The sequence below is a fragment of the Pinus tabuliformis genome, chromosome 2_1 (assembly GCF_031772625.1).
Source record: "Pinus tabuliformis cultivar Carrire ecotype Pingquan chromosome 2_1, CPIR1, whole genome shotgun sequence".
Taxonomy (NCBI): Eukaryota; Viridiplantae; Streptophyta; class Pinopsida; order Pinales; family Pinaceae; genus Pinus; species Pinus tabuliformis.
This window is the reverse complement of record NC_142299.1, coordinates 547,554,714-547,626,802: the sequence shown is the minus strand read 5'-3', so window position 1 is coordinate 547,626,802 and position 72,089 is coordinate 547,554,714. Positions and strand designations below refer to the sequence as shown.

General features: G+C 34.4%; 1 protein-coding gene across 1 annotated transcript; it reads left to right on the top strand.

Moving 5' to 3' along the window:
* Positions 1 to 32,988: 32,988 nt before the first annotated feature.
* LOC149201513 (uncharacterized) lies at positions 32,989 to 34,789 on the top strand. Its single transcript, XM_089401296.1, has 3 exons — positions 32,989 to 33,096; positions 34,098 to 34,358; positions 34,607 to 34,789. Exons 1-3 carry the CDS (start codon positions 32,989 to 32,991, stop codon positions 34,787 to 34,789), a joined length of 552 nt encoding a protein of 183 aa, XP_089257422.1.
* The last annotated feature ends 37,300 nt before the right edge of the window (positions 34,790 to 72,089 follow it).

Here is a 72,089-nt window from a genome sequence, read left to right as displayed (position 1 = left end):
ATTGTCATGAGCATGTATTGCAAGTTTCCTTCTGAATGCATTTATCAAGGAGTGATGACACAATTAGCAGACCACTTTATCATCCCACTATAGAAGCTTATATTTGAGCAAGATCCACCTTGCATGTCCCGAGAAGAAATGGAGGTGATAGTAGACATTGCAGATTGGTATGCCTCACCAGGTGGCACCTTCATAAGAGTTTTCGGCTGAGAGAAGCCTCCACATATATTACCAAAGTATGCCACTAAAAAATTGATCATGTAAGAAGTATCATACCATCTCGCTACAGGGTTGTGAATAGCACTGCGTAGCAAGAAGAAAGCGTCATGGCCCATTCTTCCTTTGAAAATCAGATTATATAATATTAAGAGAATAAAAGATGTAGTTGTTGATGCTAAGGATATATTGAGATTCGAGTTAGGCACTAAGGACTTTAATCTGTATGGTCCCCAAAATATTTGCGAGGACCATTGTACGAAAGTTTACTTTCTGTGGATTAGCATGGCATTTCATTGGCCAGATGAGGATCCTTAGAGGTACTATTATAATGCCTCTAGGCTCAATGAGTTGATCAGTATATCAAGGAATTGAAATGCTCCTCCATGGACAACAACAACTCTAGAAGCGACAACAAAAACAAGAAAATGAAACAATCCAATGCATGATAAGGGAAAGAGGAATATTGTTGACTCAAGAGGGAGAGAAAAGCTGCAAAAGGAAGGCATATCCTATTTTAGTGAAGGAACCCTTAGTAGCAGAAGAAAAGAGGGAGAAAAGGATGAAGACAGAAGAGTGGAGGAAGAGAGAAAAAATAGGTTGCAAGAAGTAGAACTGAAGCTGCACAAGACGAAGAAGAAGATAAAGGAAGAACAAGAGTTGACGAGGAGAGAGTGAGAAGAGAAGAAGAAGCAGGAAGAAGAATGAAGGCAATGTACGATCATGGAAGAAACAAAGCCAATACAGTTTGAAGAACTAGAATAACCAGTAGCAGATCAAGGATGTGAACAAATGGAGGATCGAGAGCTTACGCAACAGATTGAGCAATTAATTAAAGCGACAGACATGGAGTTGGAACAGGAGCTACAACATGAAGATGTTGAATTGATTCCAAGAGCACTATAGGTCATCTCTCAGTCTCAACCACCTCTAGCAAGAAATCCAACCTCGAGTGAGCAAGGAGATGATGTTCTCCTTGATGATGATCCAGTCATGGATGTGTACAATTTATTATTCGATGAGTTACAGAAGAGGGTTGTACAAGCATGGAGGAAGAACTTTCCATATGATAATTCAACTCTTGCATTCATCAAGGAAAGGGTTATAGTGTGAGATACCAAGAAGCATCGAACTTACCTTGCTAAAGCCAACTTGGCATAAGTAGGAGAAATGAGAACAAATGTTCAGTATTTGATAGTCACAAATGCACAACTGGTAAAGAACATGCAGGAAGACAGGCAAGAGGTAGAACAACTCCAAGAAATAACACATAATGAAATTTCCACATTGGGGGAGATGAGGACAATGATACTTGCTGAAGTATCATCACTTGGAGTAACCATGCAAAAGCTCTATGATAGATTTGTCACCGTGCATAAAGTAGTTCTCCATTTGCATGGATTACAACATCGGAGCAAAGACTTTGTTAAAACTCTCAAAAAAATACATGCTTCCATCGCCCATGTAGAAGAATGGACAATGCAGTATAAAAGGGCCCCGCTTGACTTAGTGAAGAAGATGAATCCACATGTAGAATTGGAGAAAGCGAAGGTCTTAATGTTGATTCAAAACAACAAGCATATCGCCTCTTTCATCGGCAACACACAAACCTCATATGTATGATTTTATAGTAGTTTGGATGTCTTGGTGAGAACACACTAGATCCCATCAATTAGTTCCCTTGCCAATGTTAAACCCAAGAACCAAGTTCAGTTGGAGATCGATGAGTACGTGGTGCAGCTGAGAAGAGAAGCCACCAAGGAAGACTTAGAGTTGAACACACACAACATGCAGAAGTTCATCGGTGGCCCTATCAAGGCCAAGATAGTGTTACTCATGCTTTAGAACGAGTTGGATAAACGTTCCAAGATAGTGTCCATGGATGCCATGGAGGGTGGAGTCCGCTTCCAGAAAGACATCATTAAGAAATTTGGGGACACCATCACACAGTTCTAAGATTAGCACCAATATCTGACTGAGAAACAACAAGTGGAGGTTATCAAGCTTGTTTGTTCCTTATTTTCTTGCTTGATTGTGTTTTTCCAAATTCTCTCTCCTCTTGCTATCATTCCAAAAGTGAATGAATGAATTAATTATCTCTCCTTTTTCCTTTCCTTTTCTTTTTATTTTACTTTATTTTCCCTTGCATGCACATTCTTGTCTCTCTATCTTCCTTTTCTCTGATTTTGCTTTGTTTCTTATATTAAAATGACATTTATTCCCTTTTTCCTTTTCCAATGCTATTTCCAATTTCCATATATAATAATAAACCACAAGTGGATCTCTATATATTTTTTTCCACTCCATGTAGCTTGAAACATGTGTCCCATGACCTTGGTGTGATTTTTTCCATTATAATGTCTATATGTTATTTATTTGCATGGAATAATAACCCAAGGTTGTTATATGAAAGCTATGGGTTGAGGGTTTTGTAAGAAGACACGCCTTGAAACACCCTAAGGTTCCACAACCTCCACTACCGCACCTACAATGAGATCTTTGAAATGTCATGGTTGTTGGAAGAAGTAAGACATCACACGAACTTAGAATGACGTGAGAGTGGACATGCATGAGGCGACCATGAAATGAAGAAGCCATTACAAATTTCTAGTTAGGTTTCACTAGCATGGAATGAGGGACAATTCTATCCCCTTTTGAAAGAGGTAATAGTATGGGGGGGGGCAGGAATTAATCTCAAAATATGGAAGACAACACACCCAGGTAACTAGGTGAGACTCAAGTTGCATGGTGGGTAGAGACAAGACCTAGAGGAAGAAATATCCAGGTAAAACCAAAAACGTAAAAGAAAGAGCATGCCATATAACCTACTAGTACGAAATACATTTTCTTAGGGTCCTTGACCTCGCACCTAGAGAGGCCTCCTTAAATGTGTAGTCCCATTTATTTCATTGCTTTCAACCTCATTGGGATAATTATTTTTTTAACAAGAATAATAATAACAATAACAATAATTTATTTAAGTTTTTTTATTTTTTTTAATTGTAACAAAGTGAGATCATGATGTAATTGTTTTCATGTTTATTGATTGGTGCTTGTGAACATTTATTTATATAAGTACTTATAAATGTTTACCACGAAATTTCATTTATATAAATTATCTGGTTAAATTAGAACCTATTTTCTAGGATATAAATTTCTTTATTACTGAATTATATAAATAAACTAGATTAAATTTAACAATCTATGAATATTCTTCATTCTCTTCCAAATTTAGAATACAAATTAAATATAAAACCTCATATAAAGCATCTCAAAGAATAATTTTCAAACATTCTTAATAGCTGAAGCCAAATTTATTGCACCTAGGGTTGGAATCTGGATTCATCTTTCCCCATCATACATTTTTTTTTAAGTTTTATGTCGTTATAATTCCCTTCAAGAAACGTTCTGTTTAAATTTTTTCCCTTCAAGATTGATGTTGTGATAATAAATTATCCTTTCATTCGTTGCAATAAGTGCTAAGTGAAGTATTCAAAAACCATAAGAAATTAGTCAGTTACGACTACCTCTCATGGAAATGGTCAGACTTGAATGACTGACTCAACATAGTTGAATCTCAAAAAAATGATATCCAATATATTTCGTTGCGAAAACCCCTATGCTTAAATTCAAAAGAGTGAAGGGAACTCTACTTCAATGGTTCATAAGGCACAATACTTGCTAAGGTTTTGAAAATGGGGTAGTAAGCTAATTGGGCTTGATTGTGGGGAAAACTCCATAATTAAGTGCAGTTGAGCCAGAGGCCATCTAAGATGGGTGACCTTTTGCAAAGCCCTGTTTACCAGGTGCAAGCCCTGGAAGTGATGATTGATGCTATGTGATTCATTTCACTAGTTTCAATACCACTTCTTCACTGTTGTGAGCATCACCCGATGCAATGAGTGTTAAGTGAGCCATTCAAAAACCATGAGAAATTAGTTTGCTAGGACTACCTCTCATGGAAATGGTCATACATGAATGACTTAGTCAATGCAGTTGAATCCCAAAAAATGATGTCTAATATATTTCACTGCAAAAAGCCCTATACTTAAATTAACTTTTCACTTAGAAAATTACCCTTCAATAACACAGTTATGTTAAAAAATTTCACATATTTATCATAAGAAAAAAAATAACCATAACACACAAATGACTTATTGAATTATGAATATTGGTTTGAAATTGTATGGAAAACTCACAATAAAATCTCTATAACTTTGAAATCAAATGTTCTTGAACTAGTCATGCCATAGCATTTGTATATATGATATATCACTAAGGAGATCTTATGGGACATATAAAATTACCAAAAAGGTAAAACTATAAGATGGGTTATCCTCTACATCCTCTTCGTGATCATAATCACATGGAATCAATGTGGGGTTCTGATGTGGAGAGTTTCCAGTCAAGCAAGCACAATGTAGTGAAAGTGTTTTAATATTTCATAAGTGACAGTAGATGTTGTTCTTCATGAGCCAAATCTTTTAGAGATTTTAAGTGATATGTTGGGTTATCGAAGATCTGGTGCAGACTACAGTTGAAGCAGACTGTAGTTGAAGTGTAATTGAAGTAACAGTTTCATTGTCCCATAGGTGACATTGTGACATATGATAACTTTCATAAGTGAGTGGCGAATTAGTGAAACTATTACAAGCCCCTGACTCAAACAATCCAATAAGGGTGGGTATCCAACAAACTTAAGGAGAGAAAGTGGCAACATGCAAGATTGTGGTCCAAATTCATTATGACAAGGACAAAGTTTTGTGCTTTTGGCTACGTACGTTTGATGATGCACTAGCACACTTATGGATTGATTGATTGTTTCCTTCATGTGGGGTTTTTAATGATGTTTGCATAATAAATAGATGCATATTCATTGGATTTCAAGGAAATTATTTTGAGTTGGATTCTAATCCAACTTACCCTAATGAAATGAATGATTTATGAGTTATTGAATGACATTCCTTCCAAGGAGTATGAAATATGTATGTTTTTCCCCTTGTCATGAAGGTGAACTAGTGAACCTCTAGGTGACTGTTATGGGAATTCAATCATACTAAATTGAGCACATGATGAGATCTCATCATGAACAAAACTTTTCAAACCAAGCGAAAATTGAAAGCTTGCAATAGTAATGACATGAAATAAAATAGATAAATACTAAGAATGTGAAGCTTAAGAGTAAAAATACACAAAATATTTATCTACAAGTTTATAGTTTCTATTTTGTAATAATTCATAAAGCATAAGAAGAGCCAAACAAAGGCCATTTCTAGATGGTTTTATCAAAAATGTTTCTAAGGTAAGATATCTTCATTATTATAGTGTTTACAATTGAGTTCCTCAACTCCATTTCTACTTTTAGTTAGTCTACAAATATTATACAAATCATAATTTAGTTAAAGAGAAATAAAATAAAATAACAATTTGTTTACACAAAATTAATTAAAATTAGGTCATTTGATTAGGTCATAGAATAATTGCAAACCATTTGGTAATATTGATTATAAAATTTGCAGTAACAATTTTTAATTAATAGAATCAATTTATATTTAGGCCGATAGGCCTTTCCTATGCATCAACAATTGTCAACACTTTCATCCTCCTCCATTGGATCAAGTGAGACACTTTCAACCATTGATTTGAAGTGTGACTGCTTTTTCCAAATATCAGTTGAGTTGCCTTCTTGACATGGCAAGATATTTTTACTGCTTTTTCCAAATATCAGTAAAATTGCCTTCTTGACATGGCAAGATATTTTCACTGCTTTTTCTATCTTCGCTGGCTTTTGGCAAGCACTAGCTTATCATTAATTAGGCCGACTGTTTAACATTTTTTTATTTTCTATTAGCCATATTGCTTAGCTGTCTTGCTTTCCCTAATAGGAATGAAATTGCTTCCATAATAGAAATGAAAAGGTTGTTGCAGGTTTGTGCACTTGTACTAAGGCATTTTTAGCCTCGTCGTCATGAAGAATAGCATCTTCATCAATTTCCTTCAATTCAGGCTTCTTCTTGAAGCATTTTGGAAGCTCGGAACCAAAATTGAGAATCTTGAAGTCAAGCTGGCAACCATTATTAGAAAGCTTGAGGTCATCAGATCTAGGATCCTCGACGTTTACGGTTAACCTCGAATCCTAGGTTATGAGCAGTGTTTACTCCACCTCCAAGCATTACAGGGCGCATTGACATGCCCTTTCTCATTAACATGGATTGCATATCATTTTCCCTGGTCTTGGTCTCTGGGATCTTCATTTTTACGCCTTTTTGGTCTCTAGCATTTTTGTTTTTTAATCAAATCTGCTTGAATTTCCAAGTGGATTGATCGATATCAATCAATCCCATTCTTATCGTCATTCTCACGTATTCCTAATCTTCTTCTTATTCATTTTTGTGAGATTCTCGTTTCTCGTGACCACTATCTTGATAGGTTTAGAGTGGCCTGGCAGGTGACCAACAAACCATTCCCAGAACCGAACCAAAGGGTTGGAAGTGGAGTAGTCCCGCTCTGCTCACTGCATATTCTGTGAGATGACTCTGATAAACGGCAATAGAGCTCATTATCGTGGAAAGTGTTCAACACGCGGGCTTTACACTTTGTCTCGCCTTTGAACCTCAAATCAATGGCCGTTTTTCAAGCAGCATCAGATCTGTCCTTTTTGGCTGGATACTTTTCATTCTGGTTTGATCTGTTAAAATTTTTAACATGTAATCAGAATTTTCCACAGTAATATTGAAGGTTTTCGTGATTGATTTGTAATGCAGAGTAGAGGTAGCTGAGAAAACCTCTTTAAGTATTTGGTGGCTCCCGCTCATGCTCCAATTCTCGCTGAGAATTTCCACGATAATAATGGAAGCTTTTTATGATTGATTCTGATGCAGAGAATAATTGAGGTAGCCTAGAAACCCTTTATAAATGTTTGTTAACTCCCGTTTATGCTTCAATTCCTTTTCTCAGGAAAATTCACTTCACATTCTCATTTCCCGACAGTTTTCGGGGTTGTCTATTGAACGCTCCTATGAAAATCATAATAAAAGCGATTGTGACATGCAATTAGTGTTTTATTTTTACAGCAGAGACAGAATTGAATAGGCAATAAGTATTCTGAGATGTCTTATTCGTACGTGTTTACTTGTATGTGCAGTTGTCAGAGGCATTCATCGAATTTTTCCAGGTAAGTACAAAACCTATAACCCTCTTTGCTGATAAATCATAATTAGCGTTAAAATTAGGGTATCATCAATTTAGATTAAAATTTATATAATTTTTAATTTAAAATGAAATTATAACATGATTGATTTTAGTTATATTTTAATTTTTTAATTTTTATTATATTAAAAAAATTGAGTCCATGTACATGTTTATATAATATTAGTTTTATCTCCTTCTGACATGCCATATTTATGAATTCGGGAGCAGTGTATTTAAATGTAAAGAAATAATCATTCCAGTTGAATTTAATTCGAATTTCCATTTTTAGAAATGTTTTGGAATATTTGGGAATGAGATGGACCCATAGGAATGAAGTTAGATTAGTTTGGTGATTAGTAAGGTTATTTTATTTGTTACTAATCACTTTAACTCTTCTAGAAAAATTAATAAGGTTATTTTATTTGTTATTAATCACCTTAATTTTTCTAGAAAAATTCAACAATTTCGATTTAATAATCTTATCGGCCTTTCTTTGTCCCAACTTTTGGGACAATTGCTAGTTATATTATTGTTCCTTTCAGTACCAAACTACCTATAAAGTAAGGGTTATCATAGTATATATGTCAGTGGTAAAGAATCTAATAACCAATTCTACAAATTTTAAATGGTCATTAACAAAAAAACTCCTAAATCAGGTTACTTTATCGATTTTCATTACGAAACTAAAATTGAAATTGAAATACAAATTAATCAAATTAATTACCAAACTAAAATTTAAGTTTAAATTTGACCAGCCTCGCGCATAACACGAGAAGCTTTATAAAAACGTTTTTCTATCTAATGAGGAAATCAAATTACTAAAACCATCTGAACAATAATATTTTATTGGGCTTTAATAGAAAAATCAATTAAATCATTTTACGGAAAGAATGTGAACGACATGACAAATGCCATAAATATTATTAACGTGTCGCACCAATGTTAACGAGTATTTTGGAAGTTACTGTAAGTTGGAAGTATTTGGCGATGTACAAAGTTTGGATTGAAAATGTGTTTCATAAAATGTAAAGAAATTGATTTATATAGAAATTGTTAAGAGTGTTGTCTCTTTATAAAGTGGAAATGCAAACCAATTCATTTATATAAAGTTTATTCATCATGAAATATTTTAGAATATCACATCTATTGTTGATCAAAAGAAGCTCTCACTAAAAGTATGGGAGAGTCCACACATACTTCAATTTGGTATTCAGGGCCAAGACTTATACTCTATTCAAAGATCACATAGCTTCTAAGGGTTATACCTAAACACATAGATTTGTCTTCCATACAAGAGCCACACGTGCTTTCAAGGAATTTTTTCGCTATATAGATGATTTGGATTTCTCTTAATTCTTTGCCAATCAACCATACAATTGAAACTTCAATACAACTAAAATTAATTCAAATGGGAATTAAAAATACATACACAAATGGAAATTTCTTGGTTGGTTATTAAGGTTATAACTGTAAGAATAAAATAAACAGAAATTTGTGTAATTTTGAAGATAAAATTAGAGTGCAAATAAGGCATTTTTTTCATATTTAAAAGCTACTTTTTATAATAGCCAATTTGTTCAGATTTACAATACTTCATTTTTTCCAAGTTGGAAGTGAAAGGAAACTTCATCTCATGGAAAGGTGCTTGATCATAAGGTATTAATAACATTTTGTGATGAAAGTAAAAAGTTAAAAATAAGTTCTGCACCTTTAAAACTCATCATCCAAAATGGTCATTTAAGAAATTTAAACTTATTTTAAGTTTAAAATGGCCTCTAACACGCAATGCCAGTCAAAGTCAAATTCCAACCCTGATTGCACCTAACCTCTCAAGCTCAGCCATTCACTTTTGTTAAACACATACATGGTAGCAACGAAATATTAAAGATAAGCATGAGAGTATATCTATTATTAACAAATGATATACATGTATAGTACATTCATATGACCTTTGGTTTCGTATTCCAAGGTCTCTTGGACTTCCTTAGACTATACATCTTCCACACCAACCCTTAGAGGATTAGGTGTCCAATATTCCCCCTTAATCCGAAGGGTTATGTATGAGTCCAAGAAGAGAGATGTAATACAAAACGTGCAAAAATGCATGGCAGCACTAGGCTGAATGTGCTCTCTGAAATGTTGGTATAAAGGATCGTGGTTTAAGTATGACTACCAACACTGGAACGCTTAGTGCAGTTCCCAGAACTCTTCCAAGTCTAGCATGAAGTTGAGGTCTTCTTTTAGAGGAAGTGCTCCTAATGTTTTGAATAGGGAAACCTTCAACCATGAAAGAGAGGTCTCATCCCGCATAAAAGGGAGAACCTCAACCTGAAAAGGGAGGTCTCAACCTGTGATGGTTTAAGGATGACCAACAACTTTGGAATGCTTAATGCAATTCCTAGAACTCTTCCAAAATTGGAAAGAAGCTGAAGTCTTCTGCTAGGGAAAGTGTCCCAAATTCTTTGAAGATGCATCATCAACTGAAGGCATGCTCAGGGGCATATTTGTCTCTAGCTACAACTCTTAATCTTGTATGGTAGGCTGTGGCTTAGGCTCGCTTGATGTGGCTTTGAAGCTTGTATATGACCATCATTTCCCTCCCTGTCAGATACAAGGTGAGATCATGGAGAAAACTCAACTGAAATATTGTTCAATTCTCTAGAACAAGTTCGGACTAATGACTGAAATATCTTCTTGGATTTTGACGCCCATTGCCATGAAGCGATCCATCCTAGGTGAATATTTGTTCTTACAGAAGGCTTATTTTTGAAGCATCTATTTGAAGAATGACTGGATTTATGACAGTGCTTACATGGATTAAGATCAAAACAATGATCTTTCATGTGGCCAACTCAGTTACAGTGTTGGCATTTTACAATCTGTTGTTGTTTTTGTGGAAGAGGAGAAGAATCTGGAATAGTTGAAGGTGAACTTTCATGAAGGAATCAAACACTTTGAAACTTGATGGGCTTGGAATAGTCTAGAATATGAAAGGAAACCTCCTTATCATATCCAGGACATGTTATGTGCTTGTTGTGGACAAGCTCTTCCCAAGGTTTGATGATGGGCTTGGGATATGCAAACTGAACTTCTGCATCTACATGTGACTTTGATTCATTGGGTACTAGATCTGAATGAGCTGTAACAATATTGACTTGCTATTGATGGGTTGTTTTTTCAATGTTCTGAACAAAAATAGGTTCAGAATGATGTCTATTCTGTTGTAACTCCTCTTGTTGTAGCTTTGTTGCAAGCTGCAAAAACTCAATATTCTCTTGTGCATTTTGTAGACGCATTTTAATATTGGAAGGAGAGGCTTTGATGATTTTAACCATCTCATCAACAATGGAATGTATTAAATTATTCAGTAGTTTCAATACGTCATCCATTCAATCCATTTCAAACCAATATAATCAAATATTTGATGTTATCTTCAACCACAAATTGACCTATAAAATGATAAATAGCTGCAACTATTAGATGAGTAGTAGGGTACCAATATCACCAAGTCACTGTAGCAGACAGCCCAATACTAATTTCAATGCAACAAATGATGCTTCAGTGCACTTACTTCTCAAATTACTCACACTGTGCAAAAGAAGAGCCAATCTTCTACTTTATTTGAAAATGAGATTTGTCTGATAGTTCTAGAGCCTACTTACAAAACATCTTTTCGTTCAATATTCTCAAATGCAATAATATTTATAGCTAGGTAAACATAGATCTAACACATACCAAAGCCGACATTGGTAATCTAAGTAATAGCATCTGCAATAGACCAAGTTCTGTCACCCAATCTCGTTAGCTCATCAAACTATCTCCAGCTGAAAGAGTAGTTGTGTACAACAATATGTACTAATGGCATAAGAATTCATCAATGCACAAAGCTTTCGTAGGAGTATACACGGCCTTCACAAGTCAAGGTTTAATGCTCCTTTAATAAACTCTACGCAAAAACGTTTGATTTAACTATCCAAAGTCTAGACCTTTATAAACCTTTGAGAAGAACCTTATAAATCCTTCATAATCTCTGGTTAATTCTTATTACCCACACATATTGATGACACCATGGATTTTAGACTTTGGTTAAAACTCAACTTAAACCATAATACATTAATCCTGCTTATTTCTATTTAATTCCCATATAATAGAAATATTTCATAAACCACACTTAAACCTTACTGTTCTTCCATTCCACAAACCTTTTCACATATATCGATGCTCTCCTTAGCGCATTAAATCTTCGTCATTGATCTCATTCCTCAATCCAATGATTATCACGCAATAACTCATGCCAACTAGCCTGGCCAATCTCCACCATTTATTTCTCCTACCTCAATCCAACGGTGATCGCGCCATATCGCGCGATAACAAGCACAATAGTTAATACTCTAAAAGCACGCAAGAAAAGTTTTTTTAGGTGTGCTACGTGTAAACCCCTCAAGTTAATCGCGTGAATTTGTAAAATACCGTTTACCATTTTGAGACTGCGCGAGATACTACTTACCGCTTTCGTAGACCACTCCATTATTCTACTGTCACGTGGCTTAATATGATCCCTTCACTTCTTGACTTTATTTTTCACAATAAGATCTTCGTCGATACTATTCTATCAATCCCATCCATTGATCTGGCTGATCCGATAGTTCCCGTTCTTTGTTGTTTAATTCTTTTTATGTCATTGATATTCTGTGTGCGACTTGACTTTGCCTCATTTGTACTTTTATATGGTGCTACTCTACTACCTTCGCGCTATCCACCTGTTGTAGCCACAACCACCACCCTATTAAAATCTGCCCTGGTAGCAATTTTGAATGGGTCCCCTAAAAGTTGATCTTTCATCTCTCCGAATGATCTATTTTATCCTAGAGACTTTAACTCATTGCCGAGTCAAACCTTCAATTCCTAATGGTTGAGGCCCCCTTTTTAAATATCTTCCACATGATTCATTTCTAGCCCTTCTAACCCTCCATTCATTTCCTCCATGGGGACCTTTCCAACCCTCCAAAAACCTTCTATCGCACGTCATTCCCATTATAACCCTTTACAAGGGAAACACTTCGTAAATATTCATAAACCACCCTATTTTTGGCCTATCGCAATCAACACTGTGCACTGCTCTTTTTCGGACCTGACGACATTATCAACCCAAATACATATATTTCGGGTCCAGAATAGATACATAAGGCCGATGCGATAACTGGACCCGATGGCTTTATTAAGCAAAATACATTTACATTTCGGGTCTGGAATAGACACCTAAGGCCAATGCGATAATCAGACCCGATGACATTATCAACCATATTACATATATATATCGGGTCCAGAGCTAAATCACTTATCACTATCGGCCAGGTCTAAGGGTTATATATATATATATATAGCCCGCCACTATATACCGGACCCGATGGTTTTATTAACAACGATATATATGTTTCGGGTCCGGAGCACCATCACTTGTCGCTATCAGGAGGGTCCGGGGCCTATATATAAGGCACACCGCTATCACCCAAACCCGATGATGATTATAGACCTAGACTTATAATATTTCAGGTCCGGCCTTATGGCTGGACACAGGGTTTTCCCATATATCCTTGTGTTTTCGAAAAACATTGAAGTCGGGGATTTTCAAAGGGAAATCATACATTGCGGACCCACCAAGACTATAAGTTCAAGATACATATATTCTGAGTCCGCCCTCCCTGATCGCTTATTGCAATCGGACAGGCCCGGGGGTTATGCAGTTAGCGAAGGGGTGATGACTGGACCCGCTGATACTTATAGGCTCTAGTATACAATTTTTTAAGTCTGGTTGTATGGTTCGACTTTGGGTTTTCACGTATATTCCTATGTATTCGATAAAGTGATGTAGTCATGACTTTTAATGGAAATCCCCATATAGCGGACTTGATAGGGTATAGTTTCCCATCTATAATCTTTCAAGTCTGGATTTCGGTGTTTTGCAATGATTTTTAGTGTAAATCATAGTTTCGCCTGCAGGACTTGATCAATGCATGGATTAAAAACCAGGGGGCGATTCTGTCACGCTTGTCCCTTTTGATGTTATAAATGCTTCATGAAGGCAAGGTTTGTGTTTTTTAAGCATTTTTATCATATCTGTATAAGTATGACTATTGTTGGCTATCTCTACAGGCGAGGACTGAGAGAAGGCAAGCAAGGCTGAAGAATGGATACATAAGCCTCAAGTATGACTCCAAATAAAAGATGCATGAGCGGATCCGAAGAGTTTATCCATGCAGATATGTTTATTTGAAGATTGGGCTTTAGGCGTTGGTAGTCATATTTCCAAGTGTTGCCTATGTATTCCAAAAGCTAAACTGCCCCAGATTTCATCATGAAGAGATGACACACAGTCATGCTTTTCAAATCAACATCTTTTCATTTCCCCGTGAAATTAAGCGCTCCAGTGATAGGAAATTCCTTCTACGTGTCAGCAATGACACCGATGGCTCTACATTTGTGTATTCCAATCGGTGTGTTGAAAATAACAGGGGAAGGCGAAGGGTCAAGGACCTGAGGCATAAATATTACCTCTAGTTAGGAGAGGAGGTCTTTTTGTTTGGAGGAAAATAGCTTTGAGTTATTGTGAATAAAGAAGATTATTTTGGTTGAAGAAGGAGCCTATTGTTTCAGATTGATTTTCCTCTACTCTTATATGTTTTGAATGAGAATGTTGTCACTAGAATAAATGCAAATGTATATTGTTTTGTGCATATTGATAACTCACAGTTCATGGTTATGCCTAGTTATTCAAATATGATTCAATATCATGGTTAAATCATGAAAGGTTGTTGATTCGAAACTCTGTTAAACATCAGTTGCAAATGTTATTTGTATGGAAGGAATGTGTATTACGATATAATTAATTAGATTGCAATTAAGATTTAATACAGTCTTGTTCTTGTGTGAACCAGTATTTGATTCATTTGAACTTGGAATTTTATATGATGTTTAACCTCCTTTTGTTGTGCTCCTACAGGATAGCTTAGGATAGTTAGGACTAGATTAGAGTAGTTATAAGTAGTGTAGATAGGACTTGATACATATAGGTTAGCTATTTTTTTTGTTGATATAATTGAAGTCTTCCTCCAAGAAGAAATCTTTCAACAGATATAGCAGTTTACGGGATCCTCTAAAACCCGTTGGAGCTAGCCATACCAAACGAAAGCAAATCTAATTGGGATTTGTGATTGGGTTAGTTCCCCTTGTTGGTACAGTGAGAATTCGCCGTGTCAACACCACCAAAGGTAGTTTTTCCAAATCCCGAGCTGCCAAATGTTGGGGTTGTTGATTGAGCTCCAAAAGACGAACTTTGACCAAAAGGAGATGGAGTGATTCCAAATGTTTTTCTACTCCCAAATGATGGAGTAGATGCTGCACCAAATGGAGTAGATGTCGAAGCCAAACAACATTGTATATATACCAACATTATATATGGGGAGACAACATTATATATGGAGACAACATGTTATATATGGAGACAACATGTTATTTTCCCCTGAGGGTCCCGCTTGTCTGACCAATCACTGTCGGTCCCTTGTTGACTTCTCTTTTTATCAAGCACTTCAATCCATGTCGTTGATCTCACTTCTCCAGATCCAACGAATATCATGTCGTCTGTTCACCAACTAACCCAGACGATCTCATCCGTTGATGGGACTCATCCAATCAAACGGTTGTCGTGCAATCTCATGTGAAATCTTGCATGACCGATATCTAGTCAAGAGTGCATGAGAAAAGTGGTTTTCTCATGCTACGTGTTGCCCGCTAAGGTTAATCACATGAAATTTAGGAATACCATTTCCAACATTTAGGGCGCATGAGATACCGATTACCACTTTCCGAATATTACCCACGTGCCTAATTCAAATTTTAATAAAGACACTTAAGCTGAATATTAATCATTAATATTAATCGACTGTGATATTCAATAAAATGGAAATTACATAGTCTTGGCCCTCTCGGCTCGATTACAACAGTTTGTCTAACCTTTTCAGTCCCTTCGGCGTTTATATAATTGACCTGTGTAGCTGTGAGAGAATTACAGTGAAATCACTCAGAACCCTTACCATTTTTTTATCGCTCCCAATTTCTTTGTCCATCTCATTCCCTTCATTCCTTCTGCGAAATGTCGAATATCATTTCTTTCCTCAAAGTGAAGATGTCGAAATTATTGTCCTTCCAGCGCCAGGAGCAGTGTTGTCACCATTTCTCATGGTCATAGCTGTAGTGATTCATTCTTAGCCAGGATTGGTATTCCATTAATATCATGGCGGTATCCAGCATTCTTTTGCTTCCAAGATTTGATGTTTCTTCTTCCCGTGCAACTTTTTCTTCTTCTCCAACAGGCACTCAAAATGGTTTTGGTGGAATTCAACGGTTGAATATACAAGGCTTCACGGTTTTGTCTCGGAATTATGGAAGATTATGGAGATAAAAGCATAGGTTTTACAATGCAGTGAATGAGACTAGGCGTTAGAATGTAGCGAATGAATTAATCATATTTGATAACCTGCAAAGAATGGAACAATGGCAGAGGTTGCAACTATAATTTAGCTGAGAAAAAAATCATGAAATGCAGAACTGATCGAAGAAATGACTTGCATAGAAAGGCCATAAAACAAGTGGCTCAAATATGAGCAGAGCAGGAGTACGCTCGCTCTGATACCATGTTAAGCACATACATGGTAGCAACAGAATATTAAAGATAAGAATGAGAGTATATCTATTATTAACAAAAGATATACATTTATAGTACATTCATATGACCTTTGGTTTTGTACTCTAAGGTCCCTTGGACTTCCTTAGACTATTCAGCTTCCACACCAACCCTTAGAGGATTAGGTGTCCAACAACTTCGCGTCATCATTCCACAGATTTCTCGTATCAAATTCCCTAATCGCTATTGGAATTCCTTCATTATTGTACTACATATTGAATCGGTTTTAGTTGATGTTTGCATGTTAAAGATTTCAAACATGAATCATTCAATCAAATTTCTTCCTAACCAAAGGAAATATCTATATAAAATGATCTCATTGTCAATGTATGCATAGCAAAGGTAACTACCTATGTGTGCATGGTGATTTCAGCACCCATGTTTGATTTTAATTTATCTCCTCCTTTCATTCATTGTTTCACAAGTTTCAATTTGCCTTGTTTCAAATGTTTTTCTTCGATTTTAGTTGTTTCAAACAATCTCTTTTAGTTGTTTCAAACAATCTCTTTTGCATGATTTGATAATTTCTACATAGTTGTTGGCATATGGGAGGCTTCAATACCAACTCTTGGAAAGAATTTTTCTAATTTATGTTCCGGATCCCGTTTAATATGCATATGCAGTCCATTGGTCATTATCAATCCAGCGTGGGTGAATCAGCCAATATACTGTAAGACAGTTGAATGGGAAAATGTATATACAAACGAGAACCAGTTTGTGTGAATCAACTAACATTGTGCCATGTAGTTTGGAAAAATAGATTAACATACCGACAGTACATGCTATGGCTTTTGAACTAACACACAGCTGTTTTTGATGTCATTTTCCATCATGTTGTCTCACTCTCACAGATCCACACAATGACAAAATTGGTGATGTGGGCGATGCGCCCATCTTGAGTAGCTCCAAAAATATTAGTAGCCCATTTGGAAAGTAAAAATAGGTGAAAAATTATAATCTGTGTTAGTAGAAATTTCTTTTATTTAACGATATATATATGTGTATATATATATATATATATATATGTATATATATATATATATATATATATGTATATATATATATATATATGTATATATATATATATATATGTATATATATATATATATGTATATATATATATATATGTATATATATATATATATATATATGTATATATATATATATATGTATATATATATATATATGTATATATATATATATATATATATATATATGGGAGTTTTCTTTAGTGTGACTTTTTGAAGTTTCCATTGCCTGAATCTAGCAGAAAAACTTGAGGTGAAATCTTGATTTGTGTTATTTAAACTGGTTCTTTGACAATATATATGGATTCATCACCCTTAAAAACACTAGGGTAGCTCCAAAAATATTAGTAGCCCATTTGGAAAGTAAAAATAGGTGAAAAATTATAATCTGTGTTAGTAGAAATTTCTTTTATTTAACGATATATATATGTATATATATATATATATATATATATATATATATATGAGAGTTTTCTTTAGTGTGACTTTTTGAAGTTTCCATTGCCTGAATCTAGCAGAAAAACTTGAGGTGAAATCTTGATTTGTGTTATTTAAACTGGTTCTTTGACAATATATATGGATTCATCACCCTTAAAAACACTAGGGTATTTAGATTGTGTAGGGGTTACCATTAAGCTTGTGATTCCAATAAATTCCTATAGAATTTTAGAAAAATTAGACTAGAAAAACATACCAAAAGGCTTCAAAAAAATCTCACTAAAAACAACTCGTGTGTGTGTGTGTGTGTGTGCGTGTATATAGATATTCTAGGTCTTTCCAAATAACCTAACCACTTTTGCTCAATTAAGCTCGTTTTCAAATATATTAAAATTAAGAATAACTCTACAAATTGTATTAGTGCCATAAAATCCAAACTTGAGTGCAAAGTCTTAAAATCCTTTTAATGTGTTCAAGGGACACTGAAAATAATTGGGCAACTAGGCTGCCTAGCTCATAATGGTAACACCTCATAAGGAAGGAAACATCTAGTCTCATGGAACTTATATCAAGAAATACAATATCAAAATAATGTATTTAACTTTTTTCTATTTGGCAACTCACAACATAAGAGGAAAGTTCTATATATGTATTTGTAAATCTCTTTAAAAGGCTATCAAGCTTCATGATAATACAAGTGAATGTTGCAATGTTATAGCTTATCTTGTGTGAGTGTGTTTGATTCATTAATTCTGAGTAGAGTTTTGTAAGATCCAGCTGAAAGATGAGGCTCAGAGAACCTCACCTTGCTTCACATCACATCAATTTGCAGATCGATAATACTTGAAAACCTTTCAAACCTTCAAATTTAAAAAAAGGAATGGAGGTCATGTCTACATGAAAAACATTAATAAGTAATTCCCTCATTGGAAAAACACATAAAAGCATGAATTGAATCACTAAGGTCATATGCTTGCATGAAAGACATTAATAATCAAGAGTTACATAGTAGATAGTATTTGAGGTCATATGCTTGCATGAAAGACATTAATAACCAAGGGTTACATAGTATATAGTACCTTCCGCTTAGCTTAAATATAGCTTAATTAAACTAAAAGATAATAAAACAAATAAATCATCACAAAAATAAAGCAACTAATAAAATGTTGTATTGTTGAATGACATCACCAAAAAATAGGAAATATGATTAACTAATATTGTTTACATTAACATATATGTTTATTTTGATATATATTTGTGTTTTATATATATGTGTGTGTGTTTCTAATATAACAATAAGCTATTTTAAATTGAAAATATGGAGAAAAAATTATAATTCATGAAAATGGAAATAATAGAAAAATGACAAAAATAAAAATTAAAAAGTAATAAAAATTAAAAAAATAATATATTAGTAAGTAAAAATAATGGAAGTTACTAAAGAACCTATAATATGACCTCAACCAATCAATTTGCCAATAAATAATGTTAAATAATAATAAAAATTAACAAAAACTGAATTCTTAATGTTAAACTATAGATAAGTGGCAGAAATTTTTGATCAAACCCAAATTAATATGCAAGTCAAAGAAAAACTAAATGGTTAAAGGGTATAATAATTTTCTCACTAGAAAAACACATAAAAACATGAATTGAATTTTAATAGTATCTAAAAAAACCACAAATTGGAAAATAATAGAAATTTGGACGAAATTATGACAATTGTTTTCGAAATTTTGAGTTACAGTCATCAAGCTTCAAGATTTTGAACAGGTTTTTGATGGTGCTGAATCCATTTCCATTATCAACAAACAATTCAAACACTAAAAATTTTTTAAACTATTTTTCAACAAATTCCAGCCAAAAAAAAAAGGCAAATTTGTGATGTCGGTGGAACCAATTTTAATTAGTAGAAGGATTCCAAGCGGTAGTTTCTTGTAGCAGGTGGTCCCTAGAGAGTTGTGGGTGACAACAAAGGTACTTTGCAAGTTTAATTAAGAAATTCAAAATGGAATCATCCTAGCTCAACTGAGGAAGAGACCCACCGACATAACTGCATTTAGTAAGAACGTCTGCTCTTAAAATAAGCAAGGGAGAATGCATGAATTCAACAAAACCAAAAAAAATTTCAGACACACATTACGCATGACCCACGCTCTTCATGAGAGATCTCTTTATTAAACTTGCCCCACATGCTTGCAAGCCTTGACAAATTAGGATTGTGTATACTTAAGGGAGTAGTCTACCTAGGTAGAGGAATTGCCCGGTTTCCGTCGCCGCCCAGAAAAACGTCTGGCTCCGGCAATCCCTCCACCCTCCGCCACCCTTTCCTATCTCCACAACCCTCCGTCCACCGCTTTGCATTAATTTCCTGACAGAATTGCCGCTGCGAAGAGTTAATGAAATTTCCAATTCGAAATGGAAGAATTTGGAAACCACAGGCTGCTCCCCCAACCAACTCAAGGCAGCCCCTGCATCTCACTCACCTTCCTCCTCGACTCGGCGCCTGCAGCTCAACACAAAACTTCGGCCCAAGCAATTCCTCCGCTGTGCACCTCACCAACACAAAACTCCAGCCTAGGAAATTCCTCTACTCTGAACCTCACCAACACAAAACTCTAGCCTAGGCAATTCCTCCGCTCTGCACCTCACCACCCAGGGGATGTGACCTTTAGGTTCAGGTTCATTCATCTGTACTGCAGTTTTAATTGAGATTACAGACAGGCTTTAACTACATTTTGATTGACCTCACCTGCATGCATTTTGATTGAAGATGTTTTTTGGAAACCCAATCTAAAATATGTGCCATCATTGTTTCGACAAAATGGGGAGGATCGCACAAGCAAGGTGTTGGACTCTCACAATTCCTTCCTACATTCAGACAGTCCAGATGGAAACAGCAAAAACAATGTGTTGTCCTCTGACAATTCCTTCCTACATTCAGACAGTCAAGATGGAAACAGAAACCACAGGAGCTTTACAGGGGATGTCAAAGATTCATAAATATAGAGTCCTCTGTCAACCAACCTTGCATTGTGACTTCACCAACAGACATGGGGCGAAGGAAGGATCAAATACAATGGACATTTTATCATGTGTAGCATTGATTTTTTTTTTTTTAAATCTTTTCAATGTTCACCATTGGGAAATTGAAGGTAAGAAGCAATATAGTTGTGAATGTAATTGTTGTAGGTTTTTAAACATTCCTGCGACTACCCGTTGAATAAGTTGAGAAACAGCAATATGTGTACGTGGCCTAATGTTCTTTCCTCCTAGCTTCCAAATTGTGACAGGGGGACCACAAACAAACTAGAGCATTGTGCAAATACCAATGTAAATTAGTTAAAGATTCCAATCAAAATGTGCATGAATGATTGATTTTTTATTGACAAATTGGGCAAAGGATTTTGTTTTCATTGTCTTACCTTACAATACAGAAAATTTCAGACAGATTTTTATGTCATGCTCAGATGAACCTTTGATGATTGTGTGGTGTTTAGGGTTTGGATTTCTAGTTTCTAATTCATTCGTCTATACTGCTTGGATGGAATATCTTTTAAATTCTCGTGTTGTTTGACTAATAAAATGTCAAGGTGCAGAGGATTTGAATCCGGATGCACTGCGTTATGGTCATCTGTCTCTGATGGCCATGTTTGTGTTCGGATTCCATTTCAAGAGCTCGCAAATTTTGCAAAAAAGAGCATCTAGATTACTCCGAGAGCCGTAAATTTCTAAGGGTTTCAGCTATGCAATCTCATTTCCCTTCACAGTTTTCATTTTCCTCGTAGGTTTTCTTCTAGAACAATAAGCCACCACCTCGCACGTTTCCTCTTGCACAGTCCTAATTCCGTGTATTTTGGTTCTGGGGATGACACAAAGCTTTTTACTCCTCTTAGGTTTCATACGAAGTTTTTTATGACATTCAGACTAAATCCTTCCACAGACCATTTTGTTCAGACACATGTTCATAATCATAGGAACCTCTTCTGCCCTGAAATGAGATTTTTTGTCGCACAAGTTTGGTGAAAATCTCGCAAATGCCATCCGCTTCACATTTCTTACGACAAGCATGCTCGTTACCACAAAGATGTTATTCACTTGTCAATTCATGGAAGTGATCTTTGTGACCACAGTTTCTAAGACACCCATCCATGATGCAATTTTTAAGACAATATCTCTCATGACAAGCATGTTTTTGATGATCCCCGCACTCGATTTCTATCACACAAGGATTTTTGCAGCTTCGAAGAGAAAAATTTGTCTTACACATGTGTTGAGGTGACTTACACTTATGAAAACCTTCATGACCAACCTTCAAGCAACAAAATTTGCTACAATTAGATGATTTATCAAATAAATAACAGAGCTTCATACATGTATGATTTTTCTTTTTGCAATCATGACTCCCATCATGACCTGCCAAATTTCGGCATTCCTCCACTTCATTTCCTTGGTGTGATTCAAGAGAGCAATATGTGCACTTTTCATCGCAACAATGGTTACCCATACAAGAGTGATTAGAGGAATGGCCCTTCTCTAGAACACATTGCCAAAAACATACAAAACATTTACAAACACATACAAAGAGTCCCTGTTTTAGCTGTGCAAGTGATAAAATTGCCTCCAGTTGCAACATTTGTACATCAGCATTCCCAGAAAATTCTGCAGTGTTGCAGTGAAGCCACTTTTCAACATGATCGCGCCATCTATCTGACATTACCACTAAGAAATCGAGAAATTTAGAGTGCCAAAAATCACCATTTTTGCCTCTCCCTTCGAAGACACATTCTAGTTTCGATCTGAGATGATAAATTTTTTTCCATTTGACGTAGATTCATCCAGAGCCTCAAGCTCCAATCCAGTGTCCTACAAACGTATAAGGAGATCCCCAATTACTATTGGAGCATCACTTACCTCTTCCTCTGAGTCAAAATTCATAAGCATTTTGTTAGCACCTGGCATAGAGAGGCATCCTGCCTTAACAGTAGAAATCAAGTTCCTGCGAAGGATATCCACCTTCATAGAAACCCTTTTCAAATCTACAGGTGTCCAATCCTTTGCTACTATCTGGGAAATAACAAGTTTCAAATCCCTTAAGAAGGCACGACCACTCTCATAACTATGTCCCAAATCTTCTTCTATAGTCAAAGAAATATCAGATAGGATTTCTTGATGATATTCTTGTTGAGTGAAAGGAGGCATTGCAGCGAGTTCAACAATTCCTCCATACATCTTTGTCAGAAAGTTTTCACAAGATCTTTTACAAATTTGTAGAAGTTTTACTCGAAACTCAGCTTTTAAATCCTCCACATCAGAGACATAACATCCTTGATTGCTATGTAGAATAATCCCTGGAACAACTTTTCATCATTCTTCACCAAGTTGACCCCACTTTGGAAACGCTGAAAGATAGCTTCTGTCTCTTTGTCAAGATGAAAATCCTAATTAAGAAAACATGTCTCACAAGTGTTAATAAATCTTTGAGCAGCTACATTAATATAAAAGTTAAGGCGAGCAGATTGAAATATGAGGAAATCAAAACAACAAAACCAAACTAATAAAATACTTAAAGCACACCTTTTTGTTGAATATTGTCAAATTACTAAACGTGGCATTTAGGACTGACAGTAACATATCTTCTTGCTCTGTTCTCTCAAAGCTCCCTAATCCCTCAAAGTCCATCAATACATAAAGGCACTTTGGTTCCATCCGAACTGTGATCCAGACTCCATCAGTGCATCTCCCTCCTGCTACATCAAGGAGGGAACCAGATAGATGGTTTAGTAAGTATGACTTACCACTACTTTGTTTGACCATCGATGAGATTACTTTGATTTTACCATCCCACTAACTCAATACAACATCATACAAACCAAAGCGCAACAAATTTGCTATGGATATTCTATCTACATATGTGAGGTGTGGAGGTATTTGGAGCCCATGAGGTGACTGTATCATGGGGACACCATTACTCCCCCCTAGTTCAATCAAGAAATAATCAATGCCCCAAGTGTTGATTGGAAGATACTCCTATCTCAACTTAATTCCCAGCTTTTGGACTCAATTAAAAGTTTCTTTAGAAGTCATAACTTTCACTTGCTCTCAAACAGTTCAGACCTAATACCAGAAGTCTTCAATCTTTCTACTTTTTCTGTTGTCCTGGTTTTCATTATGCATTACTAATTGAAAAGGAAGACATTAAAATTAAAAAGGAAGGCACCTAGCCTCATTCCTTTTGACATGTCATTAGAATGGGGCAGACCACAGAAAGAATGGAGCTCGGTGGATGGCTCAATATTGTCAACCACACCAGTGAGCCAAGGCCCTGCTAGAGTTTCTTTGACTTAAATGCCAAAATCTAGTCTACCAAAGTCACCTAGGAACTACACCAGGCCTCATCTTATAAGAAGTCAATGCATACAATCCACTTCGAGGGTATAAACTGCTTTTACAATAAATACAATACAAGACAAGATATGATGGCCCTGAGACTAGGTACCCTTGGTATATATATTGGAGACAAAGGGTAGAGTAGTAGCACTCCACCAATCTAGGGTAGACTCTGCAACTATCTTTGGGTGATAAATGATAAATGTTTATGAAAGATATGAGGATCTTTGTATATGTTAGAATTACTGAGGTTCAAGATTTTTTTTTTTTTATGTAATAGTTGAACATAACTCATTTATGTTGTCACCTGTACTACTTACAATTCTACATTATGCAACCTATACAATCATCTACTATATTGTTCAGAAATGGAATTTCTATTACATTAAAGGATGAGATCTCTTACCTACTTCTCGGGCATGATCTTGGAAGTCAAGTTCATGTTACAATTTGCAGTGCCAATTTATATGAAATCATGAGGTTTTTGCATGTTATGTTTGGTAATATATTGCCCCCAAACAAAATCTAGCAAGAGCTCTCATTAAATTTCTGTCACTATATGCATAAACTTGCTTCAAGGACAATCATAGAAGAAAATCTGACAAAATATTTCATTAAATTGCGAATATCATATACATAAACTTGCTTTAAGGACAATCAGAGAAGGAATTCCTAGAATTCTATGGCAATAATGTTTACAACATTGAGCCAGACAATAGATCTGGGCATCTGCAAACTGTCCATTAACCTCCATCCAGGAATCTGGATTCCCTAAATGATTTCAAAAAAAATGAAGATCAATTTGACTAAAACATTCTAAAAAAAGATTGCTTTGCATGTATTACTTAATACATCACTATTATTCTGCTGTCTGTACAACATCTAGGGCTCAAGCCTAAGAAGCCCAGTTGGGGACCCTTACTGGTTTCTTCATAAAATTGAAAAAAAAAAAATTATCCAACATATTGAAACTTTCCTAATAAACAAAAAAAATTATATTAGCCTAAGGTAGCCTTAAGGATCTCAATCAACAAAAGGTCATATGAAGCAAATAATATTCAAGGAGCCCAGAAACAAAGGAGCTTTTTCTCTGAATCCTTAGCAGCAAGAATTCTTTGTCTTGGGTGGTTCCACTCCATCCCCATCTCCATATACATCCATAATATTAACTCTGTTGAGAGACAATTGAGACTTATAGGAATCTGAATTCAAAATTTTCTTTCTCACATTAGTGTAAATCTCCTTAACCACAATTTGGAATGCAGTTAATACATTTGTAATATCCAGAGCCGAGGTCTCAATGAAGAAAAGACCCTCTGATTCGACAAGATTCTTCCCATCTTCCACAGGAACTTCCCTTATATGAGTTAAATCAGATTTATTCCCCACAAGAATTTTCACGATATTGCCATCAGCATGCACTGCAACATCAAAATTTCACATGAGTTTGAAAATAGCTTGCAACATCACATAGATGACAACCAAAAGCTAGAGCCAATTTCAAAGATGCTCTATAAGGCATTGCAATAGTAATTGCTTGCAATGCAAAAGTCAAAGCCAGAGCCAATTTCAAAGATGCTCTATAAGGCATTACACAGAAACTACTTGCAATGTTAGTATCAGAACTATGGAAGATGCTATCACAGCAAACCCAAAGATGATCCACAAGGAATGACACCCAGACATCAATGATCTACAAGGCACAGCACAAAACTGCCCATAATATTGGTAGGAGAGTGGTGGAGTTCTATTACTTCAATCCAATGATAGCTTCAGAGTCTACCCTATCCCCCAATTGTAATAGAAAAGTTGTTCGAAATGTTGTTGATGAAGTTCAACCTTTAACAAGTGTAGTGTGAACGAACCATTCATGTAGAGTGGCTGAATAAATTTCTTGTGATGTTATATGACAAATGGAATTTTTGTCACACATAAGGCATATACATGAATCATGCTTTGCTTAGACAATGCTCTGTTAGTCTAGGGATATGTGGTTTTTGGTGTATGGACAGTCCATAAGGATAAATATTTTTAGAGTTTGCATATGGCATTCAAAAACCAGAGAAGCCTAATTCAGTATCATTTATTTTAAAACTCATTGATGTATTTGGGTCCTATAATAAGCATTTCATCTATATAAAGTGGTGATTGCTAGATGTGTTTTTTGCAGAATAGTTGCCAGTATTGAGAGTGTTGCAGTGTAAATGAACACAAATTATCTACTTTTTTGAATTATATATGATTGAAAAACATGTTGAGTATTAGGAAATAGATAATTGTCTACTTGTTTAACATGAATTAATTGTTATTTTATTTTCAGGTTTTTGAAGTGTAAAAAATGGTGCAAAAGTGGCGTTTATGCATTGAAGTGTCCTACTTTCCAAATCCAAGTCGAGCAATTATTAAATTCTTCCTTTACAATATGGCAACAAATCATTTATTTCATGGAAAGAGAGAAGTGCCTGGAATGACGACAAACAATGAGGCATATTACATTACCCTTGTTGAAGGGTTAAAAGAGGAAAAACAACATGATATCAATGACATTGAAGTCTTCACCAACTCGGAGTTGATATGTAATCAAATGAAAGGCATCTATCGGGTTTGGAAGGACAATTTAAAACCTCTTCATAAGGAAGCAATAAATTGGATTTGTCAATTTCAACATTTTACCATCAATCGCCCTGCAGATAATGAAAAGATGTCCACTGATATAATGTCCAAAGCATTTTTAAGCATATATGTAGATGTCAAATATGACATAGGATCACCATCCACTGCAACAGAAATCATTGATCAACATCAATGTAAATCCCAATTGTGCGAATGGGTTGTTGTTATCATTTTTCTGGGGTCTATCATAGCATGGTTCTTTCACTAAGGAAGAGCCTGTTAATGTTTTATTTTTCTCCAACATGCAATGATTACATTTTTTTGTATGGGGGACAAATTTATAGACAAATGTAATATATTCCATTTACATGGACAAATGTATTTTGAGAAAAGTAATTGGTTCATGGTTTTGTGATTATCATTAATACATTATGATGTTGTATGATCCTTCCAAACACCTTCTCAGATCTTTGTTTCTGGAGATATATTGATATGCTATGTGATTTGTTCGTTGGTTGTTGATCAGTGATGAAAGGTTTCTTTACTATGTTTATAAGGAATTTATTATTAATAACGCTTATTTCTCCATCACCCAGTCACTCTTCCCGTCTCCACCTTGGATTTCATCCCAATAGTTTTCCCAGATCACAACTCTATGTTGGCTTGACTTCTCTATATTTCAGATCTTGTGCTTGTGGATTTATCGTGATAGTAAGGACATCTGGTACTCCTAAAGCAAAAAAGAAAGATCGTTCTCTTCTTAGAATCCTTCACAGTTGGGACTCTTCAAGAACTGCTCAAACAATTCTCTTGCCCGAGACTGGAAATTCAGTCACTTCAACGCACTAGTGAAGCAGCTGCCAATTTTCCACCAATTCATGCAGGGGCCTGGCTTTTACTTGTACATATATTCTTTACTAGACAAGAATCAAAATAAATGTAAATATCTCTATTATACGAGAGGATTTTGTTTTGTACAGTATTTAATCAGTCATAAAGGAGATGGACGACATAGAAATTTGGGGTGTCCAACTCACCTTTGTAATTTACCCTTCTAGGAGATGCCTAATCGCTCCCACATGGTCATTGTAGCTTGATGTACCTTTGGGTCCCATTGACCTGATTTTGTCGTTTGTGTAATTGATATAAAATTTCTATCTTATCAAACGTATATATCTAAGTTGGACTAGCTTAATTGATATGTGCCTACTTTTGCTAAACATTACATATTTTATGTCTGGAATCTGGATTAGATATTCTGACACACATCCATCATACCATTATCAACAAGTTCATGACTTTTGTTGTTTAGGTTTTACTCCTTATCAGTAAATCTATGTTTAGGTTTTACCCTCCACTTTTTTTAGTGAATAGATTGAGGAATGTGATTGCACAGTCTTGATAGAATATTTCCTTGAACATGTATGTTAACCCAACTAAAAGGTTACAATTCATAAGAGTTAAAATATTTCATGCATAGTATGGAAATTCATTAATATAAATGCTTTTGCATTTATGTAATTTTGGCCTAATTAAATTATCTCATACAATATTTTGGAATGGGAAATTTCCCACCAATGTTTCTAAATCTTTTTTGTTCACTCAATGGTTGTGAAGGACGATTTTGTTTCTAAATCTTTTTTGGCTGAACAATGTGAACATATGTAATATGTAATGTTCTCCTAACCTTGAAAAAATAAATGTAACAATTGCAATAGTAAGGTAGCTATTATGGCCGCTGAGATGTGGAAATATTGATGGTTCTCATTTTACATAGGAGCAAATGGAAAAGAACTGATTGCTGTAAATTCTCTCTGGTTTATTTGAAAGAAATTGAGTTGCGCAATTTATATTGAACATTACCAATGGTATGATGCTATGAGTGGATGATATGTAAACTAATACTAAACCAGAAATAATTTGAGTTGCCGAATTTACATTTAACATTACCAATGGTGTGATGCATTGGATGGTTGTTTTGTTTGGTAAATACCATTCATTTTTCGGATAAATTTCTTGGCAAAGTCACAATTTGAATAGTCACAAAGCAATTGAGATTGAAAATCTTGAGATTGAATGCTTGTTGTTTTTTTAAATAACATTTTTTTAAGATAAACATTTTGGCAAAGACTATCCAACATGTAAAATTGGCAGCAATCAAGGTTGAAATTGCATGCCTCCCATCCCCTCGGATCAGTGCAGATTCGGCATGGCAAATAATCTTCGATAAAGTCAGTATATTTTCCATAAAATAGTGTCAGACAAAAGTACTCCAAAAATAATCCCTATGTTCACATGGGGAGTATTATCTACCCTATTATCTACCCAAAACAGTGTGGGTAGATGTATTATCTACCCAAAACAGTGTGAGCAGATGCAATGCCAATGAGGTTGTTCTATTCAATGCCTCAAAATTTGGACAAATTGTGCTTTGAAAGATGAGAAAAACCTCTGCGTGCAAAGGCAGTAAGTGAAATTGCATGCCTCTGCTACCCTCCCCTTGGATGGGTGAAAATTCGGCCTGGCAAATAATCTTTGATAAAGTCAGTATATTTTCCATAAAATAGTGTCAGAGAAAAAGTACTCCAAAAATAATCCCTATGTTCACATCGTGTGTATTATCTACCCTATTATCTACCCAAAACAGTGTGGGAAGATGTATTATCTACCTAAAACAGTGTGAGCAAATGCAATGCCAATGAGGTTGTTCTATTCAAAGCCTCGGAATTTGGACAAATTGTGCTTTGAAAGGTGAAAAACAAAATGAACCATTAATCTACTTACTTGTTGATATCTAATCCCTCACACAATACTAAATAGAGATCGCACTAAATTCTTGATATCCTATTTACAAAAAGGTGTGGAGGTTTTTGTTTATGTCATTGAAGCTTTTGATGAAGCAAGTGGGCTCCTTTAAATAGTTCAGAAGTTGGTCCAATAGAAGAAGCACTAGTAAGAGTGGGTTCTATTCTTGTGAGTGTTAGTTATAGTTTATACGGGTGAACCTATACTCAATGCTATATGCTAGTCTTGCATAGCAATTTTGATCATGTCATCTTTAATAATATATGCTAGTCTTGCATAACAATTTTGATCATGTCATCTTTAATAATATCCCTACAAAGTTTCTTACATAGATAATCGTGGGAAAGATTTTGTATTTAAGGACTTGTGAACATTTCTTATAAAATTCTTAAATGATATAAAATTCTTAAAGACTAATTTCTCCTTCTACTTTGCCACATCTATCCCTTATTCAGTAAAGTTGGTTAGTCCAAAAGATCCGTTGGTAAAGGCATTGATTGTGGCTGTGGGTTTTGCTACTGTCGTGTAGTTGTTGCTAGCCACTTGCCATAAGCTGTGGTCTTCTCTAAGCTAGTAATTGAGCAGATGCTTCTCCAACAGCTGAAAGAAGGCCTTGTGGATTTTGATCTTGGTGTACTCTAGATTGACTTGGAAATTGACATTGGAGTTTGATTCTTGAAAGGAAATAAGATTCATACTCCATCTTACCCTTGGGAAAACCATGACCATCAATTGGCCCAGCCTGTCCATGTTTGATAGCAACAAATAGTGCCCACTGTAGCATGAAAAAGAAAACGAAGATTATGATATCTAAACTTTTTTATTATACTACTTTCAGATCTGTCTTAGATGTTTTTAGCCCTTGAACACTTATGGCATGTGCTTAATTGTCCCACACATAGCATGAGCAAAGTCACCCCCATAGGATTTGAATATGGGTTGATGGGAGTAAATACAAGATGATGTGCATGGATTTTTTAAGGGTTAAATTTAGCGGATTAACTGATTTTTTTATATATAAATATCCTTGTAAAAAATGTGTCATTTTCAGAGCCATCCATTAATTTCACATAAAAGATATCATCTATATTGCAATTCTCAAAAAGATAGTTTCAATCAGTTTTCAAAGCTTGTGAGTATGGCAGGAAGCCAAATGAAGTTCATTTGAAGTCTGACAATATTTTCACTTGAAGGTTGTTGGATTGCAGAAGGGAAATCTTTATTTCCAACCTTTGAGAATTTTATCCACATGGTTTCTTGGTGACTCCAACATTCTCTCAAATGTTTTTGGCAAATGAACAAATGTATGTTTTAGAATGGTCTTTTCAAGATGAAAATGACTTGTCGATAAGCCCTCAAACACATTTCAAGGCAACTGCCATATTTGGCCCACATATACCTCCCTACATGAATATTTCTCACCAGCAAACAAATGCGGACTTGATTGATAAACTCCAGATGACACAAGTATGAATGAATAGTCCCAATGCTATCATACAATAAGTTAATTTTGTGCACTTTTCAGGTGTTTTTTGTGTTACTCTGTTGACTTAGAATAGCAACAACAGCTAAGAAGTATGGAAGAACAATTGCAGCTTTTTTTTTTCTACTAAAAACCAGGCAACACAAGACTATAAACAAGAATTTGACTTTTGGTTTTGGCTCCATTTCCTTGTTAATATAAGAAATCCTCATTTACAATGTCATTTTATAACATACTGCCGAAAGTTACATAAGGAATAACAGAGAGAGTGGAGAAATTGAAGACAACATACAGTTTTGGCATCAAAGATCTGCATAATCTAGCCCATGCACTTGATGAAACGTCCCTGTCAAGTTTTGAGAAGCTCAACTTAACAATATCTAAACAATTTTCAGCTCTAGATGATGTAAGATTCTGCTTTGTCACAATTCACATCCTAGGTGAAGTGAAGAGTGGATTTATGTCCTGGTAAATTCGAATTAAGAAGAATCTTAATGAACAACCAGCCGGATTCCCAAAACAATTCTGAGCTCAAAGAGAATCTCCGATTTCAATCCATTCTCTGGATTTAGTCTGAATGTCATAAAAATCTTCGTATGGAACCTAAGAGGAGTAAAAAGCTTTGTGTCATCCCCAAAACCAAAATATATGGAATTAGGACTGTGCAAGAGGAAACGTGCGAGGCGGTGGCTTATTGTTCCAGACGAAAACCTAGGAGGCTAATGAAAACCGTGAAGGGAAATGAGATTGCATAGCTGAAACCCTTAGAAATTTACAACTCTCAGAGTAATCTGGATGCTCTTTTTTGAAAAATCTGCGAGCTCTTGAAATGGAATCCGAACGCAGACATGGCCATCAGAGATAGATGACCATTACGTAGTGCATCCGGATTCAAATCCTCTGCACCTCGACATTTTATTAGTGACACAACACAAGAATTTAAAAGATCTTCCATCCAAGCAGTATAGACGAATGAATTAGAAACTGGAAATCCAAACCCTAAACACCACACAATTATCAAAGGTTCATCTGAGCATGACATAAAAATCTGTCTGAAATTTTCTGTATTGTAAGGTAAGACAATGAAAACAAAATCCTCCCAATTTGTCAATAAAAAATCAATCATTCATGCACATTTTGATTGGAAGCTTTAACTAATTTACATTGGTATCTCCACAATGCTCTGGTTTGTTTGTGGTCTCCCTGCCACAATTTGGAAGCTAGGAGGAAAGAACATTAGGCCACGTACACATATTTCTGTTTCTCAACTTATTCAACGGGTAGTTGCAGGAATGTTTAAAAGCCTACAACAATTACATTCACAACTATATTGCTTCTTACCTTCAATTTCCCATTGATGAACATTGAAAAGATTAAAAAAAAAAAAATCAACGCTACACATGATAAAACGTCCATTGTATTTGATCCTTCCTTCGCCCCATGTCCGCTGGCGAAGTCACAACGCAAGGTTGGTTGACAGAGGACTCTATGTTTATGAATCTTCGACATCCCATGTAAAGCTCCTGCAGTTTCTGTTTCCATCTTGACTATCTGAATGTAGGAAGGAATTGTCAGAGGACAACACATTGTTTTTGTTTTTTCCATCTGGACTGTCTTAATGTAGGAAGGAATTGTGAGAGCCCAACACCTTGCTTGTGCGATCCTCCCCATTTTGTCGAAACAATGATGGCACAGATTTTAGATTGGGTTTCCAGCAAACAACTTTAATCAAAATGCATGCAGGTGAGGTCAATCAAAATGTAGTTAAAGTGTTTCTGTAATCTCAATTAAAACTACAATACAAATGAATGAACTTGAACCTGAAGGTCACATCCCCTGGGTGGTGAGGTGCAGAGCGGAGGAATTGCCTGGGCTGGAGTTTTGTGTTGGTGAGGTGCAGAGCTGAGGGATTGCCTGAGCTGGAGTTTTGTGTTGAGCTGCAGGCGCCGAGTCGAGGAGGAAGGTGAGTGAGCTTCAAGGGCCGCCTTGAGTTGGTTGGGGAGCAGCCCATGGTTTCCAAATTCCTCCATTTCGAATTGGAAATTGCATTAACTCTCCGCGGCGGTAGTTCTATCAGGAAATTAATGTGGATCGGTGGACGGAGGGTGGTCGAGCTAGGGGAGGGTGGCGGAGGGCGGAGGGATTGCCGGCAGCCAAAGCCGGATGTTTTTCTGGGTGGCGACGGAAACCAGGCAATTCCTCCACCTAAGTAGACTACTCCATACTTAATTGTCACAATATCAAATTACGATGACCCTCGATTAACTCACCTTTTGCATGCCTTGATAAATTAAAATGGAGTTGTCTCTAGTGAGACTTTTTGGAAGCTTTTACGATGGGCTTTTCCGGTGTAATTTCTCTAAAACCCGTAGGAATTTATTGAAATCACAAGCTTGATGGGTAATTTTGTGCAATGGAAATGCCTTAGGGGTTTTCCAGGGTGCTGAATCCATATATATAGTCAAAAAACTAGTTTAAATAACACAAATCAAGATTTCACCTCAAATTTTTCCACCGGATTCCGGCACCAGAAAGTCCAAAAAGTCGCACTAAAGACAACTCCAATTAAAACTGTGTCAAAACTTAATTGTCACGGTATCAAATTACGATGACCTTGGATTAACTCACCTTTGCAAATGGCCCCGTCTGCATCATAATAATTTTTATTTTTTTTACCACATGGTGAATCAGTAACTGTCAGGCTTAATCTATGGGAGACCCAAGATCAAACCTCATCGCTGCCACTATAACACCAAGAGCATAACCTACCACCTGCAAGTTGGGTATACTAAGTTCCTATGATTTTAGCAAGAGAAGACTCACATGCCGCCAAAATGGGATTATGGAATCCACCCCTTTAGCTTCTACCACAGCAGATCATTGTACTCAATGAGATTTGAGTCCGCGTCATAAATTTTGCAAAAGTAGAAAGTCGAACATGGGGGCACCGTCCATTCTGGTTCTCGCCGACACTCATCTTCCGCGTAAGAGCGGTTTCCACTCGCTATATCCAACAACCACTATATAAGCAACCCCTAGCTCCCTTCCCTCCAATCAACTCACCTCCGGTAAGCTATTGACTTCTTGTTAGGGTGTAGTTATTGTTATCTGATTCATTTCCGCTAAACTATCGACTTCTTGTTAGGGTGTAGTTATTGTGATCTGATTGATTTCTTTTGAAATCTTTGTGAAGATATCTGAAGAGAAACATCATCATCACCACCTTTTCCACCATAAGAAGCCAGAGAAAAGCCAGTTCGCCGGCTCGGAGGTTGTTTACTCTGAAACAACGTATGGTGATGAGCAGGTGACACAGATTGCAGATGTTTTTGCTGTGGAGAATGTTAACTCTAGTGAATTAGAGCACGAGAAAGCACTGAAGGAGGAGAAGAAGCATAAGCGCGAGGAACATTTAGGTGAAATGGGAGCAGTAGCCGCTGGAGCTTTTGCACTGGTATTAAATTCATCATTTAGTCTGGATATTATTTTTATTTTGGAAAATAATAATTATGTTGGAATTTTAGAATTCTGAGAATTGGTCATAGAATAAAGCCATATTAACTCAGAGGAAAGGGATCAAGTCAGATTTCAATTTTAAATTAAAGTTTTATTGTTCTAGATTTAGAATAACATTAGTTCATCTGTACTTTATGCAAAGCTCTGAGTGAACGGACATATTGATATCAAACCATTCTTATGCAGTACGAGAAGCACGAAGCAAAGAAGGATCCAAAGCACGCACGGAGGCACAAGATTGAGGAGGAGATTGCTGCAGCTACTGCCGTTGGAGCCGGAGGGTTTGCCTTCCACGAGCATCAAGAGAAGAAGGAGACCAAAAAGGAAGCAGAAGAAGGTGAAGGAAAAAAGCATCACCACCTCTTCTAGATGCCATTTACTGCAACTTCCACTATATTTAGAATAATTTTCCTTCATGTTGAATCCTTCTTTCAGCTGCCTTAGCTGCATATGGTTTGCTGTTATGGGATACAGATCAAACTGAAGGCAACTGATCTTTCGCCTTTCTGTGTTTTCATATCCAGCAGTTTTTCAACTTGTCTCTCAGATCAATACGATCGAATTGGGTCCTAAAATACAAATGTGTGTGGTGAATAATTTATGAGCTCTTGTTATCGACTTATGCATAAATCGTATGATTGCTGTTGTGCTCTCTGAAAATTTTAGAGCGGCTTAGGTGGAATCTATGTCAACCATCGTAGTCATTATTTCTGCGAATGCCCGTCGCAAAACTTTTGACCCATCAGAAAGATTTGCAAAATTTTGACCGACTCGATTCGACCGGATTATCTTAGGCAATAAATTCTGCGTAAAGCCGAACGTTGAAATTGGAGATATGAAATAAATTTTGATGCAGGAACCCTTTAAAAAGGGGCGGAAAATAAATGGCATCAGAGTAAATTAGGTTTTCCATTATCGATTTCTAGTTTTATTAGTCCCTGCCATCTGGCAATCGGCAAGGACTATAGTAATCGAACAACTTCGACTTAGCATTAGTTTGCAGTTTTATTAGTGTGTTATTCGGTGATTAGTATAAAGTTCCCAAATGTGTTGTGCGGTGATGTGCGGAGATAGCCAAAGTTTTATTCCGAGCTGAGGCTTTGCCATCTTATTTGGCCTCTTCCCGAGGCGGAAGAGGCCCGAGCATAGCCTAAATTGCTATTTAGGCCCAGTTCATTATGGCTGACCGTCAACGGTCTCATGTTAATGTTAACATTAATTCGTTAATTTGTATTATCTGCAAACAGGTATGCTAAGGTTGCAGGGTATGCTACGGTTTGATGTTAACCGGTGTTGTGCAGGTGTCCGTGCATGGCGGGAGGTGTCATGAACCACCGCCTACGTTCTTCCCTACTTTGCCTCTGTACCCGCTCGACTGCCTACGTTCTTCCCTACTTTGCCTCTGTACCTGCTCGCTACGCTCAGCAAAGTCCGGCCCTCGGCTTCTTGTGGGTGGCATGGGGGTATAGATAGACTACGGCTGGTTGTAGGGTAGCGCAGGGAACTTGGGGCAGAGATATAGGCAGCTACGTAATTGCCGCAGGCCCGTTCTGATACCTACAAGCTGCATGCACAGTAAAATCACATCTATCATGTTTTAGTATCATTGCTGAGGTCCACTGTAAAGGCTGTTTGTTAAACATTATATATTGTGGGCATGTCCTAAGGCTTTTGGTTCCAGAAAAAATTGTTGGTTGTATAGCGATTTTCAATACAGAGAGGTGATAAATTGCCAGACTCTATTTCTCCCCAAGTACTTAAAGATTTTCATAAATATAATTAAATTGAAAACAATTAACAGTACTGTTTTGATGGATGAATACGGATTTGCCGATTTAACAAGTACAAAGCTCATTTTGTTCATACAGCGTGAACCTGGGTGGGCGGCGGGCCAGGGCATACCGATGCGTACGTAGGGAAGGAAAGAGGAGGAGGTAGAGCCTGAAGCTAGGGTTTCTTGGCCTTCATGGCCTCTAGACTTGTCGTAGGCGGCACTCCAGGCTTTATGCTCCAGGATGACATACACAGAAATCCGACCAAACAGGGAGGAGAGGATGCCGAAAACTGCAAACGCCACAGACAGACACGGTTAAGGAACCAGATCCCGCTGAAGAAGGAAAGAGAAACGAGTTACACCAAGGGTCAATCCGAACAGAAGCAGCTCCCAACCCCAACGAGGGAGGGCGCCCGCGCTACTATACTCAGACGTTACAGAACGCCCTTTACTTTCAGACATATTGACAGGGCCTGGAGATAATCACAATGGGGGTTCCTGAGCGGCTTTGCATATGGAGTTCATTCCTGGAACACCCATATATCTCTTTGCTGAATGTTCCTGCTAAAACAGGCAGGAAATTACTAGTACAATGCTCAAATCCGTTAATTTTATGGAAAACTATGAAAGGGAATATCTAATGATAAATGAAATTCGCAAGAATCAGTTAGAGCTTATGCATTACCGGCGTTGAGACATGCGACCTCCGGGGCCTCGGGCAGACTCGAACACTGTTACTGCAATTCCTTTCTCAGCTAATGAAGATGCGCAGACAGCCTCGTGTCGAGGTGCGAGGGATATGTGTCATTTTGTCACCGCTCCTCTTCTTTTCCGTCGTTGATATTGTTTTTAGTATATATATATGTCTTTTTCTTTTCTGATAATGTGTTTTCTTTAATGTAATAAATTTTATTTCTGATTTCTAATTTTAATCTTAATTTAGATCTTAATCTAGAGTATTATACATTTGAATGCTGAGAGGGTCTTTATCAAATGTATCTCATTAGAAATGGTAAAGACGGACGAGCCATTTTGTTCGAGCAGGAGCAAGCCGCTGTCTGAATCTCTTTCTCTCATGCCCGCATTTATACTGTTGTTTGCCTCTCTGTCACTTAGCTATCTCCCTGTTAACGTTGAAGAAATCACTAAGGTTTCGCTAATTTGATGCATTGACTTTCAAGGTCTGACTTCAAAGATGAAAGGCGCGACAAAAGAAATCAGAAAGGTCCGATTAGAACTTCGATCCAGAGCTTGAAGAAGTTGCTGATATTATCCTTCATGTAATGTATGCATTTTTATAATAATAGATTGTTGCTGATATCTAGACTCATATATTTGCATAAAATACAGAGTAGTGATCTGTTATACCCTGCCCTTCTCAGAAACAGCTTTAGGAGCTTGCCTTCGTCTTTGTGTGCCATTGCCATGTATAGCTTCGATCTCAGCACCTTTGTGTTCATTACAAAGGAAGGGTGGTCTATAGCTTATGCAATATATATGTGGTATTTGACGTATATCTCAGTAGCATGTGTCTCAGCCTTATAAGCTTATGAATGATGTCAGTTTTCAGATATGTATGGCATCACAATTCTAGTGATATGTATTTTGACATGATAAGCTCAGTTACTCTCTATGACTGATCATGTCTTGACAATCAAATTCTCAATCTGTACAAATCAAGGAAATCTTGACATATGAATTTGTTCTAGCATATAAAGTTTGTAGTTTCTTATGGTATGACTCTCACCATAGAAAGTCTGTCAGGAAGTCTCTCTGTTTTGATCTTCATTTCTCAAGGGACCTTGCTATTGGTTTCGGTGTATATCTCTTATAGACTGCACAATGTTTATCCATTCATCAGTGATCACGTTGACATATAGACATTGTTCCTCTAAGACCTAGTAGGATTCTCTAAGATCCGCAAGGCATTGTTGAGCATTCTCTTTTTTATCTAGTGACAAGACACCATGGTTGAGAATTCACTGTTTAGTTTCAAGTCTAAGACACATAGTTGGAAGACTCATATATTTGCATAAAATACAGAGTAGTGATCTGTTATCCAATGATCATAGAATACTCTAGCATGCCACAGGAAGATTTACCGTTTTGGGATCCTTCGACATTGATTCGACATTGATTTGCCCTGCCCTTCTCAGAAGCAGCTTTAGGAGCTTGCCTTCGTCTTTGTGTGCCATTGCCATGTACAGCTTCGATCTCAGCACCTTTGTGTTCATTACAAAGGAAGGGTGGTCTATAGCTTATGCAATATATATGTAGTATTTGACGTATATCTCAGTAGCATGTGTCTCAGCCTTATAAGCTTATGAATGATCTCAGTACTCAGATATGTATGGCATCACAATTCTAGTGATATGTATTTTGACATGATAAGCTCAGTTACTCTCTATGACTGATCATGTCTTGACAATCAAATTCTCAATCTGTACAAATCAAGGAAATCTTGACATACGAATTTGTTCTAGCATATAAAGTTTGTAGTTTTTTATGGTATGACTCTCACCATAGAAAGTCTGTCAGGAAGTCTCTCTGTTTTGATATTCATTTCTCAAGGGACCTTGCTATTGCTTTCGGTGTATATTTCTTATAGACTCCACAATGTTTATCCATTCGTCAATGATCACGTTGACATACAGACATTGTTCCTCTGCGACCTAGTAGGATTCTCTGTACATATGTGTTTCGTTGTCTGTTGTACATATATAGATGCATCTCTGGCTCTACACAGTTTGTATGGCTCACGATGTATAAGATTTTCTTCCTCTGCATTATGTATAAGCTCAGTTACTCTCTATGACTGATCATGTCTTGACAATCAAATTCTCAATCTGTACAAATCAAGGAAATCTTGACATACAAATTTGTTCTAGCATATAAAGTTTGTAGTTTTTTATGGTATGACTCTCACCATAGAAAGTTTGTTCATGGAAATCTCGTGTTACATTGATGTTGTCCTTCGTTTTGTAGTTTGCATGTCCTTCGCTGAGATCTCGTGTTACATTGATATTGTCCTTCCCCTATCATTATTGATAGTACTGGTATCCACTTTACAGGTGTTTTTGTGGGAGCTGGGTTTTTTCTGTTTGTATTTGGTTACTGTAACGGTGGCAAATCCACAAATCGTTGGGGTGTGGTATTGTCCTTGATGCTTCTTCCCTGTTTGGAGTTGGTTGGGAAATGTTTGATGCTTCTTTCCTATTTGCAGTTGGTTGGGAAATGTTGAGATGCCCAAGGTGGTATTCTCTTTGCTGCTTCTTTCCTGTTTAGAGTTGGTTGGAAACGTCTGGTAGAAGAAAAGTTCCCCATTCCTCTGCTTTGAGGGTAAATGTTACCCCGTGCTCTTACCACGTATGCTGTGAAGGTCCCGGATACATTCCCTCCCTTGCTTTCGGTGTATATCTCTTATAGACTGCGCAATGTTTATCCATTCATCAATGATCACGTTGACATACAAACATTGTTCCTCTGCGACCTAGTAGGATTCTCTGTACATATGTGTTTCGTTGTCTGTTGTACATATATAGATGCATCTCTGGCTCTACACAGTTTCTATGGCTCACGATGTATAAGATTTTCTTCCTCTGCATTATGTATAACATTAACACAGGTCGACTGACATGTTCCTCTACAACCATGTCAGTTACCATGAAAATAAATCCTAATGAAGACTGTAATGTTACAGAGACCAGCATAAATAAACTTGTCGAATTTAAGATCCGCAAGGCATTGTTGAGCATTCTCTTTTTTATCTAGTGACAAGACACCATGGTTGAGAATTCACTGTTTAGTTTCAAGTCTAGGACACATAGTTGTTTATTTCCTTTGAACTTTTTTGTAAGAGACTTTGGTCGAGGTTGCAGAGAATTATTCTCTTTATTAGCTTGATAATCTGTACAAATCAAGGAAATCTTGGCATACGAATTTGTTCTAGCATATAAAGTTTGTAGTTTTTTATGGTAAGAAGACCATATAACTCTGTTTAATGTTCACTAATCTATTTACTGAAATTCATTTAAATGCAAACTTGGTATTAGCGGTGTTCTCTGTTTTGCAAATATGACAGGAATATGCTGTCATTTAGTCATAAAGTTTCTAAGCTCATATTTTCAGGAGATGACATCATGTATGGCAAAGATATTTCTCTCTTTATTGATCAGGGTCTATTTATCTTTATGGTACTGTTGATCGATCTGCTATGCACCATAATTCATTTAAATGCAAACTTGGTATTAGCTGTGTTCTCTGTTTTGCAAATATGACAGGAATATGCTGTCATTTAGACCGGCAGGGGATTTGAATGGCAACCGCTGTCTAAGTTTACTGGACTTGTTCCTATCTTTGGAAATCTCTTGACCTAAGTTTGCTTACTAAACACGGCAGGGACTTGTTGCTTACAACTCCCCTTGTTTAAATCCCAATCGCTTTTTTCAAAATCAAATGCACGTTGCTGCCGGCCTTCAATGTATTATCTTTTCCCTTACATTTTGTACCCTGTGGAGATTGAATTCCTGGAATAATTAGAGGTCAACGCAACCTATGAAAATTAGGAAGTGCATCTGAAGGACCCTCTGGAACCTGTGTAATAAAGTAATAAAGTGACGTTTAGGTAAAAAAAATTATATGCTTTCGAAGATTTATTATGAATATGATTTTTTTTTAAAATGTTGCCTTTATTTTTTCATTAAAAAACATATTTTATAAATTTCGAGATAATCCAAAAAACAATCATATATAAGTTTTAGAAAAAATAGAAAAAATCCAATAGGCAACTTTTGGATTTTTCCTATATAATTTCGATTTTTCTAAGGAGTTGTCTTTATTTTTTTCATTGTTTTTTTCGAAAAGGTTGTTCATTTTTTGATTGATTTTTACCGAACTGAATTATATTTATATCACCAAAAATTATATCATTAGAAATGGTCTTTATACAAAATGATAACTTAATTAAAGTCAATGCATTAATAAAAATGAAAAATAGAGTTAGTGTATTTTTATTTTTTTTCTAATTTTTTAAATATAATAGTAAAATTAATTTTAAGATTTATTAAATTGTAAGGAGTGGTTATACATGTTCTTATGGGTATAGAGGTATTAATCCCAGCCATGTTCACCCAAATGACTAATAATAATCAAATCACCATAATAAAAGGCAAAATATTAAAATTAAAATATAAAATACTCCTTAAATTATTATTAATTAAATAATATATTCTATATTTACGATAATATTAAATTAATATTCAATGGAAAATAAAATCGTTAAGGATCAGGGGGGAACTCTTCCAAAATTGAAGTTACAAACCTTCCCTCGGTCATGAGGGTCGCTACTCAAAGGGTAACTCATTTATGTGCATCAGAGTGAAAGGGTAACTCATTAAATAAATTAAATTGAATGGTTTTTAATTATTTCAAAATAAGAAAGTTCAATATGTATGTTAACCTAAGTTGGATAATAATAAATAGTTGAGATTCACTTCTGATTTACTAAGTGTTAAAAAGATCAAACTGGTTGTGGTCACAATTATAAATTTGTTAATTTTTGTGGTGAAAATTACAAGAGTGAAAAATTATTTGATTTTTTTAAGCACATGTATAATCCAAAGTAAAGATGGATCTATATTTGTATTATATAAATTTCACATCTCTATATAAAACCAATCTTTTTTTAATGTTATTAAAAGCTTAATTTAATTTCTATGGAACATGGAAGATATATTTTTAGTAGTGAGGGTAGGGGGTTTAGATATATATCAGAAGCATAACTTTTTTCCTTTTGATTTTATTAAAAAATATTTATAAAATATTTTAATTTTGAAATGAGTTGTGGTTTTTGGGCATGTGGGATTGGTAAGCCATGGTATTGGCACATGGTATTGTAACAAAGCTTATTTACAAATAAATAATATCCATGGTAATGTGGGGGTGAATATCCATGGTTAACATTTTTGAAATATTGTAAGTATTAAGTTTTTATGTGTCTATTAATTAAATTTAAATATGGTTACAAAATCATTATACTGTTTAACCTTGAAAAATAAATATTTGTTTTTCAATATTATTAGAAAGCTTTTTTTCAAACACTTCATTGGACCATAAATTGAAGGTCTTATTGTATTCTTTTCATAATATAATGTCATGTGGATAACTTTTTCCCATATTTTATGCCATAATTTATGGATATGATTGCAATATTAATGCATGGTCACTAAGTGTTTGTGAAGAGATTTCTAATCCAAAAATAGAATCCTTGAAAATAGATCATATTCACTTAAATAACATATTTAGCATAAAATTGCGTAGAATACTCTAACTTATAGAAGAAATGGCAATTTTTTAATTTTCACCAAAATCCAGCCAAGATTTTAAAAAACTTGCGTTTCATTTGTTTATAACAATATTGTTTGAAATTGTATCACCAGATTTAGTGAAAAAGTTTATTTCCTCTATAAGTTAGACATGGTCATAAATAAATATACTTATCAGAGTCACTTCTCATAGTTATTTATGTTTTTCACTTCTATAGGGGTAACCAAAATTCATGCAATTTATCCACATCAAATCTCAATTTAATGCACTTTCCAAAGGGATTGGAGTAGTTGTTTTAATTTATATGTTAAAATGGATCTTAATTTATAGTTACTATTTATATGTTATTAATAGAAACAAAACTAAAATATAACATGTTGACTTTTACTATTTTGATTACTTCTAAATTTTTATTATTCACTGAACAACATTGAATTGTTCACATGCGTGTACATTATGACATTTGCCTCTTACTCGTTTCTATATACACTAGAACACCACCGTCATATTAAGCGGACCTTTCTTTTTTTTTCTCCTCCATACATATTTTTCCTGAAATTTGAAAAGTTTTTACATACATACATACTTGCATTACACCTACACATCTCCCTTATATTGGGATGCAGAGCGTCTCTCAACGCAAACAACATAGATCCATCTTAACTTTGGATCCACCGAACACTGAGAGAGATCAAATATGTCGAGGTGCAAACCACAAATTTGTTGATGTGCAAACATTTGGCATTATAGTGTTGGATTTGATGTCAACAAGGTCATGGTCATCATGATGCTTATCATATGATGAGTGCTTGCTCATGAGTGTGGCTTGATGGTCTTCTTAGTTAGAATTGATGTCAAAATACTTAGGACTAGACCTAGTGGAGATGGATTCTACATGTGGTGTTGGATTGAGGTTGATGTCTTCTGTTGATGGTAGATGCTGCTACTGCAGGTGGTTGGATTGCTTCTCTAGATGTTTCATATGTCTCTATATTTCTTGAAGACATTGGAGTTTCTACTACATGTATGAAAAATGGTTTCTTGTGTTGGATGTGCCTCTATCAGTGTTGGAGGCAGTTGTATGACATGATGATGCTGCTCCAAAAGTTTGAGATGTTGCTACAAGACAGAGAGATGTTGATTTAGGCACTAGAGGTGTTTGGATAGGTTGCGGTTGCTGCTTGAGGAGCTGGAAGTGTTGGTATTGGTGCTAAGGTTGGCAGAATAGGTCTTGAATGTCACTAAATTCTTCTTGGCATATTTCATCAGTTCTAGACTTGACACATAGGTTCGGAGTTGTGATCAGATGCTAAAGAAGGTGTTACATTAGCTGACAGAGGTTCTGGATTGAAGAACCATAGGTTTTCTTCATCCTTAGCCCTAGTCGCATCGAGCCAAGCCTGTGGGAGCAGCTGAAAAGCCCCAGTTGCTGGCAGGTAAGTCAATGGGAGAGATTGTCATGTTTCAATTGCTAAGAGACAGTGTTGTGCGTGCAACTGAGCTTTTTCACAATTTTTTCTCCAGATTATCGCTCTGCGTGACTAATTTTTGTGTTGTGGCGAAATCCTTAATCATAAATTTTCTATTTATGGTCAAAAAAGTTTTTGCGACCTCCAGAAGTTAATCAAAGTTGAAGCTATCAAAAGCAAAGTGGATTTAGTGGTTTGATAGAGTCAAGGAGTTGAATCTGGATCAAATGTAGAATATGAACAGAGTTATGAAGCCTAGTAGTTGTTGGTAATTTTTAAGTTGAACACTGGTGTTTATCTACATATTGGAGGAAGCTTGATGTTAGTGTGGTTGATTGTCTTATAGTGTGGAGTGAGAGTGAGTTTCGAGTAGAGTCTGCAAGTTGTGTGAGGATTGTATTATAGAAGTTTTGAATCAATTTGTAGGTGTTGCAACATATTTTATAGTATGTTTCAACCATTAATTTTATTCAGTGAAGGAGAAGATGAAGTGTGGATTGGAGTAGTATTCAGTGAGATTGTAGTGCTTCTTGTGGTGTATTTGGAGGTTCGATATTTGGTTTTGATTTTTCTTTGACACTATGTTGTTGCAATGCTCATGTTGAGTAGTTCTCTTTTCCAATATGAAAATGTATGGAATGAGAACCAAATAGAGAAGTAGAGTTGGGTGATTCCAGTGATATCAGTACAAGTGAGAAATTTTCTCAATACAATGGTGGTTGGATAGTTCTACAGAAACTAGGCGAGGATCGTTGGTCCTGGTAGCTTCTAGCAGACTAGAGTCTATAGAGTCGATTGATAGTTTAGGAGTAACAAGAAAGGATCATTGATCATGATGGCCTTCAACGGATGGTAGTTTGTAGATCCACATGATAAAGAGTCTCCGTTTGAGAGTAGTCATGTATATATTTATGTAAATAATTATTTGACATGATAGAATTTAAGGAGTGCAGCAGCAATGGGTGCTTTTTTCCCTAGAGAGGGTTTTCCAACAGATCTCCTTATTTCCATTATGTTGATTTCTTTTATAGTTTTATTTTTATTTTTGGTGCTCTAATGTATGGTTTTGAGTTTCAGTTTGTGCATGGTAAAAGAACAATAATTTGCAGAAAAATATATAAGTTCCATCACTACTGATTCATCCCTCCCCCTCTCAGTAGTGATCTAATTTCCAACATTTGGTATGAAAGAGGAGCTCTCAAGTACCACTTGATCACTAGAGAGTGCATCTTGGAACTTTTGATAGAAATTTACTTCTTTTTTTTCAAAGTGAATTCTCCAAAGAAAACAGTTCTTACTGCTACAAATTCCAAAGTATGGAAAGAAAATGTGAAAACTAAATTGTTACATAGTGGCTCTAACATTTGGAGATTGGTTTGTGAAGCACATGACGAAGATTGGGCTGCATCTAAAGTATGGAAAAGAAGTTCTCAAGCAAGATGAATTATTTTAAAAAATCTCCATAATGCATATTTAGAGAAAATTGGAGATTTAAAATCTACGAAGGAAGTTTCGAGAAAATTGCATATGCTATATGGAGCCAGCCACAACAACAATGATGAAGAGATTGAGAAGAGAAACCAAAAGAATAAGGAAGCTCTGCTTGAACCAGTAGTGAAAAAGGAAAACAAATCTGAAGGTATAAACCATAATGATATACCTTTGAGCTATATTTCTAACAATGATAATGATAATAATTCATATTTAATTAGTGAAAGAGATGATGATCACAATTATATTCTCCTTAAGACTCAATATGAATATGCGTTAGCTGTCATTGAAGATTTCTCTAATGAAGTTGGTAGACTAATAAATGCATGCAAGGAGCATAAGAATAAATTGCAAGATTTTGATCAAAAGGAGAAAAATATCAAGGAAGAAATTAATACCTTGAGAACATGGTTGCCATAATCGAAAAGATTAGAAGAAGTCAATTGCAGCAAGAAAAAATATAGAAAGGATCATGTTGAAGCAATTGAAGGTGTGATTGACAAATTAAGGAAGGAGCTAGAGGAAAATTAATAACAGTTGGAGAAAGTGAAGAGCACCATACCAGTGTGCAAATTTGGCAACAATTTTCAAAAGGGCGAGACAAGTTTGCATGCAACAAAGTATAACAAAGAAGGACAAAAGAAGCCTACAACAAAGAATGTGATCCACCAGAAGTAGCAAAGAAGAAAAGGAAAAGGAGATTTCATATCTAGAATACCATTTTCTCCTATGGTTTTGGGTAATAGTTTTCAGAGGGGAAATCAAAACTCCTTTTACCCCTTGATAGACAAGATCAAATGCTTCAATTGTAACAATTTTGGTCACGTGGAAACTGATTGTATAAGGAGAATACACACATCCATGCAGTAGTATGATCAACCAAAAAGAGGACCTACATTCCAGTATAGAAATTCTTACAATGGTCATTGTTTTTCTTGTAACATGTTTGGGAAATAAAGCCATTGATTGCAGATCTAGCATGAAAAGATGGAGGTCAAGTATGAGTAGAAAAAGAGAAGATCCTTTGACTAGATATCTTGGTCATATAGAGTGTTATGTGTGCCATAATTTTGGACACATGGCCAAAGATTGTAATATTCCTATACCATTGCGGCCATTTGTTCAAAAATCGCAGTCAAGGGAGAATGTGCAACCAATGAACACATGGAAGAAGGAAAAATAGTTGGGAAGATACAGAATCTCACTTTTTTCTCATGACGAGGATGGCATGTGGTACATACATAGCGGATGCTCACACCATATGTCAGGAGATAGGAGAAAAATTCATTTTCTCAATTAAACCAATGATCATTGTGTTGTGTTTGAAGGTAGTGAAATGACTAGAGTGTTGGGAAGCAACAAAGCCAATCTTGGTGAGAGGAGGAGAAATGCAGAAGATGTTTGGCTCATTGAAGGCCTAAAGAATAATATATTGAGTGTGAGCCAAATGGTTGATGGAGGTAAGGAAGTAATTGTCAACTGCAAAGGTTTGATTAACCAGAAAGAAGGATCAATGAGAGTGATTGAAAGAGGAGTCAAGACCCCAGATAATGTGCATGAGTTGAAGGGAAGAGTGAAAAGTAAGAAGAAACAAAGAGAGTACTCTTCCTCATTAAATTCAGAGTATATGTGATTAGTGCCCATTGCCATCCATTCTTGCATGTTAGATATACTTCACTACAACAGTATGCATGAGACTAGCATGGTCTCAAGGGGAGTGTTGGCAGCTTGATTCAATTCTTTCATGCACTTTCATATCAGCGGGATAAGTTAATATGAGGTATATCATGCTCAGGGAGAGCTATGTTGTTTAAGGCTTGATTCCTTATGCTTATTTATTTTAACTCATTATTTTTGCAGCTAATATATTTATCATATATGAGTGGAAAAGGCATGCCTATCAGCCTTGTTGCAACTTTCATTGATTATCTTTCAGGAATGTTGTTACTAATGGTTTTTTAAGAAACTACATGTTGAGTTCTTGTGATTTTATTAGAGATATGACAACCATGTGGTTGTCTTATGCATATGTTCAAGGTGTGATGGAGGATCAGACAATCAGGGGGAGCATATGTGCTTCCTAAAGTATTTGCACAATGTTGACATTTTTTATGCAAGATGATTATTATTTTTGTTGTCATATTTTGCAAGTTGGATCATATAGAATATATGAACCTCATTTCTTATGTTTTTAGATCTAGATGAATCATGTATGCCACTGATATATTTTAGATGGTTGAATATGATGTTGGTCATGTATGGAGAGATTGTTGTTTCTCATGATGAGGACATGTATTTATTGATGCTACTATTTTGATGAGCCTCATGGATACTTTTTGATGATGATGATGCATTTGTTGCTCCCTCTATGATATATTGCTATGTTGTTGCTATTGGATGATCTTATTGTTGTATATATGTGGAGCATGGTGATATTGTTGTAGGAGATTCTTTGATGGGATGGTGATGACCAAGGTGTTGAGTGGCCATGTACTAGCATATGATTTTGTTAGTACTTCTATTGTCACTGCTACATATAGATAGCTCATGTCATTTTTGATGGAGACCTTATGTTTTGCTTCACATTCTATGTATTACATTTTATTGCAGCCATATGGAGCATATTAATTCTTATTGATTCCATGTACTCTTGTTATTTTATGTCTTGGGAATTTATATAAGAAAGCACCATTGCTTGCAAATGTAAAGGCCATGTACTATCATTATGTTGTCTTATGGGTGTATTACTCATCGATAGACGCATGGTTTCTACCATGTCTTGTCATTAGCTATGTATGGGTCAATGGTAGTCCAAGTCATGTGTTATCTTGTATATCTTTGATGTAGCCTCACTATATTGGGTGCATAATGTAAACTTAGGTCCATAGAATCATGGTTGGTGATAGGTGTAGAGGAGTCATATGTCAGTCCTATGTACTTGTCACAACCTTGTATTTGCTCCATGAAGCATATGTATTGTATTGTAATGCATTGTATATTATGTCCAAAGTCAGTTGGAGTCACGGTCCATGAGTAGTGGTCCCTTGCACTTGGCAAGGAATCTTATTGCAACAGACATATGTGTTAATACAGCAACAAAGATAGAGTGATTGCAACCCCATTACATGCTTAGGGGGAGCATGTCCATTTACAAAGATTGTAGACTTGCTGGCAACAAGTTTACTTGTTTCACATGCTTATTTTTCAGGAGATACTTCTTGGTTTACGTCAATATGATGATGAGTATGACAGGGGGAGTCCTACTCTCATCCAACATGATTGGAATTTATCTTCATCGTTGATATCATCCTTTTTCATTGATGTCAAAGGGGGAGCGAATTTCGATGGATAGAGATCAGTTTTAGAGTTGTACCTTAAGAGTATGGAGATAAACCTCACATGATGTTGTTGGGGTTGAAATCAATAACAAAGGGAGGGTTTGTTGGCATTGCAGTGTTGCCATTGATGTCAATAAGGTCATGGTCATGATCCTGCTTGTCATATAATGAGTGCTTGCTGATGTGTGTTTCGCTTGATGTTCTTATTAGTTGACATTGATGTCAACATACTTATGACTATACCTAGTGGAGATGGATTCTGCATATGGTGTTGGATTGTGGTTGATGTGTTTTGTTGATGGTAGATGCTGCTGATGCAGGTGGTTGGACTGTTGCTCTAGATATTGCATATATCTCTACATGTCTTGAAGACATTGGAGTTGTTGCTACATGTATGAGATATGGTTTCTTGTGTTGGAGGTTCCTTTATCAGTGTTGGAGGCAGTTGTATGACATGATGTTGTTGTTGCAGAAGTTGAAGATGTTGCTATAGGAGTTAGAGATGTTGTTGTAGGTGCTGGAGGTGTTTGGATTGGTTGTGGTTGCTTTTTGAGGAGTTGGAGTTGTTGATCTTGGTGCTAAGGTTGGCAGAATAAGTCTTAAATATCACTAACTTGTTCACGGCCTATTTCATCAATGGCATACTTGAAATAAAAGTTTGGAAATGTTATCGAATGCTGAAAATGATTTTCCATCTTCCATGAGATGAAAAAGGTTTTGGACTAAAAATACATTGGATAGAATCTATGTCAACCACCATGATCATTATTTTTCCGAATTCCGATCAGAAAAAGTTTGAGCCATAGCAAAGATTTTCTAAATTTTGACCGATTTTATTCAAGATGAACACCTTAGGCAATAAATTCTGCGTAATGCTGAACATTAAAATTGGAGAAATGAAAGAAGTGTTACCTGAGGAATCCTTTTAAAAGGTATGGGAACTGGGAAATAAGTGGCATGAGAATAAATTAAGTTTTCGATTATAATTCTTTTTATTTATTTAAATGGCAATCGTTTTTTTCAAAATCTAATGCATGTTGCTGTCCGCCTTTAATGTCTTATCTTTTCCCTTACATTTTGTACCCTGTGGAGACTGAATTCTTGGATTAATTAGAAGTCAACGCAACCTATGAAAAATAGGAAGTGCATGTGTAGGACCCTCTGGGACCTCTATAATAAAGAGACGTTTATGTAAAATTTTATTTTTATTTTTATTTTATTTTATGTTTTCGAAGATTTATATGAATATGAATTTTTTTAATATTGTATAAATTTTACAGATAATCCAAAAATTCATATATAAGTTTTATAAAAAATCGAGTGAGGAACTTTTGGATTTTTCATGAGATTTAGATAATTATGTTTTTTCTAAAGAGTTGTATTTATTTTTCATATCTTTTTCTAAAAAGTTGCTTTAGTTTTTCAATGATTTTTCAAAGAACTAAAATTGTTATCACAAAAAGTGCATAAATACAAATGGAAAGAAACATGCATGTCTATTTTTTCTTTAAACGTAGTGTTAAGATTTACTAAAATATTAAAAGTTTTTACATATATTCTTATCATTATAATAATGATAGATATTAGATTTAATCTTAAGTTTCTCAATTTATTCCGACGAATTATCAATACCCCGTAATAAAAAATAAAAATAATTAAATTACAAAATACTTATATTAAAATAATATTAAATAAATAATATATTTTATATTTATGGTGATATTAAATTAATATTTAATGGAAAATAAATTCTTCTAGAACCTTAGTTGCCAAGCCCACGAGTTGGCGGTTACTGTGCGATGAGTTGGGTGGGCGCTCCAACTTAAACGCAACGAGCCAGGCGAGCGATGAGTTGGCGAGAAGGTGAGTTGGTTGTGATGAAAGGTTGCGATGATGGGATGAGTTAGAGGAGCGACAAGATGGGGTGGTTGGTTAAAGGCCCCTGGGGCACGAGCGCGATGAGCTAACGTAGGGTCGAAAAACCAAAATTTGGCTTGGTGTGTGAACTTGAAGAGGTGAACTTATATCGTGCGAAGTTGGGCATGTGGACCCGACGGAGCAGCTATATGGGCGAGCTGACGTAATTTGGGGGTGCGGTTGGCTGAATTGGTTGGTCGGCGTTGGGCAGGCCAACCCATGACAAATTCGTGGGGAGGTATATACATAGGCAGACACATGGAGGAGAAATGCATCAAGTTTTGAAGTTCAATCATTCTATGGCAAGTTCATGGATAAGGTGGACAAGCAAGAGAGTGGGAAAATGAGTTAAGGATGAGATGCAGGTGGCTCTAGATCGAAGCACTGAGCCGAGGATAAAATAGAACATGAGTTTCGGCAGACGAGTTATAGGTTGGGCAGGCAACACGCAAGGGGCACGTCACACGATGGTGAGTTGGGCTACACGAAGTCAAGCTAGGTAGTACGATAACGAGTTGGGTTGAATGAAAATGGTTCGGTGGAACGACACTCTGTGGTGCGACTGCAGCTAAGTATGTGGTGCGACAGTGCACAGGTATGTGGTTGTGGCTGCAACAAGATGTGTAGAGGTGCAGATAGAGCGTCGGAAGAGTTGGGCGAGCTGCGAGTGGGTGTCGGGTAGGGCGACATGCTCTGGGCACACACTGAACAAACGCAAGTTCACTGAATGGTGCAATGTTGCTGTAGAACTGGCGAGTAGCGAGTTGGTGTAGAGGGCGGCCCGGGGGTGGGCGCCTTTGCCTGACATGTTGGGCAACCTGACTCGACAATTATGAGTGCTGCAAACGGTGGTTCGGGTATGGTGCACGGTGTAGGCCGAGTTGCAAAATTTTGACAGAAATTGTAAAAGGGAAGTTTGGGGTTTCCTCACAAAGACTGTAACTGTATATTTTATAAAATATTATTATTATCATTGTGGGTAGACTCATATTCAGGGAGTTTCCCCTCCCGTTAAATATTTCCGCTGTGCATATGTGTAAATGATAATGATGATGAAAAAATATTAATTGAATGTTTCCACTGTGTTATGAATTTTAATACTTAGAAAGTGAAAACTAAACTAAGTATGGAATGTTAGGTGTAGTCCACACTTGAAAGTATTTTTGAAAAGAAATCGAGTGGTGGTGCCGCATTTGCCTATGACCAATTGAAATACTACTGCTAGGATATGGGCATGATAGTTGGTATCAGAGCTTCATATTCCGTGGACTTTGGTGACAGGTTTAGCAAGGGTGAAGCATTGTGCTTGGCCCAAGCTAAATGGCGAAACATGGCATGTTTGGAAGGATTCCAAGGGAGGCTCTTGCTGACCTTATACAGGTTGAAGCGGATGAAAGAAGAGAACCCACAGATTCAATATGAACTTGAAGTCTTGGAGAGAAATGCTAAAGACGAACTGCTTTGACTTGGTTGGGCAATGGAGCAGGATATAGGTGTAGATTGCAATGATGAAAAAGTGGAGGTTGTGATGTATGAGGATGTTGCAGATATGACACCGATGGAGGATGAACTTGAAATTGCTCAAGTTGGAGCAGGATCATGTAGTTTGAAAACATTAATGGATGATGACACTCACATGGAGGAGCCTCATGATGAAGTAAGTATTCCTACTTTTACTGGTGTTTCATTGGAGATTTTAGAGGATGGGCCATATGCAGCGAAGGGAAAATTTAGTTTCCCAATGTGATGGACAACCTTAGCATGGATGTATGTAGTGAGACCATGTATGGAGAAGCAAGGACCATTGACTATTGTGGAGCTTGCTAAGGTTGTTTGTGACCTTGTTGTAGAAGGTGCAAATGCCCATGACAAGGGAGGAACGTGATGATCATTGAAAAGAATGTGTCATGCTTTAGCCATATGGAGAATTTGCTAAGTGCCCAGCATGACTCATGGACTGATTGGAGAGGGAACACACTTGGTTTTCATGATACTTGGGTGGACTTCTCATGGAAAAGACCAAGAAGCAGTCTTGGTGGAACCTTTAGTGGGGGAGCTATGATGGAAGGGACTCATATGACTTGATGATATACATGTTTTGTGTGACTATGGGCACTAGACCTGATTAAGGACTTGGATGGGATGACTGACATTGTGATGGGTCTACTTAATTGAACAACATGGGCAACTTTAGTAATGGACATCAATTTGGATAGATGGAGCATGACAGTCTTATGTGGGGACATTATGCAGGAGCACATGTAGAGATGTATCTTTTGGGCATCCAATGAGTAGTGTCAAGGCAGTGATGTTGGGCATATGGATTTGCTGATGTGACATGGAGACCATTTTACTTATGAGCCATTGGAGAGGTTATTCACTTGTGTACAACAAGACCATGGACTGGTAGGATTTGTGAGAAAACTATGGAGAATTTTTACTACATGGAGAGTTGAGTCATCTTGCAGGGGCCTTTTAGGCCAAGGCATGCATCTTTGCTAGGATGTTGGTTGGAGATGATTCATGGAGCTCATGCTGACATGAGATTGTTGCATCCATTGGGGACTTCATATTATAGTGGACTTGGAGGATCTGATGCATTGAGGAGATGAGGTCAGTGACTTTGATGTAGTATGGGGTGTATACTCTTGAGAACATTTATGAGTGTACTTGGGAGAGTGACTTGATGTGGAGGATCGATATGAGACACTTTGGAGTTGAAGGGGTTGCAACAATGATGATGCCTTAGTGGCAAAACTTGGGCATGGGTTGAGCCGAGACTTGACCACTTTTGATACATGGGAGTTGATTGATTTCTAACCATGGGCAACGCATGGATGATGACACAGTTGTATACTTGTTTCTTTAGTAGACTTGAGGGATGGCACATTACAGATATGATGGAGGTTGCTTCATGGACCTGGATGTGGCACATTGAGACTCGGTTTGATGAGAATATCTCTTCATTTTGAGGAGATGTATTTTACACATATATGGATGATGATGTTGGCATATATGCAGATGTTTTGCAACACATTGACACCAACATCATGGACAACATGTTGCGGATGAGATGGAGATTACTTCATGGACATGGGCATGGATGGATTACATTTTGATGGAGATGGAGATGGATTCTTGATCGAGTTGATGTTGTGATAGGATGTTGAGAGAAATGACCAATGGTGGCATGAGGATGTGCATTCTCATGGTTTAAGCGTGACAACTGGACTAGCTACCCGACTAGTTCAAATCATGGGGTCCAGAAGTGTACTAAGATGTGTTAGCATTGTGTTGGAGTATCATGGCAACAGTTCACACGATAACGATACATGATGGGTTCGACATGATATGTTGCAGTGAGCATGTAACTTGAGTTGGAGGGACCAACCTTCCACAGTGGGACAACATGTGGAGTTTGCAACATAGGTGGTTGAAGATCATGGATTTAGGAGACTTTCTGATTCATGGAGGCATGAATCTTTATGGATTTGTGCGATGACAGAGCAGAGGTAGGAAACATGGAAATTTTGGATCTTGGAGCTAGCGACACTTTGCGATGTCATGTGATGGTGTTGTCGAGGACAACAAACATTTAGAGTGGGGGAGTATGTCAAGCCCATGAGTCGGAGGTTAGCATGCGATGAGTTGTGTGGGCACTCCTAATTAAACATGACGAGCCGGGCGAGCGACGAGTGGGCAGGTGCAGCGAGTCGGCGAGACGACGAGTTGGTTGCGACGATGGGACGAGTTGCAGGAGCGACGAGCTAGGGCAGTTGGTTAAAGGTGCCTCGGGCATGAGTGCGATGAACCAATGGAGGGTTGAAAAACTAAAATTTGGATAACTATGCAAACTTGCGAAGGTGAACTTATATCGTGCAAAGTTGGGCATGTGGACCCGACGGGGTGGCAACATGGGTGAGCCGATGTAATGTGGGGTTGCGGTTGGCTGAATTGGCAAGTCTACCTACGTAGGCTAACCAATGACAAATCCGTGTGGAGGCATATAAATAGGCGGACACATGGAGGAGAAAGGCATCAAGTTTTGAGGTTCAATCATTCTAACGCAAGTTCATGGATGATATTGATGAGCAAGAGAGTGGGTGAATGAGTTAAGGGCGAGGTGCAGGTGGCTCTAGACCAAAGCACCAAGTCGAGGAGAAAATAGAACCTGAGTTTCGGCGGATGTGTTACAGGTTGGGCAGGCGACACGCGAGGGGTGCACCACACGATGGGTAGACCGGGTGGCATGATGGTGAGTTGGGCTACACGAAGGCAAGCTAGGCTACACGACAACGTTTTTCGTTGAACAATGACAATTTTGCAGAATGACAGTCTGTGATGCAACGATGGGCAGGTCTGCGGTGCGACTGCGGCTAAGTTTGCAGTGCAACAATGGGCAGGTCTGCAGCTATGACTGCAGTAGGACACATAGAGGTGAAGACTGAGTGTCGAAAGAGTTGGGTAAGTTGCGGGTGGGCGTCAGGCAAGGTGACACACTGTGGGCACGCGTTGAACAAACAAGAGTTTGTTGAATGGTGCGACGGGTGGTAGACCCGACAGGCGGCGAGTTGGTGCAGAGGGTGGCCCAGGGGTGGGCACCTCTGCTCGACGAGTTGGGCGTCCTAACCTTGCAAGGGTGGGTGCTCCGCACGGTGGTTTGGGTAGGCTGCATGGTGGAGGCCGAGTTGCACATTTCTGATAGAGATTGTAAAAGGAAAGTTTAGGGTTCCCTTAGAAACACTGTAATTGTATATTTTATAAAATATTATTATTATCGTTGTGGGTAGACTCATATTCAGGGAGTTTCCCCTCCTGTTAAAGATTTTTGTTGTGCATTTGTGTAAATGATAATGATGATGAAAAAAGGTTAATTGAATGTTTCTCTGTGTTATGCATGTTAATACTTTGAAAGTGAAAAGTAAGCTAAATATGGAATGTTGGGCATAATCCACACTTGAAAGTATTGTTGAAAAGAAATCAGGTGGTGGTGTCGCACCTGCCTATGAGCGGTTGAAAGACTACTGCTAGGATAGGGGCGTGACATTGGTCATGAGAGCCACTATTGAAAGAGTAACTTATTAACGAAATTAAATTGAATAGTTTTTAATTATTTTGAAGTAATAAAGGTTAACATCTATGTTAAATTATGTTTTATAATAAAATTAACTCTGGATCTATGAAATAAATTTTCTTTCTAATTTTATTAAAACCTTGATTTAATGTCTATGAAACATCGAACGAATATTTTTAGTTGTAGTGAGAGGAGGGGTTTAGATACATCTCAAAAGTATAATGTTTTTTACATTTAATTAAAAAAGGTTATAAAATTAAGTTAAAATAAAATCTAAAAGAAGGCAAAGTAGCATACTTGGATTACTATAGTTTTACCAACTTAAAAAGTCAACAAAGTTGTTAGTGTGGAAAATATTTTGAAAATTAGAATGGATGTGAGTAAGGGCTACGAAATCTAGGTGAACCTATTTTTCATTTCAACCCTCTTAGTATCACTAAGATGACAAACTCTTCCATCCCATGGTGTTTTGGGAATACACCAACAACCATTTCACTTTGAAGCTCATGAAAATTAGTCTTAATCTTGATAATATTCATTTTCCTTTTAGTAGTGGTCAAGACAGAAAGATAATTTTGGTTGCCGAGATTGGGGTTGATCACCTCTTTATAATACATCAACTTCTTTTTTCTATGTAACTCCTTATCATCCCATAACTTATTCTTAAATTTGTAAGTAATACTATTTTTTGTATTATCCTTATTCTTCAAGATGATCTCCTCCTTTATCCCTAAATAGTCAACCCAAGTTAGGGCATCCTTATGTCAGCCTCACTTGAGCTAGAGGTGGGGATCATTTAATGAGTTAGAAGTAATTTTAGGATACCTCTTGGTTCTATGTTGTATAATTTATTCTTGTACATGAGATACCTAATCATACCCATGGTTTTAATGGGGAAAGGCTAGCTTCAACCAAGAGGATAGGGTAGGGTGTATTTCATTTAATATTAAGGATATAGATTATAAATTTATTTTGGATCCACTCAATCTTCCTCTACGATTATCTATATATACTGCAACCCAAAACCTTACATTTGTATAAGAAAACTAGGATCACGAGAGTCTCAAAGAGGTTTTTTTAGTCCATGCCCAAAGATCTATTTACTTACAATTGTTTTCAAACCCATAATAAACTTTTCAACCTCCAATTATTCTTTTCTCAGTGTTGTAATTCCAATTGAGTTGATAATGGATGGAAATTCCCAAATATTTGTATGAATAAACTTTGTCTACATGGTTATTATCATAAATGAAATTACAATACTTGACCTTTTTGGATCTAATTATCATGACTTTAGTCCTGTCGGTGTTAATAATCATACACATCTTGTAGTACTAATCTTAGAGGTTTCTAATCTTCTTGTTGAGATAATCATGGATCCTAGCTAGAAGAATGATATTTCCATCACAAAAGAGAAGAATAATGACCATACTAGTAACATCTCATCATAAAAGAGAAGAATAATGACCATAGTAGTAACATCGCATCATGTATCTTTGAGAAACTCTTCTATCTTATTAATGTCAATGATAAAAAGGTACAAGGTAAGGGACATTCTTGCTTAACTATGATATCGCATGTAATTTCTTCTAACCAACACTAGGTGGTCCTGAGCTTGATAGTAACATTCTTATATAGCCTAGTCATAATAGCCCTTAGCTCAAGAGGAAACATTATCTCTTCGAGGGTCTTCCATATCTTATCCTGAGGAATAATGTCAAAATCATTTCTAATGTTAAAAAACAACATAAGGGATCAATCTTATTATTATGACATTCGTCAGCAATGATCGTAAGAGTAACAATATGGTTTATAGTTGAGTGACGTCTCCTAAATACAGCTTTCCCTTTAGCACTTTTTCCATAGATTTCAAGCCAAAGGCTAATACTCTTTACCAAAATGACTTCATAAAACTTGGCTAAAATATGGCTAATTATAATGGTCGAATGTTTTAATAATCCCATATGCATAACTACATCACACATTTATGCCATAATTTATGGATATGGTTCCAATATTCATGCATGATCTTTAGATATTTGTGTAGTGATTTTTTAAACCAAATATAAAATCCTTGAAAATAGTTCATACTCACATAGATAATATATTTACAATAAGTTTCTTCACATCATAAATATATTTACAATAAGTTTGTTACCATCATAATGTAAGTAAGCCCTTGAATAAAAAATTGATAAAAATAAGATGTAAATAAATATACTTATCATGATTCAATTCCCACCATTATGTATATTTTTAGAGTTAGTAGTGGTTACTACCCACCAAAATTTATTCAAGTCCTTGTGTCTCAACAATGGATTAGTTAATCCGCTTCACCTATCAATTTATTAGCTCATTCAAGGGTAAGACTATAAGATTTTGGCACTTGTTTCAATTTATATGGTAGAATAGATCTCAATTTATATATATTTTAATGTGATAGGTATATTATGATTTTCCATTGTCTAAGAAATTGTTCATTATTTTATTAATAAAAATAAAATTACAATATAGAAAATTGAATTTTATTATTTTGATTACGTTTAACTTTTTCTTATAAGTTGAAAAAACATTGTATTCTTTGCACTTGGACACTACAACATCTCTCTCATCTCTATATTGCTTTTAACCTTTTATTTTGTTTTAATTGATTCTACATGTAAATGTGAAAAGTTTACAAAAGTTTACAACACTATAACATCACCCCATATTGGCTAACATTTAATTTTTTTTTCCTTTATATATATATATATATATATATATATATATATATAGATATATATATATATATATATATATATATATATATATATTTTTATTGAGATTTTTAAAATGTTGACATAATTACTTACTTAAATTACACCTACACATGTCTTTAATTTTGTTTTCTTATATATATACATATATTGAGATTAAAAAATGTGGACATGCTTACTTACTTGTATTACACCTACATATGTCCCCTAAACTAGGTTGTAGAGTGCATATCGGTGCAGTAATAACCAATGTAGATCCTTCTTTAACTCCTGATCTATCAAAGACACTCTAAAAGCCACTATAAGGGAGATGTGAAGATGAAATCTAAGCTAGTATGTCAACTTTTTTTCAAACATCAAGAAAAATATATATAGATAAAAAACGTTGACCCACTATGGGGTTGATGTTCTAGTGGTGTAAATGTTTGTAAACATTTAACATGTACATGTAGGCTTAATTTAAAACAATAAAAGGTTAAAAGAAATATAGAGTGCAGTATGACATAGATGTTGTAGTGTTCTAGTGGAAACAATTCAATGTTAGTTCAGTTAATAATAAAATGTTAAAATAATAAAAATATGAAAATTCGTTTTGTTATATTGTAATTTTGTTTTTATTAATAAAATTAACAACAATTTCTTAGATAAAATTAAATCCTAATATATATATCACATTAAAATATATAACATATAAATAGTAGTTATAAATTAAGATACATTTTACATATAATTTAAAACAAGTGCTTGAAACTTATAGTTTTTATTTTAAATGAGCTAATAAATTGAGATGCAGAGTGGATAAAATAATTGATTGTTGATTTTGGTGGGAAGGAACGACTAGTAAGTGTACACATTTACAGTTTTACTCCTACAAAAGAATTAAGTAATTGTGGGAACATATTCCTAATAAGCATATTTAGTTAAATTTTATTTCTATCAATTTTTTATGCAAGGACTTGCTAAAATTGTTGTGGGAAGTAACTTATTGTAACTATATTATTTACATGAGTATAAACTATTTTCAAAGTTTCTATTTTTGGATTAAAAATGGCTACAAAAATATCTAAAGATCGTGGAAGGATATTGGAACCATTTCCATAAATTATGAAAGAAAATATGTCATGTAGTTATCCAAATGGAATTATATTATGCAAATTCCATAATAATGCGTTCAAGTTATGGTCCAATCAATTGTTTGAAAAGTATTTTTTCTAATAATATTGAAAAAGAAATATTTATTTTTTAAAAGTAAAACATTGTAATGATTTTGTAACCATATTTAAATTTAATTAATAATCGCATAAAAAATTAATACTTACAATAAACTTCCAATATAACAAGATTTTTAACCATGGATATTCACCCTCACTTTACCATTGATATTATTAACTTGTACATAAGATTTGTTACAATACCAAAACCAATACAATGACTTATCAATACCACATGCCGAAAAAACATAACTCATTTCACAATCAAAATATTTGATAAATATTTTATTTTAACTTGATTTTATAACATTTTTTTAATTAAATATAAAAAGAATTCTTACACTTTTGAGATATATCTAAACCAATTTCATAGAGATTAAATCAAGGTTGTAACCAAATTAAAAGATGCTAAATTTATATAATACCACACTATCCATCTCAAGTTTCAAAAATTGTAAGGACTCATTCATTATGTACACTTTCCGATTGTGCTTCAAGTAGGTTGTTGAGGTACATGGACACTAAGGGCCTCATTAGGATGTTCCCTAGGCCATAATTTAACCATATTCCATATATTATTAGGGAACAAATGATATCTTCTCTTTCAATACTACATGTTCACTACCATTTGGGATGATTTTCTACTTTAACATTTTTCTATTTTCTGTAAGTATGTTTTTAGCAAAGGATGACACCTAGGATAACAATCTTTGGTGATTGGGCATGATTGGGCACTGACATAGTTATTTATCCATGAATAATATGAATTTTAAATTCTCTAACCCTCCTATTCATGAGTGCACACTCTCTCTTAGTTTGGGAGACTACCTCATCCATAAAATTATCTACTAAACTACTAACATTATCCTTTTACTTTTAGTCTTATCATTGGAAGTTTTACTTATTTCGTAATTTAGAGTCACATTGGGGAGTGTAAATTTAAATTCTATATTATATTTGACTCCATTCATATTTAATCAAACTTCTTGTATTTCTCCATGAATAATATGAATTTCAAATTCTCTAACCCTCCTATTCATGAGTGCACACTCTCTCTTAGTTTGGGAGACTACCTCATCCATAAAATTATCTACTAAACTACTAACATTATCCTTTGACTTTTAGTCTTATCATTGGAAGTTTTACTTATTTCATAATTTAGAGTGGCATTGGGGAGTGTAAATTTAAATTCTATATTATATTTGACTCCATTCATATTTAATCAAACTTGTTGTAGACTCTTAGGCTATGTTAGGGTCTCCTACTCTAATTTTAGGCTAATGGCTAATCATAGATACTGCTTTTTGTTTTCTAGTGTGCATGTATTAAAAAAATCCAAGCTAGTGTGTATTGGTCGCCTCTTAAGGAGTATTATTTAAGACTGTTCATGCCAAGAAAAAAATGCACACAAATGTTTATGAGTAATTTGAATTGGAACCTTACATCATTTAGGCTTTTTCAATGCAATTACATTCTCTCTTTTTTCTCTTTCTATATTAGCTAGTCTATATTTTACTTTACATGGCTAAATCTTGGGCTCATGAATAAAATACAAAACAATCTCATTTAACATTGGAAAAGTGTATGTCCACGGGGTCTTAGAAAGATGGTGATCAGGTTTTCTATTAAGGCATTCCTTGATGTGAAATCACTAGTTCAATTCCTTGCCCAATCGAGGTGATATATTGGACATGTTGAAGATATACTCCTACAAAAATTACAAAAAAAAACATTGAAAAACTATATATAAATTTACTTTTATATATGGAGATGTATGAATGAATGATGAAAAATCTTCAAGTTGAATATCCCCAACATAATGTTTTGGGTGTAATTGAGCATTATCTTCCCAAGCAAGTAGAATAATTATAGTTCACACAGAAAATTGTAATTAGGGGACTTAGAAGAGAACATCATTTTGATAATTTATTGGGGTTTATTCATTTCGCATGGTTATCATGTTGTTATTTGTTGAAGCATAAAAGTGGCCCGTCAACCATGAATATTGATGAGAAAACCCTCATATGGAATTTTGGATGTTAAAGATCCTAGTGCTGGCTCACAAGATTATTGCTTATATATTTTTTTGCTTGTGCTAATTTATTCATGTATTTTTTAATTTTCGTTTTCCATTTTTCTCCTAAAATAAATAGATGGATAATAATTTAATTTACTATTATTATTGTTATTCTTTTTAGAATTGAATTTTTATAGGGGAGTAGAAAATTATAATTAGGAGATTTAGAAGAGAACATCATTTTGATAATTTATTGAAGCTGTTTGATTTCATTTTGATAATTTATTGGGGTTGTTTGATTTCATAAGTTTATAAAAGTTATAAGATAAATCTCAAATAGAATTTTTTAAGTTAAATATTCTCATTCTTATTCACAATCTTATTGCTTACATTTCTTAGCTTTTGCTGATTTTTTTTTGGTACTCTTTAATTTTTATTTTACTTTTTCTCCTAAAAAAATATAAATAATCATTTTTCTTTAAATTATAAATTACCTCAAAACTACTCTCCTAATACATAATACCAATATAAAACAATTAATTATTATCCCTCCATTCTATTATCTCTAGTTTATATCTAGGTTGTGTAAGACAAAGAAATATGTGGCCACAACAATATCAACTGAGATCGAGTTAATTGTTTTATACAACACTCCTCTAAATAGGCATATTCCATATTTACTAATGACTCTTCATTGTCAATGACCATTAATAAAGTATCCATATGGTTGTTTCTTGGAAACCCCGACTTATCTTTCCAGTAGTTTTCTTCCTAATCTTTGATTCCAAAGCCTCAACTTCTAATTAAATTTTAGTAATGACTTGTAGCTAAGGTTGCAGAAATTGAATGATTGGGATGTAGTTCAAGATCTAAAATTGCCTTCATTGCATTTCGCTGTCCTTATTTTGCATGGTTCATCTTGCTCAAGTTTTAGGGAAGACTCGAGGGAACCAAAATATACACCAAATTCGTCATCAAATGAGCCCTTTTGTACCAGAGAGAAGGATCTAGGGGATTGCAATTCTATGACCTATCATCAAATTGCTCTTCCCACCACATTGGTCCCTCGATAAGATAACGTAATCAGGTCATGATTGAATTGGCCTCCTCCTAGTCGGAAGAGAAAATTCTTTGATCCTGTAAACGCTCGTGGAATGGTCTCTTCGTAAAAATATTAAAAATATTCGATTATGTAAACTTTGAAACTTGGATGAGGAGATGAAGTAAATTCAGGGCCGGGTAAATAGTGGATATGTTATTTTATGGTTGTTATTATTGTTATAATATTGTTGTGATGGATGATATGGATGCAGAGATGGAGTACATTGAGGATGGGGTAAATAGTGCAGATCTTATCTTATTGTTGTTGTTATTGTTAAAGTATTATTTTGTCTTATTGTTGTTGTTAATGTGATGGGTAATATATATTTTTAGTAAATTAAAAAAAATGAAGTAGGTGATTGTTAAGTTGAGTTATTTATTTTTATAAAAATGATGATGATATAGATAAATTAATCTAAATTGGTTTTGTTTTATATATATATATATATATATATATATATATAATTTTATTCATTAAGAAAAACAATTATTTTTCAATGGGAAAAAAATATTTTAATGACGAAGGATGTTAACAATTACACTATCCCTCAAGTACAAAACAATAATATGATTATTGTGTGAAAAAAAAAAACTTCACAATTTCTACGTTAAAAATAGAAACTAAAATCTTCCATTTAAAACAATAATAATGTTATTGTGGTTGAAAAATAAAAACCACATAACTTCCACGACAGCGATATTAAAATAGAAAGTAGAATTGGTTTCAATAAAGAAAAGTTTAAAAGAATTGAATGCTCTTAACACGAAGATTTAATTACAATTTTCTCAATTGGTGCGAGAGAGTTCAAACCGTCTACGAGAATGTTATTTAACACTACCGGGTCGTCCACAAGAAAATTTGAGTTGGAAAAAAAGTTAAACGTGCTTATACTTATATGTCGTCAAAGAATTCTAATAAATTGTACGTTAAATGGACAACCTCCACCTATTTAATCAATTGATCTTGTTCAAAACGTGTGAGAGTTTTGGGGAGATAGAGCATGCCTGGTAAGAAGGCATTATGCAAGTGGAAATGCGAGGAACTTAATGGAATTTTCTTTATTAAGGAAATTTGACACGTGCAAATCATTTTAATTTTAGATCCATTAAATATATGTATGTATATATATGTATGTGTATATATATATGTATATCTATATATATATATTAAGAATTAAATTTAAATAAATAAAATTATAATATTTATTTTAATTATTAAAATTAAAAACAATTAATATATAAAAATATATTTATTAGATCATTATATTATTAATATAAATGAGTAATTTTAATATAATTATTATTAATATTAATATAAATCTATCTTAATTTAGGATTTACCAAACCCTAAGTCATATTAAAATTTTCAAGATGCATTTTTTTTTTCAAATGTCAAACTTAAAAATTTGCAAATTGAAATATTTGATTTTTTATTATTATTATCTTTTGATAGATTCAAATACATGCGGCAGTGATATTTGGAAGTAAAAAACATCTAGCATTCTCCTCTATAAAAATATATTCTTGTTATAAATATTTTTTTAAATGTTACTTGTTTACTTATTTATCTGGCTATCTTGATATAATATTTTTGTTATTAATATTTAAATTGTTACATGTCAACTCTACTTAAAAAAAAATGAATGAATTAGAAATCTTCTTAAAGAAAACCTAATAATAGAATAAGAATTTTCTCTTTCTTTATAGATAAAATCCATATTAATTTTTTTTAACCAATAAAATATTTAAATGTTTTTTTTTTAGTATATACATAGGTAGCATTGAAATGTTTTATTTATCTTTAACATTCTATACATCAAAATGTTAATACATGTCCCAATCATCTTTGGAAATAGAAAACATATATCTATAAGAATCTCTATATAAATCTTTTTCCCTATAAAATATTTACATAGTTTACATTGGAATATTTTATTTATGATTCATATTCTACATATTAAATGTTAATACATGCTCGAGTGATATTTGAAGGTAGAAAACATATATACTTTGGACACTCATCCTCTATAAAAAAATATTTTTGTTATAAATATTTTTATTTATTTATCTATATACCTTAAATATAATATTTGTGTTATTAATATTTAAATTATTACATGTCAACTATACATTAAAAATGAATGAATTAGAAATTTCCTAGGAAGACCTATTAATGAAATAAGAATTCCCTTTTTCTTTATATAAAATCCATATTAAACTTTTTAAACCAACACAATATTCAAATGTTTCTTTTTGTTTTATATAGTACATACATAGTTGTTATTGACATGTTTTATTTATCTTTAACATTCTATCCATTAAAATGTTAATACATGTCCCAATCATCTTTTGAAATAGAAAACATATATCTATAAGATCTTCTAAATGTATGTTTTTTCTTTATATAATATCTACAAAGTCAACATTGAAATATCTTATTTATGATTCATATTCTACATGTTAAAATGTTAATACATAGCTCCAGGAATATTTGGAATTAGAAAATTAGAAAATATATATCCATATGAGAGTCTTTCTCTATAAAAAATATTTTTGTTATAAATATTTTTTTTAATGCTACTTGTTTATTTATCTATTATATTTTTGTTATTAATATTTCAATTGTTACATGTCAACTTCTCATTAAAAAGTGAATAAATTACAAATCTCCCTAGAAGAAACATATTAATGGAATAAGAATTCTTTTTCTTTATATATAAAATCCATATTAAACTTTTTTAAACAATAAAATATTTATGTCTCTTTTGTTTTATATAGTATATATATAGTTGACATAGGACTCTCTCTCTCTCTCTCTCTCTCTCTCTCTCTCTCTCTATATTTCACATTAAAAAGTGAATGAATTAGAATAGTTGACATAGGATTCTCTCTCTTATATATATATATATTTGTTTATTTTATTTTTCTTTATAAAATGTACACATAGTTGACATTGAAATATTTTATTTCTGATATATATTCTACACATTAAAATGTTAATACAAGCTTGGTAGAGAATATATCTCGGTAAGATACTCTCTCTATAAGAAATTGTTTTTGTTATAATTTTTTTTTTAAATATTACTTGTTTATTTATTTATTTATTTTTCTATCTAGATATAGTGGTTTTGTTATTAATATTTAAATTGTTGCATGTCAACTCCACATTAAAAATGAAAAAATTAGTAATATCCATTAAAAACCTATTAATAGAATAAAAATTCTCTTTTTCTTTATATATAAAATGCACATTTAACAAATAAGATATTTACCTGTTTCTTTTATTTTGATATATATACATAGTTGGCATTGATTTTTTTTTTATTTATGTTTAATATTTTACACATTAAAATATTAATATAATACATGTCCCTATCATTTTTTTCTCTCTCTCTCTCTCTTATTATTAATATTTAAAATGGAAATACATAGCCCTCCCTCTGGAGAGGATCTTGATACTTGTGGGGACCAAATCATCATATGCAACTACACCCTCAAATCTATATTTTTATTTAAATTATTACATGCCAAATGAAAATAAAAAGAACAACATATAATGTAATATCAATTATATTATTTTTACAAGGCATTTGTCAATTTCCTATTAAGTAGTGAAGGAATTATATATGACTTTAATATTAAAAACGTAAAGTTTTTTATAAAGTGGACCTAAAATTAAGGTGGAAATTAAAGTGTTTTATTTATGGCTAATGTTTATTTATTTTTAATATTTTTATTTTTTTGTTTGTTATTATAAACATTATTTTGTTATTTTAAAATGTAACATTAAGTGACAACATCTCCATCATATTTGTATAGCACCTCTTAGGAAAATAATTATTATGTGTATTAACATATAATTGCACTTACAATTTAATACATTCATCTTATGCAATCTTTGGTGCAATCTCTCTCTTATGGAAATTTCTGAAGTCGTCTTCACTTTTGATTTTCATCGTGAAAAAATTTAGGTAGTATTCATAGTCATTCTCTTTTCACTTCCAACCAGAACATGTTCACCACCAGGGGTTAAATTCGATCCTTATTTAATCCTCAAATACTACATATGTGTGTTTTTGTGAGATATTCCATATAAAATTGCAAATAACAAATGAAGTTAATGATTCTATTCATAGAGACTCCAATATAAGCATCCCAGTATGGGAAACTCAGAATACAAATATTTTAAGATGAGACTTCAAGATAAGGATAGACTCACCCATATTTCATCTATGGAATTATTATAATTGTTTTTATCATTCTTCACTAGGAAGGTGCACTTTTTGATTATACACACTTAAGCCTAAAACATGAACACTAAATCCTCAAGCTAAATATCCCAGACTCACATGAGATGTCAACAACCATGGGCCATTTTTATTCTATATAAAAAAATAACTAAGTTTTCTTGTTTATTAGGAAGAAATAACAATTTTTTCATTCCATTTCAACAATTTTATGTAGTTTCTTTACTGTTCGCCCACTGGTGATATATCTTTATTTTTATAAAATGAATCAATTTATGATTTTGAATAGAAAGGAAATATATTTTCTGGTTGGATATGAAAATCTCAAATGTGTGGTTAGCATGGCTATGATGAATTCGATACATTCAAACTTGAATCTAAACACAACTAGGTTTAGGCACTTTCGGTTTTGCTTTGTCTACATGAGAACAATATTCTTCTTCCTTGTGAGAAGATTATGAATTTATTCAAAATGTATGCCCTGCATATTATTATTTCTTGAAATGTTAGAATCCTCCAAAATTTCAAGTTTAGGCACTTTCGGTTTTACTTTGTCTACATGAGAACATTATTCTTCTTCCTTGTGAGAATATTATGAATTTCTTCAAAATGTATGCCCTGCATATTATTATTTCTTGAAATGTTAGAATCCTCCAAAATTTCAATTTAAAAATGATGCACGAAAATTTGACTTTTCCTGGAAATTCATCTTCTCTAGATCACACAATGTTCTACAAAAATATTTCATATAAAAATGCTACTTCACTTAGAGTATTCTAGAGCATCCACAAATTAGAACTATTATTTATCACATAGATACACCACACAATTTGTCAACATAATGAAAATTCGTATTCATTATTCATTTGATCTCATATTCATTTGGCCATTAGATTTGCACTTAGGCTTACATTGACTAAATACAACTTTTGAAGAAAAAAAATAATTTTCCTAGATCCCTAAATCACTCCCTGATTTATTCCCTAAAGTTTTCATGATTTATTTCATAAATCTCTCATGCTTATAAAGACAAATTTTCTTTCCCTAAAGTTTTCATGGTTTATTCCATAAAGATCTCATGCTTATAAAGGCAACTTTGCTTTCTTCTTATGGAAAAAATATCTCCCATCCATTTCTTTTCTAAAATTATTCTAAATATTTTAATGAAACTAAGAATATTTACAATTAAAGAATTATAAGTCCTTTACAATATTGAAACCCTTTTTGGAAATTTTCTTCAAAAAGTGGGCTGAAAATTATTTTATTATATATAAGGTTTTTTTTCAATCTAACTCATCACAATTAAAGCTGAGATCATTCTACTTCAAAATAGGTTATTATAGTTAACAGGTTTTAGCAAGCTACTTGAAAAAATTTCAAGAATGATTTAGCATAATTTATAAAATCATTGAGATTATATAAATAATGGCTATAAATAATTGCACCAAATCGTTGGCTATTTTGCTACACCCAACTAGCTCACTTAATAAGTAAGTGAAAATGTGAGAATGTAAAGCCAATGTGAGTAAAAAGTATCATGTTCAAATCCTTGAGATTCTTACAGGTTACCTCATATTAAAGAAAACTTAGTTAGATTAAAGATTACAATGATAGCTTGAGAGATAGTTCACCTAAAAATTTTAGTGATAGCAATCAAACTCTGTCAATTATCAATTTCATTAAAATAAAAAAAAAAAACTAATTTAACATTAAATAAACAAATCTATATTAACAAAAGAAATTAATGTATAAAAATAAAAAACCAACCTCATATGAAAACAATTTTTCTTTTGCAACTCCCTAGAAATGGTGTGGTAATTTTTACTATTTTATAATATCTCATATCATAGGAAGGAAAGCAACATAGATCACTTTATATGGTGTGGTAATTTTTACTATTTTATCATATCTCATATCATAGAAAGGAAGCAACATAAATTCACTTTATTCACCTTTTTTTTCCGAGGAATGAGGGAAGTGAGACCATGGAAAGTGTGATTAGGGCGAAATGCACAATCAATAACCATTCAGTATCAACCCATGGAAATTTAGTTTTGTTTTCAATATAACACCCTTCCCTCGTGCGACAATTACAGATGTAGTGGACTTTTCCAGAGAGGATGTCCAAAGTTTGGTTTTCAATCCATCTCGCTCGCCGTTGCATGTAGCGAAGGGATGAGACAAATATGAGAGTAACTAAAAATACCTTAACGAAATAGAACTATTAGAACTAAAAATACAGTGTATTCTAGAGCAGGTATAAATTAGAACTATTATCAATCAAATAGATATATTAGAGAATTTGTTAATATAATGAAAATTCGTTTCATTAATAAAATCATGTCTATATAATTACAAAACACTTATAGAAGTATTTATTTCTTTCTTGGCTTGATTTCACATTTATTTGGTCATTAGCTTTGCATTTAGGTTTATATTGATCAAATACAACTTTTGAAAAAATTAGATTTTCCTAGATCCCTAAATTAGTCCGTGATTTATTCTCTAAAGTTTTCATAATTTATTTCATAAATGTCTTATGTTTCTAAAAGCAACTTTGCCTTTACATTATGGAAAAATTCTCTCCCATTCATTGCTGTTCTATAATTATTTTAAATAATTAAATGAAACTAAGAATATTTACAATTAAAGAATTATAATTCCTTTACAATATTGAAACCAGTTTTGGAGATTTTCTTCAAAAATCTTGATGGCTTGGAAGCTTGCTGCGTCAGAAAAATGGGTTCAAAATTATTTTATTTTATATAAGGTTCTCTTTCAATCTAACTCATGACAATGAAAGCTAAGATCATTCTATTTCAAAATATGTTATTATAGTTAAGAGGTTTGACCAAGCTACCTGAAAAAATTTCAAGAATGATTTAGTATGATTTATAAAATTATTGAAATTAAATAAATAATGGTTATACATAATTGCTCCAAATCATTGACTAGTTTGCTATATCTAACAAGCTCACTTGTTAAGCATGTGAAAATGTAAAGTCAATGTGAGTGAAAGATGCCATGTTCAAATCCTTGAGATTCTTACAGGTTGCCTCATATTAGGGAAATATTAGTTGGCCTAAAGGTTACAATCATAGTTTGCGAGACAGTTCACCTCGAAATTTTAGTGGTAGCAATTGAAATCTCCCAATTATCAATTGTTTATCCCAATTATCAATTATTTTAAAAAAAAAATAATAACTAATTTAACACTGAACAAACAAAAAAAACTATAGAAATAAAAAGAATCTGTATTAACACAAAAATGTATAAAAATAAAAAACACAACAATTTTTCTTTTCAAATTATCAGAAATGGAAAAGTCAAATTTATACCCAATCTCCAATACCACCGAAACATTCCAAAAGATGCGGCCATTGCTATAGATGCCATAGTTAACAAATTGAGCTTCCCGCCGGCAGATGAATTGGATTTGTGGATATTAATGATCGGAAGGCAAACTGCCAAACTGCCATGAGAAGCAAGGCAACTCGCTAGAAATGGTGCGGCCACTTTTACTATTTTATCGTATCTCATATCATAGGAAGGAAAACAATATAAATTCACTTTACTCAACTTTTTTTTCGAGGAATGAGGAGAGTGAGAAGATGGAAAGTATGATTAGTGCGAATCACACACTCAATAATCATTCAGTTAGTCAACCATTGCAAATATAGTTTTGTTTTCAATATATCGCCTTTCCCTCACCTGCGACAATTACAGATGTAGTGGACTTTTCCACAGAGGAAGTCAAAAGTTTGGTTTTCAATAGTAATCTGAGACGAATCTGAGACTTCGCCCTCGCTTGTAGCGAACGGACGAGACGAATCTGAGAGTAACTAAAAATACGTTAACGAACTGTCAAGTTAAAATATTGCAAGTATGGTAGCCTAGGAAGTAATTATCGTTATCATTTTAATATAATTTATTAGTAATTATTTTCTTAAGAAATGATTACTTCTCACTTATCGTCTGCCGTTATACTTAATCGTCATCCTCCGTAATTCAAAGTAACGATATTTAAAAAATAGTCGCAATGTTCATCACTATCTTCTTATTATTTTCACTTTGACACGGGTGCTGAAAATGCTAAATCAGGTATAAAGATAGGTTAACTAAGTCTTATGAAAGAAGACGAGTGCATTGAATTCCATTTACTGGAAAAAGTAGTTAATAATAAAATTATAAATGCATTGAATTCAAATTGATAAAGGTTTATATAAGCATAAGATGTCTCCGAGATAAATGAATTGTTTGAAAAATGTATTAATGATATTGAATGATGAATGAATTGTTTGAAAAATGTATTAATGATATTGAATGATGAAATATTATGTAATGCAGATTTTTTTTTGCAGCAAGGTAGTTTTAGATTAATTAATTGTGGGTATAAAAAATGTTTTGTAGAGTATTTAAGATCAACTGATCTTTTATATAGTTTTATGAAAATATTTCTATCAACATCAAAAGGTCATCCTAACCTAAAATCAATTTAAGTGGGAAAGAAACGAGATATATATATATATGTTTGTTTGTGTGTAAAAGTGATTAAACACCACTCACATTCAGTCGATAAGGGCTAACACCTAGTGTGTGGAAACTGGAGTAACCCCAACTTAGGTGAAGCCATTAAAAATATGACAAAGAATGCAAATATGTAGGAAAACTAATTACTGAGTGTACGTTGGTATTTACCTTTAAACTTGTGACTTATGCTAATATTGTGATATAAATAACTTAAGGAAGGAAATGTACGTGTTTCAAAACACATATATTAGAAAATATTTTATAAAATTACATCCACTCTATTAATATTCCATGTTTAATTCAAAGATGGAGAGCGATGGTATTACCTATCTTGTATTTATTTTCGATTTTTTTGAAAGACTAATTATCTCAATTGATTACTATAAATGATTTAATCATTTATATAAGAATATTAGTAAT

Excerpts from the sequence above, each read along its gene's own strand:
- LOC149201513 (XM_089401296.1), top strand. The coding sequence starts at position 32,989 with ATGTGGATCGGTGGACGGAGGGTGGTCGAGCTAGGGGAGGGTGGCGGA. Across the intron at positions 33,097-34,097 it reads TGGGTGGCGACGGAAACCAG|ATATCTGAAGAGAAACATCA; the intron begins GCAATTCCTCCA and ends ATCTTTGTGAAG. Across the intron at positions 34,359-34,606 it reads CCGCTGGAGCTTTTGCACTG|TACGAGAAGCACGAAGCAAA; the intron begins GTATTAAATTCA and ends ATTCTTATGCAG.